Source organism: Impatiens glandulifera, chromosome 1 (genome assembly GCF_907164915.1).
Source record: "Impatiens glandulifera chromosome 1, dImpGla2.1, whole genome shotgun sequence".
NCBI classification, from domain to species: domain Eukaryota; kingdom Viridiplantae; phylum Streptophyta; class Magnoliopsida; order Ericales; family Balsaminaceae; genus Impatiens; species Impatiens glandulifera.
In genome coordinates this window covers 35,303,413-35,375,501 of record NC_061862.1, presented here as the reverse complement: position 1 = coordinate 35,375,501, position 72,089 = coordinate 35,303,413, and the positions used below count along the sequence as shown (strand labels likewise).

Below are 72,089 nucleotides of genomic sequence, written 5' to 3'. Positions count from 1 at the left end.
TAAGAAATAAGTAAAAATCTAAATAAAATTTAATACTATTTATTTTTTAATAAGTTTTATTCAAATTTAAAAATTTAATACAAAATTTAAATTATATTAGAATAAATAGAAAAAATGAAATTTTAATAAATTTAATGAAAATTTAAATTTAATGAAAATACAATTATATAAAAAAATTTTAAAAAGTGTTTATGAATTAATCATAAATATGAGTTTAATTAAAAGTTTAAAATTATTTATAAATATTATAAATATATTTTAAAAATAAATAATATTCTTAATATAAAAATATATAAGTAAAAATCTAAATTAATTTTAATACAAAATATGTTTAAAAAAATTAATATAAATTTAAATTAAAAAAAAAAAAATCATTTTAATGTAAAATTTAAATTACATTTGATTAAATAAAATAATTTATAATTTTAATAAATTTAATATAAATTTTAATTTTATAGAAATATAAAAATTTGTTTATGAATTAATAATATAATATAAGTTCAATTGAAAATTTTACATTTTTGATAAAAACAATTATAAGAATATTTTAAAAAAAATAATTAGTATTCTTAATATAAAAAATATATAAATAAATAACTAAATAAAATATAATATAGAATTTGTTATTAATAAGTTTAATACAAATTTTAAATTTAAATTATATTAGATTATAAAAAAAATTATAAAAAATTTCATTTAAATTTAAACTGTATTATATTTATAAAAAATTCAATTTTAGTAAGTTTAGTGCAGATTCAATTTCAATATGTAAAGTAAAATATAAATTTTATTTATTAATTAATAATAAATTTAAATTTAAGTAAAAATTATAAATTATTAAAAACATTATAAGATTATTTAAAAATTAAATATTATTTTTAATATAAGAAATATATAAGTAAATCTAAATAAAATGTAATGTAAAATATGTTTTAAATAAGTTTAATGATAATTTAAATTTCATAAAAATAAGTTTATTGTAAATTTAAATTATATTAGTTTAATGGAAAAAATGTTTAATGCAAAATTTAAAATTATTTATAAAAACAATAAGAATATTTAAAAAATATATATATATTCTTAAGTAATTTATAGGTATAAAACAAAATAAAATTTAATACAAAATATGTTGAATGAAAATTTAATAAAAAAAGTTAAATACAAAATTTATATAATATTAGATTAAATTAAATATTTTTATTTTTTATAAATTAAATATAAATTTAAATTTAATAAAAAATTATTTAATGCAAAATTAAAATTTAATGAGAAAATAAATTTATATAAAAAATAATAATTATATGTTAAAAATAAAACAAAATAAAATAATAGTTTTGATTTAAATTTAATTTATTTAAAATTTAAATTATATATGATTAAATATAAAAATATATAAAATAAGATTTTAATAAATTTAATAAAATTTTATTAATACTTTTAACATTTAACAAAAGTTAAACTAAAACTAAAACTAAAGATAGCTAATAATTTAAACATGAATTTTTTAAATTTGAAATCTTATAATTTTTTAATCTATAATGCATAAAAAAAATTATAACATGTATCTACAAATAAAATTATAATGCATAAAAACATAAGATGTAAAAAACAACTTACTTTAAATCATAAACGCTCATATATAATGATGGAGGATTCTAATAATATCTTACAATTAAAATATATTATATGGAAAATATATTGTATGGTGTTATTCAAACAATTATATATAGTAAATACATTAAAAAGTAAATTGCATTATAATACATGTATGTACCAACCAGCGACTCTGCTCCATGGCAACAATATCCAATATATTTATGTCTCTCATTTGATTCACCTTCATATATGAGATTAATAATGTTTAACATACCCAGCATAAAAGTTTCAATAATTGTATATGAAAAAAATAACTAAATAAATACATCAAGTTACAACCATTCAATAGAGTGTGAGTATAAAAAAAAATCATGTCAATACAATAATGGAGAGAGTGACTCTACTCAATGGCAACAATATCCAATATATTTACGTCTCTCATTTGATTCACCTTCATATATGAGATTAATCATGTTTAACATACCCAACCTAAAACTTTCAATAGTTGTATATTAAAAAAAAAAGAACTAAATAAATACATCAAGTTACAACCATTCAATGGAGTGTGAGTATAAAAAAAATCATGGCAATGCAATAATAGAGAGATCATTTTAGTTCATTAACTAGATGTTTTACAAGTTTTCTGCATTTAGTTTTTCTCGTGCTTTCGAAACAGGTTCAAAAAGGATGATAAAATTAAAATAATCAAACTTTGTAAATATGTAGAGAGAATCACATTACCAAGTTAAGCTTACATCATTCAATTTTAGTAAATTGTTCTACCCGCTCAAATTCAGAAGTCAATGAAGGAGAATTCTAATAATATCCTGTAATTAAAAATATATTGTATAGTGTTATTCAAACAATTATATATAGAAAAATCATTAAAAAGATAAAAAGAATTATTATACATGTATGGACCAACAAGCGATTTTGCTCCATGACAGCAATATCCTATATATTTACGTCTCTCATTTGATTCACCTTCATGATCTGAGATTAATCATATTTAACATACAAACCATAAAAGTGTCAATAGTTGTATATTAAAAAAATAAACTAAATAAATACATATTGTTACAACTATTCAATAGAGTGTGAGTATAAAAAAATCATGTCAATGCAATAATAGATAGATCATTTTAGTTCATTCACTAAATGTTTTACAAGTTTTCTACATTTGGTTTTTCGCGTGCTTTCGAAACAGGTTCCAAAAGGATGATAAAATTAAAATTATTAAGACTTTGTAAATATGTAAAGAGCATTACATAACCAAGTTAAGCTTACATAATTCAATTTCAGTAAATTGTTCTACCCGCTCAAATTCAGAAGTCCAACCACTAGCACCATATTGCCTCTCCAAAGACATCCAAAGAATTGGGATTACCAGGATCAATTATGTGTTGTCTAACCATAGCTTCCATAGGACCAACTCTCTAAATAATTTGAGAGTTATTCCAATATCCCTCCAATTCAGGGAATCTCTGAAGATGAGGGCCTCTAGCTCTGACATCTCCATCAATTTTACCTAACAAATAACATATTACATATGAATTTGCAAATAGTAAAAATGAATACTAATTGTAAAATATAAAACCTAGACAGAACCGTAGTTTAGATTGACCATGACACATTATCCTTGTATGCTAAAAGTAGAAACTAAAATGTATCAATAGTTTTAAAATTTAGATTTTATAGAGAATATGGAGCGTAACCTATGCATTAATGAATTCTTTTCTTTTATCGACAAATAAGTGTCTAGCACATGATGCATGTTGCTACGATCACGTATATTGTGTTGTTTATCACCTATTGACAACCTAAAACTAGAAGAGGCAAATGATGAAAAGATGAAAAGGAACACTAGCTTGACTGCTATTAACAAACTGATGTAGAAATTTACTAAAACCCCTTTGAATGAGGGAAGTCCTAAAACACAATGAGAAACAAACTGCTTATTTTTTCATCACACTAATATTCAATAGTGTGAAACAATATCGTGATAAACGTTTCAAAACAATTTATCAAATTCAAACAAAATTAGAAACTAGAAAACAAATTTCAAATTATAATTAGGTCTACTTTACCATATAGAAAATAACTTGAGCGAATGCAGAAACCTTAATATAGAGAGTTTACCATTCAATTATGGTTTCAAATGTCCATTAACATTCGATATATAGCCAATAACTGAAATATTTAGTGCTGGTTGCTAATCTATTCTGATCAGCAGAGCGAAAATCTCTAAGGAATTTTAATCCCTGATAATCAAATACATGGATGTCAAGAAATAACTTTAAAAAATTTTATTGACAAAAGATTATAGACAAAAAGATAAGGTGGGACATGAGTACTAGTAGGTAGTAGATGTTGACAAAGCTCCGATCCAAATAAGGAATTTATAGGATCATTAATGACTTTGTAAAAGTTACCATCAGAAGTAACGGTTGATTAGTTCATAGAAAAAACAATCAATCAATAATTTTTATCTGTCAATTAAAAAAATTATAATTTCCTTTTCTCTTTCTATTCAAATTTTTACTTTTTTAGATACAAACCTTACCTTGATCTTCATGAGTAGTTCGTAACCGGATATTCCGGACAACACACTTCACCTTGTATTGATCCAACTAGAATATCGCTTCTTAAAATTATTTAAATCGACCCAGTACGTGGTATGTGCATTCTCATACCATCACTATTATTGTAATGCGAAAATTCCTCTTACTTATACTTACACAATGCTTTTAAAGATTTCTTAAAGATTTCTTAAAGATCTTCTTTTAGTTGTTCGTCAATCTTTCGCATTATCAAGCAAAAAGTGACAACGTGTTCCAATTCTGAATGCAAAATTTATATTTAATAAATATATACAAAATATATAAGTTTGTTTATGAATTAGTGATAAATATAAGTTTAATTCAAATAATACGAATATTTAAAAAATAAACAATATTCATAATATAAGAAATATATAAGTAAAAAAAATAAACTTTAATGCAAAATATGTGTTTAATAAATTTAATACAAATTTAAATTTAGTGAAAATAAGTTTATTGAAAAATTTAAATTATATTAGATGGAAATAGAAATAATACAATATTTATAAGTTTAATGCAAAATATAAAAGTTTGTTTATGATTTAATGATAAATATAAGTTTAATTTAAAATTATTTATAAACATAGTAAGAATATTAAAAATAAATAATATTCTTAATATAAGAAATATATAAGTAAAAATCTAAATAAAATTTAATACAATTTTTTTAATAAGCTTGATCCAAATTTAAATTGAATGAAAGTAAGTTTTATACGAAATTTAAATTATATTATATTAAATAGAAAAAATAAAATCTTAATAAGTTTAATGCAAATTTAAATTTAACGAAAATACATTTAATTTAATTTATGAATTAATTATAAATATAGTTTAATTAAAATTTTAAAATAATTTATGTATATCATAAAAATATTTTGAAAAATAAATAATATTCATAATATAAAAATATATAAATGAAAAACAAATTAAAATTTAATTCAAAATATATTTTAAAAAAACTAATACAATTTTAAATTTAATAAAACTCATTTTAATGAAAATTTAAATTATATTTGATTACATAAAAAATATAATTTTAATAAAATTTTACAAATTTTAATTTTATAAAAATATAAAAATGTGTTTATGAATTAATAATATAATATAAGTTTAATTGAAAATTTAAAATTATTGATAAACATTATAATAATATTTTAAAAAATAAGTAATATTCTTAATATAAAAAATATATAAGTAAAAAACTAAATAAAATATAATACAGAATTTGTTTTTAATAAGTTTAATACTAATTTTAAATTTAAATTATATTAGATTATAAAGAAATTATAAAAGTTTAATACAAATTTAAATTATATTATATTTAATAGAAAAATACAATTATAATAAGTTTAATGCAAATTTAATTAAATATTGTAAAATATAAAATTTATTAATGAATTAATAATAAATTCAAATTTAAGTCAAAATTTTAAATTATTTATAAACATTATAAGATTATTTAAAAAATATATATATAAGTTTAATTCAAATAATAGGAATATTTAAAAAAATAAACAATATTCATAATATAAGAAATATATAAGTAAAAAAAATAAATTTTAATGCAAAATATGTGTTTAATAAATTTAATACAAATTTAAATTTAGTGAAAATAAGTTTATTGAAAAATTTAAATTATATTAGATGGAAATAGAAATAATACAATATTTATAAGTTTAATGCAAAATATAAAAGTTTGTTTATGATTTAATGATAAATATAAGTTTAATTTAAAATTATTTATAAACATAATAAGAATATTAAAAATAAATAATATTCTTAATATAAGAAATATATAATTAAAAATCTAAATAAAATTTAATACAATTTTTTTAATAAGCTTGATCCAAATTTAAATTGAATGAACGTAAGTTTTATACGAAATTTAAATTATATTAGATTAAATAGAAAAAAATGAAATTTTAATAAGTTTAATGCAAATTTAAATTTAACGAAAATAAATTTAATTTATGAATTAATTATAAATATAGTTTAATTAAAATTTTAAAATAATTTATGTATATCATAAAAATATTTTGAAAAATAAATAATATTCATAATATAAAAATATATAAATAAAAAACAAATTAAAATTTAATTCAAAATATATTTTAAAAAAATTAATACAATTTTAAATTTAATAAAACTCATTTTAATGAAAATTTAAATTATATTTGATTACATAAAAAATATAATTTTAATAAAATTTTACAAATTTTAATTTTATAAAAATATAAAAATGTGTTTATGAATTAATAATATAATATAAGTTTAATTGAAAATTTAAAATTATTGATAAACATTATAATAATATTTTAAAAAATAAGTAATATTCTTAATATAAAAAATATATAAGTAAAATACTCAATAAAATATAATACAAAATTTGTTTTTAATAAGTTTAATACTAATTTTAAATTTAAATTATATTAGATTATAAAGAAATTATAAAAGTTTAATACAAATTTAAATTATATTATATTTAATAGAAAAATACAATTATAATAAGTTTAATCCAAATTTAATTAAATACATTTATTGTAAAATAAAAAATTTATTAATGAATTAATAATAAATTCAAATTTAAGTCAAAATTTTAAATTATTTATAAACATTATAAGATTATTTAAAAAATATATATTATTTTTAAGATACGAAATAAATAAGTAAATTTAATGTAAATAAGTTTAATACAAATTTAAATTATATTAGATTAAATTAAAAAAAAAAATTTATAAGTTTAATGAAACATATATATAATATAAAATTTTGTTTATGAATTAATGAAAAAAATAAATTTAATTCAAAATTTAAAATTATTTTAAAAAATATATTCATAAGAAATATATAAGTTTAAAACGAGATAAAATTTAATACAAAATATGTTAAATGTAAATTTAAATTTAAATAAAAAAATTCAAAATATATATTATATTAGATTAAATAGTAAACATGTATATTTTATAAGTTAAAAATAAATTTAAATTTTATAAAAATATGATTAATGTAAAATTAAAATTTAATGAGAATATAAATTTATATAAAAAAATAATAATTTTACGTTAAAAATAAAATTAAATAAAGTAATAGTTTTGATTTAAATTTGATTAATTTAAAATTTAAATTATATATGATTAAATATAGAAAATATTAAATAAGATTTTAATAAATCAAATACAAATTCTATTAATATTTTTAACATTTACAAAATTACACTAAAACTAAGGATATCATATAAGTTTATTATTTTTAAACTAAACCTGAATTATTTAAATTTAAATTCTTATAAATTTTTAAATCTATAATACATAACAAAAAAAATTATATCATGCATCCAAAATAAATCAATGCATACAAATATATAATACATATAAAATATAAATGTAATAATATAAATTATAATAGGATGAAAAGAAAACTTATCTGAATTCATAAACGCTCATATATAATGAAGGAGGATTCTAATAATATCCTGTTATTAAAAATACATTGTATAGTGTTATTTAAACAAATATATATAGAAAAATCATTAAAAAAGATAAACCAGAATTATTATACATGTATGGACCAACAAGCGGTTCTGCTCCATGGCAGCAATAACCTATATATGTACGTCTCTCATTTGATTCACCTTCATGGTCTCAGATTAATCATATTTAACATACAAACCATAAAAGTGTAAATAGTTGTATATTAAAAAAAGGAACTAAATAAATACATCAAGTGTCAATAGTTGTATATTAAAAAAAGGAACTAAATAAATACATCAAGTTACACCATTCAATAGAGTGTGAGTATAAAAAAAATCATGTCAATGGAATAATAGAGAGATCATTTTAATTCATTCCACTAGATGTTTACAAGTTTTCCGCATTTATTTTTTCTCGTGCTTTTGAAAAAGGTTCTAAAAGGATGATAAAATTAAAATCATTAAAACTTTGTAAATATGTAGAGAGAATCACAGAACAAGTTAAGCTTACATCATTCAATTTTAGTAAATTGTTCTACTCGCTCAAATTAAGAAGTCCAACCACTAGCACCATATTGCCTCTTTAAAGACATCCAAAGAATTTGGATCACCATGATTTATTATGTGTTAAAAACATTTGTCAGCCCAACCATTAACTACATTAAGACCAACTCTTTGAATAATTTGAGAGTTATTCCAATATCTCTCCAATTCACGGAATCTCTCATGGTGAGGACTCTAGCTTTGACTTCTCTATCAATTTTACCTGACAAGTAACATATTACATATGAATTTGTAAATATGAAAACACATAGAAATTTTAAAATATAGAACCTAGACAAAACTATATTTTGGAAGGACCATGACACATTAACCTTGTATTCTAAAAGTAGAAACTAAACTAAAATGTATCAATAGTTTTAAAATTTAGATTTCATAGAGAATATGGAGCACAACTATGCATTAATAAATTATTTGCTTTTATCGGCAAAGAAGTGTCTAACCCATGATGCATGTTACTACAATCACGTTTAATGCCCAAAACTGAAAGAGGTAAAGGATGAAAATGAATACTAACTTAACTACTACTAACAAATTGATGTAGAAAAATTAATAAAATCCTTTGAATGAAGGCATTTATGAAACCCAACGAGTAACAAACAACTCACTTTTTCATCAGACTAATATTCAAAATTGTGAAACAATGCGGTGAGAAATGTATCACAACAATTTATCAAATTCAAACAAAATCAAAAACTGGAAAATAAATTTCAATTTTTAATTAGGTCTATTTTACCTTATAGAAAATAACTTGAGCGAATACAGAAACCTTCATATGTGGAGTTTACCATTCAATTGTATTTTCAAAGGCCATTAACATTCGAAATATAGCTAACTCGAATGTTTAGTGTCGATTGCTAGTCTATTCTAATTAGTCTATTCTAATTAGTAGAGTTAAAACACTCCAAGGAATTCTGATCCCTAATAATCAAATTCATAGATGTCAGAAAATAACTTCAAAAAGATTTATTGACAAAAAATCATAGACAAAAAAATGAGATAGAGCATTGGTACTAGTAGGTAGAAGATGATGACCAAGCTCCGATCCAAATAAGGAATTTAGAGGATCATTAATGACTGACTTTATAGAAGTTACCATAAGAAGTAACGATTACTTAGTTCATAAAAAAAACAATCAATTAATAATATTTGTCTGTCAATTCGATCATATACTTTCTTTGATGACATTATCACAACTGGAATCTCTCTATATTTGGAAGAATACTCCAAATTGAAAAAAATTATATTTTCTTTTACTCTTTCTATTAAAATTTTTACTCAAAATTTTAGACAACATACCTTACATTGATCTTCATGAGTAGTTTGTAACCGGACATTCCGGACAACACACTTCATCTTGGTATTGATCCAACTAGATTATTATTTCTTAAATTTATTTAAATTGTTTCACCTGGTACGTGGTATGTGCATTCTCGGACCTTCACTATTATTATAATGCGAAAATACCTCCTACCTCTACTTACAAAATGTTCTATGAAATTTCCTAAACATCTCCTTTTAGTCGTCTTGAATCTTTCATTATGAAGCACAAAAGGTGTGTTCGAATTATGGTTTATTTTTATCATATGTTGGTTTATTATTTAATAATAATATAAAATTTAATTTTAATAAAAGTATACAAGTTTGTTTATGAATTTGTGATAAATATAAGATTATTTTAAAATTATTTATAATTATAATAAGAAATTTAAAAAAAAATATAATAACAAATATATAAGTAAAAAAATCTAAATAAACATTAATGCAAAATATATGTTTAATAGATTTAATACAAATTTAAATTTAATAAAAATAGGTTTATTAAAATATTTAAATTATATTAAATTAAATAGAATTAATACAATTTTTATAAGTTATATATAAAAAATATAAAAGTTTGTTTATGATTTAATGATAAATATAAGTTTAATTCAAAATTATTTATAAAAATAGTAAGACTATTTTAAAAAATAAATAATATTCTTAACATAATAAATATAGAAGTAAAAATTTAAAATTTAATACAAAATATGTTTATAATAAGCTTGATCCAAAATTAAATTTAATGAAAGTAAGTTTAATACAAAATTTAAATTATATTAGATTAAATATAAAAAATACAATATTAATTAGTTTAATATAAATTTAAATTTAATAAAAATACATTTAGTGAAAAATATGTAAATGTGTTTATGAATTAATGATAATATGAGTTTAATTAAAATTTTAAAATTATTTATAAATATTATAAGAATACTTAAAAAAAATTTATATGAAAATTTAAATTATATTTGATTATTAAAAATTAATTATTAAAAATTAATTATAAAAAATTAATACTAATTAAAATTATATTATATTTATAGAAAATATGAAATTTTTATAAGTTTAATGCAAATTTAAATTTAATTAAATATATTCAATATAAAATATAAATTTTATTTATGAATTAATAATAAATTAAAATTTAGTCAAAAATTTAAATTATTTATTAACATTATAAGATTATTATTTTTAATATAATATATTTATATATATATATATAAGTAAATATAAATAAATATAAAATATAAAATATGTTTTAAATAGTTTTAATGCAAATTCAAATTTAATGAAAATAAATTTAATATAAAATTTAAATTATATTAGATTAAATTAAACTGAAAAATAATTTGTATAAGTTTAATGCAAAATATAAAAATTTATTTATGAATTAATGATAAATTAAGTTTAATTCAAAATTTAAAATTATTTATAAAAAATTAAACAAAAATATTCTTAAGAATTATATAAGTAATAATTCTTATGAAATATATAAGTTAGATGCAAATTCAAATTTAATAAAAATAAGTTAAATGTAAAATTTATATAGTATTAGATTAAATAGAAAAATGTAATTTTTTATAATTTAAATGTAAGTTTAAATTAATAAAAATATGTTTAATGAAAAAAAATTAGATTTAATGAGAAATCAAATTTATATAAAAAATTATTATTATTATTATGTTAAAAATAAAATTAAATAAAATAATAATTTTAGTTTAAATTTGACGTATTTAAAAATTAAATTAAAAAAATATAAAATAAGATTTTATTAAATCTAATAGAAATTCTTATAATATTTTTAAGATTTTACAAATTTAAAATAAAACTAAAAATATGATACAGGTTTATTTATTTCTAAACTAAAAATTGGATTATTTAAATTTGAATTCTTATAAGTCTTAAAATCTATAATGCATAACAAAAATAAAAATTATTTCATGCATCTTAAAATAAATATATAATGCATAAAAACATATCATGCATCTAAAATAGAAATATGATAATACAAATTTAAGTATGGTGAAAAGAAAACTTACTTGACCTCATAAACGTTAATATATAATGGATGAGGATTTTAATAATATCCTGCAATTAAAATATAATGTATAGTGTTATTCAAACAAACATATATATAAACATATATATATAGTAAACACATTAAAAAGATAAATAAAATTATTATACATGTAGGACCAACAATCGGCTCTGTTTCATGGCAATAGAGAGATTATTTTAGTTCATTCCACTAAATGTTTTAAACGTTTTTCACATTTAGATTTTTTCGTGCTTTTGAAATAATTTCCAAAAGAATGGTAAATTAAAATAATTAAAACTCTGTAAATAGAGTGAGCATCACAAAACCATGTTAAGCTTACATCATTCAATATTTCAAAATTAGTAAATTGTTCTACCCGCTCAAAAGTCCAACCACTATCACTAGCACCAGATTGTCTCTCCAAAGACAACTAAATAATTTGGATCACCATGATCTATTTTGTGTTGAACAAATTTGTAAACCCAACCATTAGTTTCCTTAGGAACAACTCTCTAAATAATTTGAGAGTTATTCCAATATCTCTACAATTTACGGAATCTATCTCTCAAGGTGACGGCATCTAGCTTTGACATCTCCATCAATTTTACCTGACAAGTAACATAATACATATAAATTTGCAAATATTGAAAATGCATAGAAATTGTAAAATAAAAAATCTAAACATAAAATAGTTTGGAAGGACCATGATACATTATGCTAAAAGTAGAAACTAAAAGAAAATGTATCAATAGTTTAAAAATTTAGATTTCATAAAGAATATGGAGCGCAACCTGTGCATTATTGAATTATTTGTTTTTATAGGCAAAGTAGTGTGTAATCCATTATTCATGTTTCGACGAACATTTATTGTGGTGACAAGCCTATAGCTAGAAGAGGCAAGAAATGGAACACAATCTTGACTGATATTATCAAATTGATGTAGAAGATTTACTAAAAACTATTTGAATGATCAAAAAATAATATCGTGAGAAATGTATCAAAATAATTTATCAAATTCAAACAAAATCAGAAACTTGAAAACAAATTTTAAATTTTAATTAGGTCTACTTTATTTACCTTATAGAAAATAAGTTGAGTGAATGCATAAGCTGAGTTTACCATCCAATTGTATTTTCAAAGTTTCATTAACATTCGATATATATAGTCAATAACTGGAATGTAGTCTATTCTGGTTAGTAGAGCTATTACCCTCCAAATAATTCTGATACCTGATAATCAAATGCATAGATGTTAAGAAATAACATCAGAAAAGTTTATTGACAAAAGATCATAGACAAAAAGATAAAATGAGACATGGGTAGTAGTAGGTAGAAGATGATGATCAAGCTCCGATCTAAATAAGGAATTTAGAAGATCATTATTGGCTTGGTAGAATTACCATCAGTTGTAACGGTTGATTAGTTCATAGAAAAAACAATCAATCAATATTTTTTACATGTCAATTTGATCAAATATATTCTTTGATGCCATTACCACAACTTGAATCTCTCTAAATTTGGAAGAACCCTGTAAATTTAAGAATTATATTTTCTCTTTTGGTTCAAATTTTTACTCAAAATTTTAGACAATAAACCTTACATTGATCTTCATGAGTAGTTAGTGCCGGGCAACACAATTCATTTTGGTATTGATCCAAGTAAATTATCGTTTCTTGAATTTATTTAAATTGATTTACTTTGTACGTGGTATGTGCATTCTCGTACCTTCACTATTATTGTAATATAAAAATCCCCATACCTCTACTTACACAATGTTCTAAGAGATTTACTAAAGATCTCCTTTTAGTTGTCGTGAATCTTTCGCATTATCAAGCACAAAACGACAACGTGTTCGAATTATAGTCTCTTTTCTCAAATATTTTTTTGTTTTTTAATAATAATGCAAAATTTAAATTTAACATAAATATACCAAATATAAAAGTTTGTTTATGAATTTGTGATAAATATAAGATTAATTTAAAACTATTTATAAACATAATAAGAATATTTTAAAAAATAAATAATATTCATAATATAACAAATAAATAAGTAAAAAAGTAAATAAACATTAATGAAAATTTTGTGTTTAATAGATTTAATACAAATTTAAATTTAATAAAAATATATTTATTAAAAAAATTAAATTTTATTATATTAATTAGAAATAATATAATTTTTATAAGTTTAATGCAAAATATAAAAGTTTGTTTATGATTTAATGATAAATATAAGTTAAATTTAAAATTATTTATAAACATAGTAAGAATATTTAAAAAATAAATAAATATTCTTAATAAAAGAAATATATAAGTAAAAATTTAATACAAAATATGATTTTAATAAGCTTGATTCAAATTTAAATTGAATGAAAGTAAGTTCATACAAAATTTAAATTATATTAGATTAAATAAAAAATGTAATTTTAATAAGTTTAATGAAATTTAAATTTAATAAAAATACATTTAGTGCAAAATATGAAAATATGTTTATGAATTAATGATAATATGAGTTTAATTAAAATTTTAAAATGATTTCTAATTATTATATGAATATTTAAAAAAATTTATTATATGAAAATTTATTTATATTTGATTAAATAAAAAAAATTAATAAATTTAATACAAATTTAATTTTATAAAAATATTAAAATGTTTATGAATTAATAATATAATATAAGTTTAATTGAAAATTGTTTATAAAAATTATAAGAATATTTAAAACAAGTAATATTCTTAATATAAGAAATATATAAGTAAAAAACTAAATAAAATATAATGAAAAAAATTAATAAGTTTAATAAAAAAAAATTAAATTTAAATTATATTAGATTATAAAAATATAAAATATTATTTAAAAAATAAATTTAAACTATATTATATTTATAAAAAAAATGCAATTTTAATAATTTTAATGCAAATTTAAATTTAATGTAAAATATAAAATTTATTTATGAATTAATAATAAGTTTCAATTTAAGTCAAAATTTTAAATTATTTATAAACATTATAATATTGTTCACAAAAATAATAATTATTTTTAATATAAGAAATATATTAGTAAATCTAAATAAAAATTAAATGCAAAATATTTTTTAAATAGGTTTAATTAGATTAAATTGAAAAGAATACAATTTTTATAAGTTTAATACAAAATATATGTTTAATTCAAACTATAATTTTTTTTATTAATTAATGATAAAAATAAGTTTAATTCAAAATTTAAAATTATTTATAAAAATAATAAATTATAAGAATATTTAAAAAATATATATTCTTAAAAAATATATAAGTAAAATTAAATAAAATTGAATCCAAATTTGTTGAACGCAAATTTATATTTAATAAAAATAAGTTAAATGTAAAATTTATATAATATTAGATAAAATAGAAAATATTTGTTTTTTATAAGTTAAATGAAAATTTAAATTTAATAAAACTATGTTTAATATAAAATTTAAATTTAATGAGAAATCAAATTTATATAAAAATAATTATTATTATGTTAAAAATAAAATTAAATAAAGTAATAGTTTTGATTTAAATATGATGTATTTAAAAATTAAATTAGAAAAAATGTAAAATAAGATTTTAATAAATCTAATATAAATTATAATAATATTTTTAACATTTACATTAAAACAAAAGATAAGATATAAGTTTATTTATTACCAAACTAAAAATTGAATTATTAAATTTAAATTCATATAATTTTTAAAATCTATAATGCCTAAAAAAAATTAAAATTATATCATGCATCTAAAACTAAACCTATAATGCATAAAAACATAACATGTATCTAAAATAAAAATATGATAATATAAATTTAAATAGGAAAGAAAACTTACTTGAACACAAAAACGCTAATATATAATGAATAAGGATTCTAATAATATCCTGCAATTAAAAATTATTATATAGTGTTATTCAAACAATTATATATAGTAAACACATTAAAAAGATAAATAGAATTATTATATATGTATGGACCAACAAGCTGCTCCGCGCAGCATCCGATATATTTACGTCTCTAATTTGATTCACATTCATGATCTGAGATTAATCCTGTTTAACGTAAAAAAACATAAAGGTGTCAATTAAAAAAAGAAACTAAATAAATACATAAAGATACAACCATTCACTCTAATTAAAAAAGAAACTAAATAAATACATAAAGATACAACCATTCAATAGGGTGTGAGTATAAAACAACATCATGTCAATATAATAATAATAGAGAGATCATTTAAGTTCATTCCACTAGATGTTTTACACGTTTTCCGCATTTAGATTTTCTTGTTCTTTTGAAACTAGTTCCAAAAGAATGAAAAAATTAAAATAATTAAAAGTCTATAAATATATAGAGCATCACATCATTCATTTCCAGTAAATTGTTCAACTCGTTCTAATCTAGAAGTACAACCACTAGCACCAGATTGCCTCTCCAAAGATAGACAAAGAATGAATCACCATGATCTATTTTGTGTTGAACAAATTTGTCAACCCAATCATTAGCTTCCTTAGGACCATCTCTTTGAATATTTTGAGACTTATTCCAATATCCTTACAATTTACGGAATCTCTCAAGATGAGGGTATCTAGCTTTAACATCTCCATCAATTTTACTTAACAAGTAACATAGTACTTAAGAATTTGAAAATAATAAAAATGCATAAAAATTGTAAAATATAAAACCTAGGTAGAACCATAGTTTGGTAGGACCATGACACATTAAGTCTCTAGCCCATGATTCATGTCGCTACAATCATGTATAATGTGTTGTTTGTCACCTTCTGACACGCCTAAAACTAGAAGAGGCAAAGGATGAAATGGAACACTAGCTTGACTGCTATTTACAAATTGATGTAGAAGATTTACAAAAAAAATCTTTTATATGAGGACAAACAGCTCACCTTTTCATAACACTAATATTCAAAAATGTAAAAAAATATCGTGCAAAATGTATCAAAATAATTTATCAAATTCGAACAAAATCAAAAACTTGAAAACAAATTTTAAATTTTAATTAGGTCTACTTTACCTTATAGAAAATAACTTGAGCGAATGCAGAAACCTTCATATGAAGAATTTACCATTCAATTGTGTTTTCAAAGGTCCGTTAACATTCGATATATAGCCAATAACTTCAGTAGAGCTAAAACCCTCCAAGGAATTCTGATCTCTAATAATTAAATGCATAAATATCAAGAAATAACTTTAGAAAAGTTTATTGACAAAAGATTATAGACAGAAAGATAAGATGAGACATGGGTAGTAGTAGTTAGAAGATGATGACCAGCTCCGATTCAAATAAGAAATTTAGAGAATTGTTATTGGCTTGTTAAAGTTACCATCGGAAATAACGGTTGATTAGTTCATAGAAAAAATAATCAATCAATAATTTTTACCTGTCAATCGATCCAATACATTCTTTGATGACATTATCACAACTGTAATCTCTTTGGAAGAACTCCATAAAATTAAAAAATTATTTTTTTTCTCTTTATGTTCAAATTTTTACTCAAATAACAAACTTTACCTTGATCTTCATTAGTAGTTCGTAACCAGACATTCCAGACAACACACTTCACCTTAGTATTGATCCAACTAGATTATCGTTTCTTGAATTTATTTAAATAATTTCACCCGGTACGTGGTATGTTCATTCTCGGACTTTCACTATTATTGTAATGCGAAAATTCCTCATACCTCTACTTACACAACGTTCTTGAAGATTTCTGAAAAATCTTCTTTTAGTTGTCTTGAATTTTTCCCATAATCAAGCACAAAATGGCAATGTGTTCGAATTCTAATCTTTTCTCAAAAATTAGTTTTTTATTTAATATTAATGAAAATTTTAAATTTAATAAAAAAAATATACAAAATATACATGTTAGTTTATGAATTAGTGATAAATATAAGTTTAACTTTAAATTATTTATAAATATTATAATATTATTTAGAAAAATAAATTATATTCTTAATATAAAAATTATATAAGTAAAAAAACTAAAAAAACTTTAACAAAAAAATACGTTTTCAATAGATTTAATAAAAATTTAAATTTAATGAAAATAGGTTTAATGCAAAATTTAAATTATATTAGAATAAATAAAAATAATACAATATTTATAAGTTTAATGCAAAATAGAAAATTTTATTTATGAATTAATGATAAATATAAGTTGAATTCAAAATTCTTTATAAATATAATAAGAATATTTAAGAAGAAATAATATTCTTAATATAAGAAATATATATGTAAAAATATAAATAAAATTTAGTACAAAATATATTTTTAATAAGATGGATTTAAATTTAAATTTTATAAAAGTATGTTTAATACAAAATTTAAATTATATTAGATTAAATAAAAAAATACAATTTTAATATGATTAATACTAATGAAAAATATAAAAATTTGTTTATGAATTAACAATAAATATAAGTTTAATTAAAAATTAAAAATTATTTATAAATATTATAAGAATATTTTAAAAATAAATAATATTCTTATATAATATAATAAATATTTAAGTAAAAAACTAAAAAAATATAATTCAAAATATGTTTTTTTTTTAAATTTAATATAAATTCAAATTTAATGAAAATCAGTTTAATACAAAATTTAAATTTAATTAAAATTAAAATTATATTTGATTAAATAAATAAAAATTTAATTTTATAAAATTTAATAAAAAAAATTAATTTTATAAAAATATAAAAGTTTTTTTATGAATTAATGATTTAATATAAATTTAATTGAAAACTAAAATTATTTATAAACATTATAAAATATATAAAAAAAACTTTAATTTAAAATTTAAAATTATTAATAAACATTATTTGAATATTTAAAAAATAAGTAATATTCTTAATATAAGAAATATATAAGTAAAAATCTAAATAAAATAAAATGTAAAATTTATTTTTAATAAGTTTAATATAAATATTAAATTTTTAAAAAATATATAATTATAAAAAGCTTAATATAAATATAAATTTAAATTATATTATATTTATAAAAAAATGAAATTTTAATATGTTTAATACAAATTTAAATTTAATTAATATATTTAATAGAAAATAGAAAATTTATTTATTAATTAATAATAAATTTAAATTTAAGTCAAAATTTTAAATTATTTATAAAGATTATAAGATTAATTTAAAAATAAATATTGTTTTTAATATAAAAAATATATAAATAAAAAATTAAATAAAATTGAATGCAAAATATGTTTTAAATAGGTTAAATGTAAAATTAAATTTAATAAAAAATAATTTTAATTAAAAATTAAATTATATTAGATTAAATTGAAAAGATGCCATTTTTATAAGTTTAATACAAATTTAAATTTAATGAAAAATATTTTTAATGCAAAATATGAAAGTTTGTTTATGAATTAATGATAAAAATAAGTTTAATTCAAAGTTTAAAATTATTTATAAATATAATAAGAATATTTAAAAAATAAAAAATATTCTTAAGAAATATATAAGTATAAAACAAAATAAAATTTAATGCAAGATATGTTAAATGTAAAATAAATTTAATAAAAGTATGTTAAATGCAAATTAAATAGAAAACGTGCCTTTTGTATGAGGTGAATACAAATTTAAATTTTATGAAAATTTTAAATTAAATAAGAAATTATATTTATGCAAAAAATAATATTTTAATACACCTAATAATATTTTTAACATTTACAAAGTTAAACTTAGTATATGATATATTTTGATTTATTTCAAAATAAATATAGATTATTTAAATTTAATTTGAATAATTTTTAAAATTTATAATGCATAAAAAAATGACTCATTCATTTAAAAACAAACCTATCATGCTCTAAAATAGAAATATGATAATATAAATTTAAGTAGGATGAAAATAACTTACTTGAACTCATAAATGGTGATATATAATGAAGGAATCCTGCAATTAAAATATATTGTATAGTGTTAATTAAACAATTATATATAATAAACACAATAAAAAGATATTTATAATTATTATACATGTATGGACCAACAATGACAAATTGATATAGAAGATTTATTGAACACCCTTTGAAGTAGGGCAGTTCTGAAACACAACAAGAAAGAAACAACTCACCTTTTCATCACACTAATATTCAAAAGTGTAAAACAATATTGTGAGAAATGTATCAAAACAAATTATAAAATTCGAACAAAATCAGAAACTTGAAAACAAATTTAAAATTTTAATTAGGTCTACTTTACCTTATTGAAAATAACTTGAGAATATAGAAGCCTTCATATGGAGAGTTTACCATTCAATTGTGTTTTCAAATGTCCATTAACATTCGATATCAAATGTCCATTAACATTCGATATATAGTCAATAACTTGAATGTTTGTTGTCGGTTGCTAGTCTATTCTAATCAGTAGAGCTAAAACCCTCTAAAGAATTCTGATCCCCGATAATCAACTGCATAAATGTCAAAAAATAACTTCAGAAAAATTTATTGACAAAAGATTATAGACAAAAAAGATAAGATGAGACATAGGTACTAGTAGGTAGAAGATGATGACCAAACTTCGATTCAAATAAGAAATTTAGAGGATCATTATTGGCTCTGTAGATGTTACCATCAGAAATAACGGTTTATTAGTTCGAAGAAAAAATAATTAATCAATAATTTTTACATATCAATCGATCCAATACATTCTTTGATGACATTATGACAATTGTAATCTCTTTGGAAGAACCATGTAAATTAAAAAAATTATATTTTATTTTTTCTTTATGTTCAAATTTTTACTCAAAATTTTAGACAACAAAATTTACCATGATCTTCATTAGTAGTTCGTAACCGTAACCAGACATTCCGAGCCACACACTTCACCTTAGTATTGATCCAACTAGATTATCGTTTCATAAATTTATTTAAATAGTTTCACCCGGTACGTGGTATGTGCATTCTAAGACCTTCACTATTATGTAATGCAAAAATTCCTCATACCTCTACTTACACAATGTTCTTGGAGATTTCCGAAAAATCTTCTTTTAGTTGTCTTGAATTTTTCGCATAATCAAGCACTAAATGGTAGTGTGTTCAAATTTTCTCAAAGATTGGTTTTTTTATTTAATAGCAATGCAAAATTTAAATTTAATAAGAATATATACAAGTTAGTTTATGAATTAATGATAAATATAAGTTTAATTTAAAATTATTTATAAACATTAAAATAATATTTAGGAAAATAATTTATATTCTTAATATAAAAAATATATAAGTAAAAAACTAAAAACTTTAATAAAAAATACATTTTCAATAGATTTAATACAAATTTAAATTTAATAAAAATACGTTTCATGCAAAATTTAAATTATATTAGAAGAAATAGAAATAATACAATATTAATATAATTTAATTATATAGTTTATTGCAAAATAGAAAATTTTGTTTATGAATTAATGATAAATATAAGATGAATTCAAAATTATTTATAAACATAATAAATAAGAATATTTAAGAATAAATAATATTCTTAATATAAGAAATATATATGTAAAAATCTAAATAAAATTTAATACAAAATATATTTTTAATAAGTTTAATCTAAATTTTATAAAAGTAAGTTTTATACAAAATTTAAATTATATTATATTAAATGGAAAAAAATGCAATTTTAATATGATTAATAATAATGTAAAATATAAAAATTTGTTTATGAATTAATAATAAATATAAGTTTAATTAAAAATTAAAAATTATTTATAAATATTATAAGAATATTTTAAAAATAAAAAATATTCTTATATAATTAAATAAATATATAAGTAAAAAAACTAAAAAAATATAATTCAAAATATGTTTTTTTTTAATTTAATATAAATTCAAATTTAATGAAAATCAGTTTAATACAAAATTTAAATTTAATGCAAAATATGTTAAATGTAAAATAAATTTAATAAAAGTATGTTAAATGCAAATTAAATAAAAAAACGTGCCTTTTGTATGAGGTGAATACAAATTTAAATTTAATAAAAAAATTAAATTTAATAAGAAATTACATTTATATAAAAAATAATATTTTAATAAATTTATTAATATTTTTAATCTTTACAAAGTTAAACTTAGTATATGATATATGTTTATTTATTTTAAAATAAACATGGATTATTTAAATTCGAAATCTAATAATTTTTAAAATCTATAATGCATTAAAAAAAATGACTTTCAAAAACAAACTTATCATGCTCTAAAATAAAAATATGATAATATAAATTTAAGTAGGATAAAAATAACTTACTTGAACTCATAAACGGTGATATATAATGAAGGAATCCTGCAATTAAAATATATTGTACAAACAATTATATATAATAAACACAATAAAAAGATAAATAGAATTATTATACATGTATGGGCCGATAAGCGCCTCTACACTATGGCAGCAATATCCGATATATTTACGTCTCTCATTTGATTCACCTTCATGATCTGAGATTAAAACATAAAAGTGTCAATAGTTGTATATTAAAAAGAGGAACTAAATAAATACAACTATTCAATAGAATGTGAGTATAAAAAAAATAATGTCAATTCAATAATAGAGAGATGAGTTTAGTTCATTCCACTACATATTTTACATGTTATTCGCATTAAGATTTTCTAGTACTTTTGAAACAAGTTCCAAAAGAATGATAAAATTAAAATAATTAAAACTCTATAAATATAGAGAGTATCACATAACCACTGAAATTGCTCTACCCTCTCAAATCCAGAAGTCCAACCACTAGCACTAGCACCATATTGCCTCTTCAAAGACAACCAAAGAATTTAGATTACCATGATCTATTTTGTGTTGAAAAAATTTGTCATGTCAACCATTAGCTGTCTTAGGGCCAACTCTCTAAATAATTTGAGAGTTATTCCAATATCTCTCCAATTCACGGAATCTCTCAAGGTGAGGATATCTAGTTTTGACATCTCTATCAATATTACTTAACAAGTAACATACTACATATGAATTTACAAATAATGAAAATACATAAATATGTAAAATATTAACCTAGATAGAACTATAGTTTGGATGAACCGTGACTCATTATGCTTGTATGCTAAAACTAGAAACTAAAAGGATATGTATTAATAGTTTCAAAATTTAAATTTTGTATATGGAGAGTTTATCATTCAATTGTGTTTTCAATAGAAAACATGCCTTTTGTATATTTAATGAAAATTTCAAATTAATAAGAAATTATATTTATATAAAAAAATAATATTTTAATAAATCAAATAATAGTTAAATAACTTAATCTGACTTTAAGTTAGGCTTGTTTTGAAAAATTTAAGAACTTAATCTTAATCTGACTTCTTATTTGAAAACAAATTCTGGCTTTTGATAGGAGATTTAAATAAATTAGACTAAAATAACACAATGGTGTTTTAGAGGTCTTCTTCCAAACAAGGTGTTACTAATATATGTAAAACAAAGAGATTATATGAAAAAAAAAAAAAAAAAAACTCTTAATACCTTTTCTTTCTCCGATAATTCAATATGATCGAACTTGGGATCAGTTGACATTTTGCAGCCTCTCTGTAGCTATTGATGCAATACACAAGCTGGTCCATCACTGAACCCTTCTTTGTATGTTCCTTGTGGCGCTCTTCAATAGGATCACCTTGCTACAAATTAGGTTTTTGAAGTTAGGCTAAAAGAAATTCCTCCAAATTCAGAAGATGGAGAGTATTGAAAATAGTACCTTCTTGTGTTCATCAAGTTAATCAACGTATACTCCTTTAGTCTCATCCTCCCCATCTTCATACAGCCAATCCTCTTCTTCTTGTAGTTTGACAGCGAATCCTCCTCGTTCCGACTCAGTAACAAACTCTTGAATCTCTCAGGATGAGAGCCTCTACATATGGTCAAATTTTGAACTAGAATGACATATTTTAACATTTTGTGTATGAAAAAAAAAGACAAATTAGAGGATTCTCTGTTCCTGAATGAGTTTGAGAGCTTTATTTAAAATGAACAAATAAAAATTACAATGTATTATTGATTCTAACTGAAATGAATGAGAAACAGAGTGGCCATAGCCCATGCCGCCATGTTTGTCCAACCGTCGAACCTGAAATTCTACATTGGATAAGTATATAATAGAAAAAAAGACAAGTTAATGATTAAAGAACAATAAATACTAACCTTAATCTTAAATGACGAACCCGAAGAGGGTACAAGACCCCTAAACCCAATATCATAAGCAGTACTTCCATCAGCCTTAAACAATCCGAAATTCCTCTCAGAAGTAGGACCCGGTTTCAGATTCTCATTAAACAATGAGAAAACATATCCCTTCACAGTTCTCTTCGGCCTATAAGGAGTACCCTTCTTCTTCAACAATCTCTTTCGTAGATTTTTATTATAAGTCCTAGCATTCGCCCCAACTTCATTCGCATCACCTTTAGAAGCCCACCCTGTTTCTGAAACAATCACCTCTGTTTTCCCAAAACCCGCCTTCTCCAGGGTTCCAGATGGGTTCCAGATGAACTCGGTATGCAAGGAATATCATTGGCCAAACTTACAACAACAAATAAATAAACAAAGAAACTGAAACAATCAAACACAGACTAATGAGTAAAAGCATATATAAAACAATACAAACGGAAAAGAGAAGAACAGAACTAACCAAAATCAGTAGAGGGAAAGCGATCCGCGATCCATAATACTACCAAATCCAAGAGTCCTATTCATCAACCGAAGCGACCGCCGAGACCAGATACCCAATCCGAAGAGTAGTTCTGTTAATATGATCGTGAAGATCATTAACTGGTTTGACCGAATGACCTGCTTCAACCCTAACGCAATGATGATGGAGAAGAGGAATAGACATGGAAGACTGCTTCAACCCTAACGCAGTGACGATGGAGAAGAGGAATAGACATGAAAGAGAGTTCATCGTTTGATTTCTAGGCGCAACTTCAAGCGAGCCCAATGAAGACGGCTATATACGGTGCATAGAAAGAGAGAGTTCATCTTATATCTTATAGATATAGATAGGTTTTAGATTTCCTTAAGATTTAGGTTTTAATTTTCTTGGTTTTTGGCTTTCTTTTAAGATTTACTTTTTTAATTTTAGGAATTTTCTGTTAAAATTTTCTTTTAATTGTCTTGATTTTTTTTGGGAATTTTCTGTTCCAAGACATTGATTGAGAATCTTTCTTAAATATCTTTCCTAGATCTCATCAAGTCAAATTTCAAAATTTAAAACTTAATATTTTATTAAATTAATACAAAATATGAGTTTTTATTATAATTTCAATTTTTTAATTTTTTAGATTAAGTTATATAATATTAATAATTTAATATATATATATAATTTTATTTTTATATATAATAAAAAATAATACAAAAAAATATAATTAAAATATTTTTAAAATTTGTTGTATCAAATTTAAAATTGTTTTATTATTATATATTATATGATAAATGTTTGAACAATATTTAAACATAATAAATATATATATATATATACATATAATTAAATAAATATTATTTTATAAATAAACATAATTGAATCAAAATACTTCTTTGTTTAATGATTTTTAAGCAACAATACATTCTCTCACATTTTTATGCATATTTGTTATCAATTTTGTCAATTTAGTTACATTCTCTTTGAATTATACATTATTAACAATTCATCTCAACACATTCTTACTCTCTCACATTTTTATGCATATTTGTTACGATAACATTGTCAATTTAGTTTCATTCTTTTTGAAATATACATTATTAACAATTCATCTCAATTCATTTTTTTTAATCCTTATATATATATATAAAATATATATATATATCAACATTGTCTATTGTCATTTTAGTCTTGTAAGTTATACCACAAACATTTTAATTGCTAGATCCATTCTTATTGTTAAATTTAATTTATATATATATATATATAATAGTTTCTTACTATTTTGGAGGCACGAAAAATGAGGTATTATTGATTTCTTTAGGATGAAGATTTGAATCTGATATGGCTTGTCTTGCTAACCTGTTTCTATTGAAGAAATTTTGGATTGTTAAAAAAAAAATCTAATTTAATTTATCTAAATGTAATATCTTAACATAGTTTTAATAAATTTTATGCAAGTCCAAATATTTTATGGAAGATTTCATATAGTGAAATATTTGTGAGACAAAAAACAAAACAAAAGTTTTTGTCTTCACTCTACCAAGAGGGTCACGTTTATCTTTTGATGGCTTGTTCGTTTATAGCTTGTTCATCATTATTCATTACTATATTAAAAATCATTAGGTACAAATTTCTATCTTATGTCTAAGTCGTAGTTTTGTCCCGTTTTTATATAAAGACTTAAGCTCGTGATTTTACGAACAAAATTTGTGTGCTTTATCACTGAACTAATTACGTCATTAATAGTTTAAGCGATAAGAATAGTTCTTAAGACTTATGAGATTAAATATCAAGGTTTAAAATAAAAATAAAAAATTGATTACATATCATTTTTAAGAAAGGGAATTCATTTGAAGTTGTTTCATAAGGAAGTTTATTTTGTATTACTGATATTATTGTTACCTTCTCTAACTCACCCTTTCGAGATAATATAATTTAGAGTATTTTTGTTTTTCTTAAATTTAAAAAATATATTATTTATTATATTATTATAATTTTAATCGTCATCACTTAATTATTTTCATGCCACTTTAGAGCACTATCCACAAGTGCATTTAAGGTGAACTTGTACTAGTTGTAATATTTAATTTTTGAAACATCATCGTATGTTTGGATCAGTGGAATTGGAATTGGAATTGGAATCTCAATTCCAATTCCATGAGAATTGGCATTGAATTACAATTCAATTCTTATGTTTGAAAAAATTATAGAATTGTAATTCAATCCCAATTCTTATGTTTGGAAAAATTATAGAATTGTAATTCAATCCCAATTCTTATGTTTGAAAAAATTATAGAATTGTAATTCAATCTCAATTCTTATGTTTGGAAAAATTATAGAATTGTAATTCAATCTCAATTCTTATGTTTGAAAAAATTATAGAATTGTAATTCAATCTTATTTTTTATGTTTATAAAATAAAATATAATAAAAATAATTTTAATATATATTATCTATTTTATTAAAATATTAGTTTCAAAAAACTAATTATGATAGATAAGGATTTTTTTAAGTTTCGATTTTCATTGAAAATATATCAATTCAACACGTTAACTTAATATATTAAAAATAAAAATATTGGTTCGACATTTTAACTTCCTAAATTCAAAAATAAAATATCGGTTCAAAATGTTAATCTCTTAAATATGTTTTCACATTTTTAGCACGTTTAACACGTTTTTGACATGTTTAACACGTTTATACACGTTTAACACGTTTTTCACGTTTTTGACATGTTTAACACGTTTTCACACTAAAAATACATTTTCACACGTTTAACATGTTTTTCACGTTTTTGATATTTTCAATACGTTTAACATATTTTTCACTCATTTTGACATATTTAACACGTTTTTCACGTTTTTGGCATGTTTAACACGCGTTTAACATGTTTTTCACATGTTTAACATGTTTTTCACGTTTTTGGCACGTTTAACACATTTTTGGCATATTTAACACATTTTTCACAAGTTTTACACATTTTTGGCATGTTTAACACGTTTTTAATATCATTAACACGTTTTTGGCACGTTTAACACGTTTTGACATATTTATCATATTTTTGGCACGTTTAACATATTTTTAGCACATTAAACACGTTTTGGCACATTTAACATGTTTTTCATATTTTTGGCACGTTTTCCATGTCTTTCACGTTTTTGGCACGTTTAACATGTTTTTGACATTTTAACACGTTTAACATGTTTTGACACATTTAATACTTTTTTCGCACGTTTAACACATTTAACAAGTTTTAACAAGTTTTTAGCACATTTAACATATTTTTGGCACATTTTACATGGTTTGACATGTTTAACGACACATTTAACATGTCTTGACACTTTTGACACGTTTTATACGTTTTTGACATGTTTAACATGTTTTGGCCCGTTTAACATACTTGTGAAACATTTAAATTTTTTTGTCCATTTAATTCATTTTTTGTTTCGTCTAATATTTTCTTTGATATTATTATATGTTTTTTATCCGTTTAACATAATTTTGATTTTTTGATATTATTTTAATAATTTAATTACTAAATTAGTTGAAGAATGTTTCTATTATATGATTTCTATATGTGATTTGTGATAATCAAATTAGAGATAAATGTAAAGCTTAAAAAAATACAAATAAAACGTAAAATTTGAAGCTTGAAAAACTTAAATGAAATTGAGCTTTGGAAACCCTATTTTTGTCATTTTGGTTTGCACAAACGAAGAGACGTGACTAGTAAAGACCAAACGTAAGAGTAACCGAAAGGCAATAAGAAGAGCGCAAGCAATGGAAGATCCACCAGCCGGAAGTGAAGAAGAAGAACGTGAGAGCAAAGGAATAGCAACAAGAATAGAAGAAGAAGAAACGAAGGAGACACGACTGGTAGAGAGACTTTTTTTGATGAGCGGGAAACGCATTTTCATTTTTTTTTCCTCCACCGTGATAGACATGTGACATGCCACGTCGGATTTTTTGTTTCTCTCTTAGTGTCGGTCGTTGCCTTCCTCAACCCTCTTATAAATAATATAAATACAATAACAAAAATCAGCTCGGAATTCGAGCTATCAAATTTGGGCCCATAATATTTTTAATGGGCTCATATTAACATCTACCAAACATATATTAGTCCAGTTAGGGACCTTAGATCAAACTAGAGCTCGCCATGGTATATGCCTAGTCAGTAATACTCTATACAAATATCTTACCCTTGCATTATATTATTTTACTTTATATTTATTATTTTTCTTTTCTTTATTTTAACAAATTATATGTTCGGTTTAATTATAAACGGAAATTGATAGTATTCTTTACTATTTTTTAAAATACAAATTGTTCTAATTTAAATATGGACAATAAGTAAAAGAAAAAGGAAATGGTCAAATACAACTTCCATGGATGATGGGGCCGATCATCTACTATTTTAATGGGCAAAAATTAAAGTTATAGCTAGAGGGTTTGAATAATGATAAAAACTTTTTTTTTAAGTAAAATTGGTTAAAACAAACCAAATCCCACAATTGTAGAAAAAGAAACTGTATTATCATTTGTTTATGAAATAGTCTTTATAGCATGAATGAATGAAGTTGAAATGATAACTATAAGTTTTGATAATGAATTTTAAGTATATATTTTTTTTTATAGGATGACAAATTATATTATATATATACATATATGACATGAATACATGATTGATTCTTTTTAACCAACTATTATATTTATAGTGGTTAAAAATGTTAATGATTTAATATTAATAGTCCATTATCTTTTCTAAATGTTTTTTTAATATATATATACACGTACGTATATATATATACACGTACGTGTACGTATATATATACGTATATATATACGTATATATATACGTATATATATACGTATATATATACGTATATATATACATGTATATATATATACGTATATATATACGTATATATATACATGTATATATATATACGTATATATATACATGTATATATATATACGTATATATATACATGTATATATATATATACGTATATACATGTATATATATACATGTGTATATATACACGTGTGTATACACACGTGTGTATACACACGTGTGTATACACACGTGTGTATACACACGTGTATATGTGTATATACACGTGTGTTCATTATCTTTTCTAAATGTTTTTTTAATAGTGTAGAAATACATGTATATATATATACCAATATTCTTTGGATATTTTGCTGAATAATTGAAAACGATGTAGATATTAGTGAAGAAGCGATGATACAGCACATAACAAAAAATAATTTAAATGTCTAAAATTATTTGATCAGCAAGTGAAATACATAAAAATGACTTGATTCACCAGTATTTTGAGTCTCTTATGTGTCAAACTTGTTTTGAGTTGTTATTTTTATTAGTGATTTTTCTGATAAATATTTTTAACTGGTCTTATTTATGACAAATAATGTCTAAATTGAATTGAATTATTTTTTATAGGTTTTTAATATTTAGTTGTGATTTAATCGATTAATTAGATTAATAAAATAATTTCATCCTTTAAAAAATATAAAAAGAATATTGTTTAGATAAGGTATATGGCATGGTACATGTTTGATTATATCTTTCAGATAAGGCAAAAAAACTAGTCAATAGCTTATATTATCATATATTTTTAGAATCGATTAATTAACGTTATTTATGACTATATCACACACATCTATACTATACTCCTATATATTATATAAATATAGAAGTACGTGATTAGGGTGACCTAAATACCTAATTCTAACCTATGATAATTAAATATATTGTAAACTTTATTGTATATATTAATACCATATTTCCCACAAGCTTATACAAGAGTATGAAAACCGTCACAACGAATAATACAAAATTAAACTCATATAGTTTAGTGTTAGAATATATATAAAAAATGGTCCATTTTCTATATACAATCGAACTATGAGTTGAGTCATTTAGGGTTCAAACTATTAAACATTTAACCATCACATGTTTTTCTTCAAACGAACATTCATTCTGTTGTCACTTGGTATATTATTTGGACCCTTGAAATAACACTTTTTTAAAATCAAAAACTCTCCTCCTTCACATTTTTTACTAGCATTGACCTTCATCTTCTACTCCATCAAACCCCATTTTCTTCAAAGCACCACCTTTTTTCAAATTTTTTTATATGTAATTTGTATTTGACTGTATTTTCTTTAAAGTATTGAGTTGTGTACAAGTCTATTAATTCACATGTGTATTTATTTTGGCTTTAACCATTACTAGAAGAAATAAAATCTTCTAGTTAATTGATTTTTCTTACTTTTTATAAGTTTTCTCTTGTTATTTTGGACCTTTAATTCTATCAAGCTTGAAAAAGGAAATATTTTATTTTGGTTTTGACATTTGAATATGATATAATTAGTGGTTAGGACTTAGACAAAAGTGGGGTCCTAAGAAAGGGTGGTGTTTTGAAGAAGAAAATGTGTATAACGAGGATTAGACGAAGCTTGATGGAGAATATGGAAAGTTTATCATAAAAAAAATTATTTTAAGAGTTCAGATAATATGTTAAGTGGCAATTAAATAAAAACAAAATAAAATCATGTCAATTAAAACAGACTATTGAACATTATTAGGAAAACTTCAAATTACAAACATGTTAGAGTTCCAAATGATTCAACTTAAAGTTCGAACCTTATTTAATAAAATGCTTTAAATTTAAACCTAAATAATAATTTAGTAAAAAATGTATTCTGGATAGCAAAATTATGGGTTCAAGCTTTTCGTACCATAATTATTTAAATAAATAAATAAAAAACTATTTTTTTATGAAAAGAGCCTATAATCTGTCATAGTGTAGGTGGGGGACTTGTTTGATTCCTTTAAATTCAAGTTATTATCTTAATTTGAGTAAATTAAAAATAAAACCTATTTTGGAAGCAAGAAAAAAAAAGGTCCTATTAATCTCTTAATTATGAAGACAAGAAAAAGAAGGTCATATTGATCTCTTAAGGATGACGAGCTGGATCTGATATGGCTTGTCTTCTTTTTATTGAAGAAATTTTGATTGAAGAAAAATATAATTTAATTTAATTTTTATATATATAATATCTTAACATAGTTTTAATAAATTTTATGCAAGTCCAAACATTTTATGGAAGATTCCATATAAGTGAAATATTTGTGAGAGAAAAAAATAAAACAAAAGTTTTTGTCTTTACACTGCAAGAGGTTAAGTTTATTTTTGTTATGAATTGTTCTTTTATAGCTTTTTATCATTACTACTTGTTAAAAATCATTAGTTACACATTTTTATCAATGTCGAAGTTATAGTCCTGATTTTATATAAAGACTCATACTCGTGATTTCACTAACAAAATTTGTATTTTATCATTAAACTAATTAAGTCTTAAATAATTTAAACGATAAGAATGATTTTTAAGAGATCAAATATCACAGTTTAACAAAAATAAAAATAAAATTGATTACATATAATTTTCCAGAAAGTGAATTCATTTAAAGTTTTTTCATAAAGAGTTTATCTAGTATTACTAATTTTATTGTTACATTCTCTAACTCACACTTTCAACAAGATAATTTAATCTTGAGTATTTTTGGTTTTTTAATTTAAAAAATATATTTTTTATTAAGTTATTATAATTTTAACCATCATAACTTAATTAATTAATTAAAATATTAAAAAAAATTATTATATTATATTAATTTTAATTTTAATTTTAATTTTAATATAAAAGGACATTTTTATAATTAATTCTACAAAAATCTTAAATAATATATTTTTTATCAAACAAGTTTTTTAAGTTCGATAAAAATCAAAAAAATAACTAAGATTAAACAAGTCCTTAAAGACTTTTTTTTATTTGTAGTGTTATACTGCGTGGAGACCATATCATTTAATTTTATCATATTATTATATATACTAGCATTTACCCGTGCATTTGCACGATTAATAATATAAAAAACCGTGGAAAAAAATTACGGATAACATTTTTAATTTTATTTTTAATCGTTTTAAGTTTATGAGTGGGTCAACCCACAATCCGACCCAAGTATCCATTTACTCAACATCATTATATATATATATATATATTAGTTAGTTAAAAAATTGAATTTATATTAATGTTAAAACGTCTCGCGTTCATCAAATTTGGTGTTGAATTTAAAATATAAAGTCTTAGTATCCTAGTTGGTAAAAAGTTGTACTTGTTTTTGTTAGGTTGCAAGTTCGAAACATACCTCTAGCATTTTAAATTTTATTTTTAACCGTTTTAAATTTAAAGGCGGGTCAACCCACAATCCGACCCAAGTATCCCAATTAACCACAGCTCTCGACTCGGCAATCCGGACACTTTAAAAATTAAGCATCATTATATATATATAGATTAGTTAGTTAAAAAGTTGAACTTATATTAATATTAAAACGTCCCGCGTTTATCAAATTCGGTGTTGAATTTAAAATATAAAGTCTTTGTAGCCTAGTTGGTTAAAGAGTTGTAATTGTTTTGTTAGGTTGCAAGTTTGAAACATACCTCTAACATTTTTAATTTTATTTTTAACCGTTTTAAATTTAAAGGCGGGTCAACCCACAGTCCGACCCAAGTATCCAAATTAACCACAGCTCTCGACCCGGCAATTCGGACACTTTAAAAATTAAGCATCATTATATATATATATATATAGATTAGTTAGTTAAAAAGTTGAACTTATATTAATATTAAAACGTCCCACGTTTATCAAATTTGGTGTTGAATTTAAAATATAAAGTCTTTGTAGCCTAGTTGGTTAAAGAGTTGTATTTGTTTTGTTAGGTTGCAAGTTTGAAACATACCTCTAGCATTTTTAATTTTATTTTTAACCGTTTTAAATTTAAAGGCGGGTCAACCCACAATCCGACCCAAGTATCCAAATTAACCACAGCTCTCGACCCGGCAATCCAGACATTTTAAAAATTAAGTATCATTATATATATATATTATTTCAATGTTACAAGTTACATTCACCTTACTTTCAATTTAAAAGACCAAATAATTATTAATGAGTGATTTTTTTATTTGTGTTTTTTTATTAGTGACACATTATTATGTTACCAACTTAATTAAAGTTATAGGTTAAATTACTATTATTTTTTTATTTTTAATATTAGTATATTATATGTTTATAATATTTCTTAAAAAATATTATAAATTAATAAAATAAAAATTAGTGAAAATTTGATGAGATAAATATTTTTTTTTTTTTTTTTTTTTTTTTGATAAAATGACTTAAATGTTATTAATATATAATAAAATAATAAATAATAATTTAAAATATATAATATTTTAGTATTTTATATAATAAATTAAATATTTTAATAAATAAAAAAAATATATTTAATTAGTTTGAGTTATTTAAATAATTCAATTAAAATAGTAAAAAAGAACCAAATAATTTAGGTACAATTTCAATTTTAAAAAAAATACACCATTATTTTAAAGAAATCATGATTGTTGTTAAATAATTCAATCTACTTTCTCAAATATTGGTTTGTTATTTAATACTAATTCAAAATTTAAATTTAATAGAAATAAACAAAATATACATGTTTGTTTATGAATTAGTGATAAATATAAGTTTAATTTAAAATTATTTATAAACATAAGATTATTTAAAAAAATAAACAGTATTTATAATATAAGAAATAAGTAAAAATCTAAATAAAATTTAATACTATTTATTTTTTAATAAATTTTATTCAAATTTAAATTTAATAAAAATAAGTTTAATACAAATTTTAAATTATAATGAAAGTAATGTCAATTTTTTAGAGTGGTTTATCAAATCACTTTCCAATAGAATTGTTTGAATTCCTCTTAAAATATCTTTTATATATATATATATATATATATTGAATTTTGACATTTTTGTTATAAATTTAATAAAAGCTATATACTAGGAATAGATATATTTTGTCTTAGACTGATGAACTTCTTTTTCTTCTGACCGGAATTCATTGTCGAAGGTGACAACTATTTATTTTAAGTACAACCTCCAGTCTCATTGCAAAAGTAAGCATATTTTAAGGGTTTCTTGACTGATAACTTTTTTTAAGTGTACTTAAATGACTAAGAATTTTCTGAAGCAAAAGTAGAAATAATGAAGAACTTCAAAATAAAATCTACAACAAGTAGTTAACAGTGAAAAGAATGAAATATACAGGCATCTCAAATCATGGATTTGACAGACTAAATGATCCAACAAATGAAATGAAGATAGTAAAATTAGTTGGATATCTAGTAGAAATAATTTCATTTTCATGTGTCAATAAACATTTACTCTTTAAAATCTTGTTGATAAGACTTCACACTTCAATTAATGTGTTCTTATTAAGAATTAAACCCGGGACTCTTAGTTCAGAGACTCTTATCACTTGGGTTATAGAAGGAACGAAAGTGTGGGGGACAAGAAATGGTCGTGTAATTTTGATATCGACCTCAAATGGGTTAAATTACAAAATCACTAGAATTGTCTTTGTCAGGTTGTTGTCCATTAAAATGTACAAAGGCAATTCTCAAGAAAAAAACAAAGATCTGTGTACCTCTTTCAATAAATAGTTCGTCGACTCTTCTGGGAGCTTGACCAGCAGCAGCAGGGCAAAAAACCTCAAAGTGACAAAAAATCAATAATCTGATGTTGTGTATGAAGAAGGAACACGAAGAAGAGGAAGGATCGATGAATCACAAAAAATAATCAGGCGTCTTGCGTGTGGCATCAGGTTCAATTTGCCTAGGAGCAGGATCAAATTGAAGGAAGTTCTGCTCCATGTTCTCCCCGATTTCCAGTATCGCAGCCATGTTCCCACAACGGTAACAGTAATTTGGAGCACTAAATACTGTCACCACATTCTTCTCCTAAACAAGCAAATATGAACACGGAATATGTAAAATTACACTATTGTATGAATGAATCATCAATTAACTTATTATTAGCAAACTAACAAACCTGACACCAGTTATAACCTTCCATGACAAGTTGGTGGGCTCTGGAAATCAAGGTCAGACCATTTGTGTGATTGAACTGACCAGCTATATCTTGCCCGAAGGTATATCCTGCCCCACGTGGAGATATTCCCCACCCACATCGATCATCAGGGTCTGACCACAACAGGTCACACATTGGTCCTTCATGTGGTACCTGCCCATTCTCAGTTTCATCTTAAACCGGACCATACAACAACACTAAAACATAATCAAACAAACACTACTACCCCCATTTAGAAACACTTTTTTCTGTCAAATATCTCATCTCACCGTTTGAAAACAGAACTTAGACAAACACAACTTTATTGGTGGTTTCTCATTTCGATCCAAAAACATAAAAGTGTTTCCAAAAATAGATGAGCAAGTGTAACAATATAAAGTGGAAATATGATTGATTATCCCATACCTCTTGTATACGGTCCAATGCCCTGATATTATCCAGAGTATCCAAAGATGGGGATAGCCCTCCGTGCAAACAGAAAACCTATAATGATACAGCAGAAACATATAATCCATCTTATAAGAAGTTGAGAGAATTTAATCTGTCTACCCTTTCTATAAATTTTGTACAAACCTGACTCTCAATCAGTGCTGTGAGAGGTAGATAATCAAAAAGATCTGTGAAGTGCTTCCAGACATTTGCATTTCCATATTTCCTCAAGCATTCATCGTAAAACCCATACCTGGAGGGAATGAAACAAACACTATGTTATTGTCAGGCAGTCAAACTACCCAATAACAAATAATAAGTAAGTCTATCTGAACAAGTCTTCCCTGATTTTTTATACTTTTCAAGCTTGTGTTTTCATGACCTTACACATGCAGTCTATTTTTCACATACTCAAATCATCTCAAACTTGAAGAATAACTACAACAAGGTTTTACTTTTATCCTAACATCGTCTAGAACATTAGACCACCAATGAACTTGGAATAGCAGTTAGGAATTTCATATAAAGTTTGTAGTGCATCTTCATAACTATGAAGTTTTAAAAAAAATCATCATTCAGAGCTAATCATTAGTTGATTGTATCTCAATTTTCTACAATTAAGTTCCACCATTTCATACCACTGCTCTGCATAGCACCTACCGACACTATTACTACAGCATAGGAAGAGGTTAAAGAAATTCCTGGTCAAAGAAGATCTCGTTTCTAAGTTGATTTGAGACATAGCTATGTTCTGTTCAATTTTAGTCTATCTTCACCAATGAATCATATACATTCTACACTTATGATTAAAGAATTCCTGTTGCATATACTGATTTGGGGATTGAATCAATAACAATTACGATAAAGTTGAGAGTAATGATTTTTGAAAAAACTCACACATTTCATTAGTGATTACTTCTAAATATGTTAACCAAATACTTGAATGTGTCATTGTAAGTGAGTTACTAATGTTACAAAAGGGTGGATGATAAAGCATTTGCAGAAGAATTCAATCATAAAGGAAATTCAAGAACTAGATTATCTTCAGTATATAATCTCAATATTGTAATTGACAAAGTAGGTTTGTCCCAGAAAGTAAAGGGTCTTACACTTGAGTTATCTGTCTGCTCTCATGATTTCCCCTGAGGATTGTAATTCTGTCTCTGTACCTTACCTTGAGAGCCACCAGAAGTGTGACAGTCTCCACGGAGTAGTATCCACGATCTGCATGTTTAAGCAAAAAAAAAAAAAAAAAGTCACATCTTTGTTGTTTCAAACAGTAAACTAAAATCAGACACGTATTTGAAAGATGTAGATATGGAAAGACTCACCAACATAATCACCCATGAAGAGGTAATTGGTGTCGGGACATTTTCCACCTATACGAAAGAGCTCAACTAGATCATAGAACTGTCCATGAATATCGCCACATACTGTAACCGGACATTTGACCGGCTGTACATTCCATTCCTCAACCAGAATAGCCCTAGCCTGGTCGCAAAGAGTCTTAACATCCGACTCTGATAAAGGCTTGCAATCCATCAACTGCTCGATCTGCCGATCTAGATCCGGGTGCGACGGCATTTTTCACCCTCTTTTCTTTCTCTCTCTAATAATCTAAAGCTCCAATGAAACAATCAATCAATCAGTGGCCGGGAAGCGTCCTCCAAATGATACCACGACAGGAATAGAGTTATAAATCGAAAAGATGCAGCATTTGAAGTAATTAGGGTTCTTCTTCGTGGAGAGTAATTGGGGGCATTCTTCTTCTTCTTCTTTCTTCTTTTCAAGATAATCTTTGGGCAGCAGCTATGGGTTTCGTCTCCATTCTCCTTTTCCGTTCCTCTGAAAAGAAAGAGGGAAATAGGAAGACATCTAATTGGATTGGATTGTGGAAGAACACAAGACCACCGAGAAAATGGTGGAAAAAACGAGGACAGTCTTTCTTGTCCGTATCATTTTTTTATTTTCAATTTTAAATAATTGTCTAGATTAGATTTAATTATGTAAATAATATTTTTGTTTTATTGGACAACAATTACAACTAAGTATATACCCATAAAAATTAGCAGAAAAATTACTTAATAAAAGATCAAAATTATATAAGTTACGTGTCTTTGGTTTGTTTGAATATATATATAAATAGTATAAATTTTATATAATTTATAATTTTGTGTTTGGTTAGTGATATAAAAAAAATAATTAAAAAAATAATTAAAAAAATAAAAAATTATTTTACTTTTATATTTATATAAATTATTTTAATTTTTATAATTAATTATATTTAAATTAATAAAATATTATTTTAATTTAGTATAAACAATATTTATTTATCATATAAATATTTTTAAATTAATAATAATATTATATAATTATATTTTTGTTTTATTATTATTATTAAAAAAATTGTTTTTAAAAATTCATACAAATCAAATTTGATTACCATAAAGATAAATGAAAAATCATAAACTCAACGAAAAAATTAGAGAAAAAGCAAGTTCACGAATTAACGTGGTATGTCATGTGGGTAAGAGAGAGAAAATTTTAAAAATGTTCCGAAACGCTCATTTTGAATCCTGAAACGCTCATTTCTAGACAAAAAAAAAAGTTTTGATCCTGAAATAAGTATTTTTAGGACATGGGAGCAACTTGATAGGCTACGATGAATTCATAAACTTGATTTCATTGATTTTTTCGTTAAGTTTATCATTCCTTAAAATAAATATGGTCATAATTTTTCCCAAAATAAAATTTCTTCAATGCTAGCCCATAATTTATATTCTGGTATTCTATAAAACTTTTAAATTGGATCCAGTTATGTTGTCTACACTTTTATGCACTTAAAAAATGCAACTTTTTCATTAAAATGATCCTCTCGCTTTGGCAATATTAGATTTATCTTTTTCATATGCAACCAAATTAACTACCACAAAGTCTGATGCGGTGCGAGTCGAAGAGGCGTTTATGCGAAAGTTGCAGCATCCGAAAATATCTCGCAAGTGTCAGATTTCGACGATTGCCTAGTGTTTTTCGGGCGGAAACGTTTAGGGGCTCAAAATCGCATTTTTTATTAGTTTCGGGTGTTTTTTTTGCAATTTATTAAAAGTTGTTTATTTCTTTTGCAAGCTAGGGTTTGAGTATTTAAAAGAATCTTAAAACACTTTGTTAGGGGAAGATTATTAATCAGAAAACGAGGTTTCCTCAATATCTATCAACTTTCGGTATTCGTAAGAATCAACGAATCTTGATAAAGGTTCATCCTAGCCACGCACGCTGCATCAGTTGGTATCAGTTTCCAGTCGACCCTGAGGTATGCCGCCCCGAAGACAGCCGCGCAACCCTACCCCTGGTGCTGATGATGGTGACCTTGCTGAGTTGCGACGTGAAAACGCTGAGTTTCGCCGTGATAACGACGATTTGAGGCGGCAGGTTGAATGGTTGACGCAACGGATGGATGCATCTATGCACATACACCACCCTGAAGATGATGTTACGATGACAGATGAAAACCCTCTCGGTGGTCTTCGGAATCGATCCCCTGAACGCCCCAATCATCGCTGGGAGCAGGCTTTCAGGGTGGACATCCCTAAGTTCGATGGTAGTCTATCACCGGAAGAGTTTATTGATTGGCTTTCTCAGGTTGAAGAGATTCTGGATTTCAAGGAAGTTCCTGCAGATCGTCGTGTACCCCTTGTTACGATCCGCTTACATGGTCGTGCACAAGCATGGTGGCAGCAGTTGAAACAGACACGTGTTCGTCATGGTAAGGCAAAGCTCACGAATTGGGACAAATTCAGGAAGCATATTGGGGCTGCGTTTCTACCATATAATTACGAACGTAACCTGTACCAGCGGTTCCAGAATCTTCGTCAGGGTTCTCGTTCCGTGGATGACTATTCCACTGAGTTTTACACCTTTGTGGCTCGTGTTGACCTGTCTGAGTCCCCTCTCCAGTTGGTTTCTCGTTATATTGGTGGCCTTCGCCTCCAGTTGCAGGATATTTTGAATATGTTTGATCCCTTGACTGTTTCTGAGGCACATCAGCGTGCTTCACAGGCTGAGAAACAGCTAGCCAGGCGCGGTTCGGGTAGCTTTGGAAAACAGGTTGTCCCCACTAGTGGCATTGGTTCTTCTTCCCAGCCGGCCCATCCCACCCCAGCCCCCCCTCGCGGCACTACAGCCCCCCCGCAGGGACGTCCCGGTGGCTTGCGTTGTTTCAATTGTGGTGAAGTTGGCCATCGCCAAGCAGAGTGTCGCAACCCAAAGTCCACCAATCGTGGTCTTTTTACTGAGGTGGATGATCCTGACTCTGCTCTTCCTTCAGATTCAGCGCCAGTGTATGATGTTTATGATGATGAGGCAGCGGAGGAGTATGTTTCTGGTGATGTTGGCCCCCTTTTGGTGATTCGTCGATCATGTTTAACCCCTCGTGCTCCTGACAACGAGTGGTTACGTAATAATCTGTTCCATTCCACTTGTACCATCGGTGGCAAAGTTTGCACCTTCATCATTGATGCTGGGAGTTGTGAGAATGTGATTTCTGAGGTTGCAGTTTCGAAGCTGGGTCTGTCCACTGAACCTCACCCCAAGCCTTATCGTCTGTCCTGGCTGAGTCAAGGTACGGATGTTACAGTTTCTAAGCGCGTACTTGTTAATTTTTCCATTGGTTCCCATTATCGTGATGTTGTATATTGTGATGTGGTTCCTATGGATGCTTGTCACCTTTTACTTGGTCGCCCTTGGCAGTTTGATCATTCTGTTATACATGATGGGCGTGCTAATACCTACACGTTCTTATTTCATGGTACCAAGATTGTGTTGATGCCAAATCAGCCCAAGAAGGGTGCTGTCCCCACTCATCATGCGCCCCCCCTACCACCTTGTTGTCTCGGGGTCCTTTTCAGACCGCCATGGTCGAATCGGGCATGGTGTTTGCTCTATTTTGTTCGCTGATTACCTGTGGTGCTAGTTCTGAGGTGCCTATTCCAGTGCAGCCGCTGTTACATGAGTTTGCAGATGTTTTTCCTGAGAATCTGCCTTGTGCCTTGCCTCCTTTGCGTGATATCCAGCATCACATTGACTTGGTTCCAGGTGCTGCCCTACCCAACCGTCCTCATTACCGCATGAGTCCCAAAGAACATGAAGAGTTGCGTAGACAGGTGGAGGACTTGCTGGCTAAGGGACACATTCGAGAAAGCCTTAGTCCCTGTGCTGTCCCGGCCCTTCTTACCCCAAAAAAGGATGGGTCTTGGCGTATGTGCATTGATAGTCGTGCTATCAACAAGATTACAGTGCGTTATCGGTTTCCTATTCCCCGGTTGGATGACTTGTTTGATCAGTTGGGTGGTGCTTCTGTGTTTAGCAAACTGGATCTCAAGAGTGGATACCACCAGATTCGTATTCGCATGGGTGATGAGTGGAAGACTGCCTTTAAGACTCGTGAGGGCTTATATGAGTGGCTGGTTATGCCGTTTGGTCTGTCGAATGCTCCTAGCACCTTTATGCGTGTGATGAACCAGGCTCTTCGCCCTTTCATTGGAAAGTTTGTAGTCGTTTACTTCGACGACATCTTGATTTACAGTGACAGCGAGGTAGCACACCTCTCCCATCTTCGTGAGGTGTTATCTGTTCTCCGGCGTGACAAGTTCTATGCTGCTTCCTCGAAGTGCACATTTCTTACTGATTCTACCCAGTTCCTCGGTTATGTGGTGTCTCGGGAGGGCCTGAAAGTGGACCCGAGTAAGGTACTGGCTGTCAATCAGTGGCCCCGCCCCTCTTCGATCACTGAAGTTCGCAGTTTTCATGGCTTGGCTTCCTTCTATCGGCGTTTTATTCCTCACTTCAGTAGTGTTACGGCTCCTATCACTGATTGTATGAAGGGGGTTAAGTTCTTCTGGACGGATGATGTCGAGGCTGCCTTTGTTGAGATCAAGCACCGACTCACTTCAGCCCCTATTTTGGTTCTTCCTGATTTTTCCCAGCCATTTGAACTACATTGTGATGCTTCGAAATTGGGTATTGGGGCTGTACTTAGCCAATCTGGGCGTCCTGTTGCTTATTTTAGTGAGAAACTATCTAGCGCTAAACTTCGTTTCAGTACCTATGATATTGAGTTCTATGCTATTGTCCAGGCAGTCAAACACTGGCGTCATTATTTATTTCAGCGGGAGTTTGTCTTATATACGGATCATGATTCCCTCAAGCATCTTGGTGGTCAGGACAAGATTTCTCATCGTCATGCTTCGTGGGTCTCTTATTTACAGCAGTTTACTTTTGTGATTAAACACAAGGCTGGTGTGTCTAATCGCGTGGCTGATGCTTTGAGTCGTCGTCATGGGCTGTTGGCGGAGATGCGTGTCCATGTACCCGACTTTGATTCGTTTGTGGACCTCTATCGTGATGATCCTTTCTTTTCTCAGGTCCTCATTCGCATCCAACAGGGGGATTCGAGGGACTTTGTCTTGGAGGATGGGTTCCTTTTCCGCGGTGTGCAGCTGTGCATTCCAGATTGCAGCCTGCGTTTGAGGATGATTCAGGAACTCCACAAAGAAGGCCATGTTGGGCGTGATCGTACCTTCCAGCTTCTTGCAGCTTCTTATTTCTGGCCTTCGATGCGCAAAGAGGTGGGGCGTTTTGTTGCTCGTTGTCGTGTTTGTCAGTTGGCTAAGGGCGCTTCGACTAATGCCGGGTTATACTTGCCTCTGCCTATTCCCACTCAACCATGGTCTGATGTCAGTATGGATTTTGTCCTTGGGCTGCCACGTACCCAGCGTGGTTCTGATTCGATTTTTGTGGTGGTTGACCGATTCTCGAAGATGGTTCATTTCATTCCCTGCAAGAAAACCTCTGATGCTGTGGCTGTTGCACAGCTTTATTTCAGGGATGTGTATCGCCTTCATGGACTTCCTGCCTCCATAGTTTCTGATCGGGACACTCGCTTTGTGAGTCACTTTTGGAGGAGTCTTTGGCGTTTGGTTAATACTCAGCTGAATTTTAGCAGTGCCTATCACCCGCAAACTGATGGCCAAACTGAAGTTGTTAATAGGTCTTTGGGGAACCTTCTGCGCAGTTTAGTTGGGGATCATCCTAAGGCTTGGGATCTGAAGCTGCCTCAGGCCGAGTTTGCTCACAATCATGCTGTTAATCGCTCCACTGGTTTCAGTCCTTTCCATGTGATTTACGGGCTGTCTCCGCGTGCTCCTCTTGATTTGTTAGCGCTGCCCAGCAAGGTGCGTCCTCATTCCACTGCTGCGGATTTTGTTGGTCAGTTGGCTTAGGTTCATCAGACCACTCATGACCGCTTGGTTGCTGCTACTGCCAAGTACAAGGAGAAGGCTGATTCGAGAAGGCGTGCTGTTGATTTTGAAGTTGGTGACTTTGTGTGGGCTATTCTGACTAAGGATCGTTTTCCAGCTCATGAATATAGCAAGCTTGCTGCTAAGAAGATTGGTCCTGTTGAGATTGTGGAGAAGATCAACCCCAATGCTTATCGTTTACGCCTTCCCAGCCATGTGCGTACCTCTGATGTGTTCAATGTGAAGCATCTTGTTCCTTTTGTGGGTGAGTCTTCTTCTGATGAGGATGATGCGGTTCCAGATTCGAGGACGAATCTTTTCTACCCTGGGGGGAATGATGCGGTGCGAGTCGAAGAGGCGTTTATGCGAAAGTTGCAGCATCCGAAAATATCTCGCAAGTGTCAGATTTCGACGATTGCCTAGTGTTTCTCGGGCGGAAACGTTTAGGGGCTCAAAATCGCATTTTTTATTAGTTTCGGGTGTTTTTTTGCAATTTATTAAAAGTTGTTTATTTCTTTTGCAAGCTAGGGTTTGAGTATTTAAAAGAATCTTAAAACACTTTGTTAGGGGAAGATTATTAATCAGAAAACGAGGTTTCCTCAATATCTATCAACTTTCGGTATTCGTAAGAATCAACGAATCTTGATAAAGGTTCATCCTAGCCACGCACGCTGCATCAAAGTCTCGTCACCCTTTAGTGACTGCTCCGGGTGATGCAAGTATTCCACTATATTTCATTTTCATAAGAATGTTCTTCATAACATTCTTAAACAATTCCTGCAACTTCTCCCTTAAAACAATTCAAGCAACTTCTCTCCTATCTACTTTTCTCTCAATTTAATTTTCATCCATCTTTTCATTCGGTTAAGAACCCCTATTCACAGATTTGCAAAAGACTTAAGCTACCACAAATCCACCAAGAACTACAGTAACACTTTGGAGATTAACTTCACTGACAATGTAAGAGCGTTTTTATGTCCATGTAATCCTTCGAAGACTGTTCTTCCACAATTTCTAACAAATCTTTCTACAATTTAAATATCATCGGATAAAACACATCCACCATACCTCCTTAGAGAGAGGAATCACATCTTCTCCAATCAAGTTCATTTGCAAAATTAATATAATATGGTTTCTAACTTGTTCTCTTTGGTCCAAACATATATTTTCCTCACCCCTGCAACAACATCAGCCACATCTCCCCTATTCTTAAACCATCTTCATCATCAGAAGCACCGTACTATTTTGCTAGATAGAAAACTAAGCCTCCCATCAGAACTAAAGATTTAATAACCCAATCTACATTACCGTGCATTGATAGAGACAATGGAAGTTATCATTCACCAATATACGTTATATTTGGCCTGAGTTGCATTTGTTTTCCCTAGTTGCATAACATCATGGGTTATTTTTTCATAATACGCATTGCTACCCGAGCATAGAGCTTCAATTCAACTTGTAGTGAATTGAGAAGCTCATCATTTAGATCTTTCTTGTATGGAAGTTGCTGATGACATATTTTTAGTAGCTCAAAAACACCATTTTCCATCAATGGACATGCATTAAAGTTGACTGAACAATATTAGCTATGAGTTCAAAAACATACTGCCAAAAAAACATAATTTTGTCGCCAAAAACACATAATTTTGTCGTGTTAAAAATATGTAATATATATTAGTTTATATTTATTAGTCGTTGTAAGCTCATAGATAAGCTCAACAGTTAGGAAGCTCAAAAGTTTATGTCTTAACGGCTAAATCTTAATTGCCTATTAATAATCTCTTATGTGTAAATACAATGACATGATCTTTTACACAATAATACAAGGATCTTTCTGTATTCTTCTTTCAACATGGTATCAGAGCGCGTGATTAATCCGACTCAATCTATTCTCTCGAGACTCCTCATATTATTTCTTCTTTTTTCTTCAAGCCCAAGTGGCTCTCTGTATCTTTTTTTCTTTCTTCATCGTACTTGAGAGAACAACAATGACCATTGGAGGCGGCTACTCTTACGAAGTACAACCCAATCATAATGAAGTGTGTGGTGTGGATCCAGACAACTTCAAACTCTTTCTCCAATTCTCTGATTTTATGAAAACTCAACAAGAGAAGTCCACTAATCAAGTGGATCCAGGTATATCAGCTCATTCTTTTAATTTCATTTCCTCTTCAAACTATTGGATTATCGATTTTGGCGCCACAGATCACATGACTAAAAATAAAGAATATTTTGAAATTTTAAATTTAGAAAAACTTAATCAAAATGTTAAAGTAGCTAATGATTCTAGTATTCTCATTCATGGAATTGGATCAATTAAACTTTTCTTAAAACAAATTGATATTGTCTTGTATGTTCCTGACTTATCACCAAATTTAATCTCGGTTAGTAAAATCACAAAGGACCTTAATTGCTTAGTTATTTTTTCTAACGTTGATGTTGTGTTTCAAGACAGGTCGACCGGGATCACGATTGGTAAAGGAAGACTTGAAAATAACCTTTATATTATTAAACTCTATAGTTATGCTTTACATTCCAAGAATAATTCTCATTTTCTATGGCATCGTCGTTTAGGATATCCATTAACGCATGTGCTTAGAAAAATTTTTCAATGAATTTTTAGATTGTGATGTATGTCATTTTGCTAAACAAGTCAGACTTCCGTTTCATAATTCAAATAGTTTATCTAAAGCTCCTTTTGAATTAATTCATTCCGATGTTTGAGGTCCAGCACCTACTACTTCATATAATAATTTTAAATATTATGTTTCATTCATCGATAATTTTCAAGAACCACTTGGATTTTTTTACTCCATGATAAATCAGAAGTATTTTCAAAATTTCTAGAGTTCGTTTCCTTTATTGAAAACTAATTTCAAGCTTCAATAAAATTATTTAGAACTGACAACGGGACTGAATATGTCAATAATTTTTTTTCCTCTTTTCTCAAAACAAAAGGTATAATGCATCAAACCTCTTGTGTCCATACCCCGGCCCAGAATGGTACGGTAGAAAGAAAAAATCATCATCTTATTGAGGTTACTCGCTCTCTATTATTTCAATCTAACGTCCCAAAAAGATTTTGGTCTGATGCTTTACTTACTGCTACTCATCTCATTAATCGTATTCCTAGCAACGTTCTTAATAATTCGAGTCTTTTAGAAAAATTAAAAAACAAGAAAAGTAACCTTAATCATCTTCGTGTTTTTGGTTGTGTATGTTATGTGCATATAAACTATACTGATAAATTAAGTCCTCAATCAGTTAAAACTATTTTTCTTGGTTATTCTACTACCCAAAAGGGATATAAATGTTATGATTCTATTTCTAAAAAACTCTATATTTCTCGTAATGTCATCTTTAATGAAGATTAATTTTACTACAAAAATAAGGAGGATAATAGTGATGATCTCAATGAGTTTGATTGGCAAGATCATGTATTGCCCCTGGATATGAATTGTTCTTGCAGGAATATTCCTTCTGATAGGGATTCAAATACTGCTCCAGATAAAGAATCAGAAAAGGGGACACCATGTGATATCCCACAAGAAGAAAGTTACAATGATTCAGTCACAAATAATGACAATGAAACTGAAAATAAAAATTCAGACACTATTCCTGAGACACTATGTACACCTTCAGGGGGAGAATATAACAATGGATCTATCTCCGAAGATATTTCAGAAACAACTACAAGGGATGATATTGTTCGAAGGTCCACAAGGATTGTTCAACCATCGAAAAAGCTTAAAGATTATCATCTTTATTCGGTAAAGTATCCTATTAAAAAATACTTATCTTATGAAAATGTCTCTAATGAATATAATGCTTTTTATCACATCTCTTGATCAAATAGAGCCGAAAACATTTCAAGAAGCTAAGTCCAACCCTAATTGGTGTGTTGCCATGAATAACGAATTAGAGGCTCTAGAAAAAAAATAATACATGGACACTTGTCCCTCTTCCTAAAGGTAAGAAAGTGGTTGGTTGTAAATGGATATACAAAATTAAGTATGATAGTTTAGGAAAAATTGGAAGATACAAAACCCGACTTGTTGCCAAAGGATACACCCAAACTTATGGATTAGACTATGAGGAAACCTTTGCACCCGTAGCAAAAATGAGCACTGTAAGGATATTATTATCTATTGCTGCGAATCAAAATTGGGATTTACATCAAATGGATGTAAAAAATGCTTTTCTTCAAAGCGATCTGCAAGAAGAAGTATATATGTCTATCCCACAAGGCTATGAGGAAAATCTTAACTCAAAATCTGTTTGTAGGTTGAATAAAGCTATTTACGGACTCAAACAATCTCCAAGGGCATGGTATGCTAAACTTAGTAGCGCCCTTATTCATCACAACTTTCGAAAAAGTTCTGCCGATTCTACTCTTTTTATTAAAACTATTGGCGACACTACTACTATTGTACTTGTATATGTGGATGATATTATAGTAACAAGTAATAGCTCAAGTGACATCCTTAAGGTTAAAAAGTATCTGCAGGAGCAATTTGACATTAAAGACCTTGGCACTCTCAAGTATTTCCTTGGGATAGAAATTGCTCATTCTAGGAAGGTTTGTTTCTTTCTCAAAGAAAATATGTCTTGGACTTATTAAAAAAACTGGTAAGCTCGCTGCAAAACCCGTAAAGACTCCCATTGAAACAACTGTTAAATTAAACATTGAAGAAGGTACACCTCTTCATGACATTGGTATGTATCAAAGACTTGTAGGTAAACTTATCTACCTAACAGTTACTCGTCCTAATATAACCTTTGTAGTTAGTAATGTAAGTCAATTCATGCATGCTCCAAGAACTTCACACCTTTCTGCTATTTATAGGATTCTACATTATCTTAAAACTACTCCTGGAGTAGACATATGGATGAAAAGAAACAATTGCATGGACATCATTGGCTATATTGATGCTGATTGGGTAGGCAGCTTTGATAGAAAGTCAACTACCAGCTTGTGTACATTCGTTGGAGGAAATCTAGTGACGTGAAGAAGTAAGAAGCAAAATACTGTCGCCCGTTCAAGCGTCGAAGCTGAATATCGTGCTATGGCAGCCACTACCGGAGAACTCATGTAGATTAAATATATTCTTAAAGACTTGGGAGTTGAGCTCAAAACCATAAAAATGTATTGCGACAACAATGTTGCTAGATATATTGCATCAAATTCAGTATTCCATGAGCGCACAAAGCACATTGAAGTTGATTGTCACTTTGTTCGTGAGAAGGTTCAATCTGGTGAGATTAAAACCCCATTTGTATCTAGCAAAAATCAACTTGCTGATATTTTCACGAAAGCTCTAGATAAAAGGAACTTTGATAGCATCATCGGCAAGTTAGGAGTAATCAATCTCTTTACTCCTGAATTGAGGGGAGTGTTAAAATATGTAATATATATATTAGTTTATATTTATTAGTCGTTGTAAGCTCATAGATAAGCTCAACAGTTAGAAAGCTCAAAGGCTTATGTCTTAACGGCTAAATTTTAATTGCCTATTAATAATCTCTTATGTGTAAATACAATGACATGATCTTTTACACAATAATACAAGGATCTTTCTGTATTCTTCTTTCAACATGCAAGTATTCCACTATATTTCATTTTCATAAGAATGTTCTTCAGAACATTCTTAACCAATTCATGCAACTTCTCCCTTAAAACAATTCAAGCAACTTCTCTCCTATCTACTTTTCTCTCAATTTAATTTTCATCCATCTTTTCATTCGGTTAAGAACCCCTATTCACAGATTTGCAAAAGACTTAAGCTACCACAAATCCACCAAGAACTACAGTAACACTTTGGAGATTAGTAACACTTTGGAGATTAACTTCACTGACAATGAAAGAGCGTTTTCATGTCCATGTAATCCTTCGAAGACTGTTGTTCTTCCACAATTTCTAACAAATCTTTCTACAATTTAAATATAATCGGATAAAACACATCCACCATACCTCCTTAGAGAGAGGAATCACATATTCTCCAATCAAGCTCATTTGCAAAATTAATATAATATGGTTTCTAACTTGTTCTCTTTGGTCCAAACATATATTTTCCTCACCCCTGCAACAACATCAGCCACATCTCCCCTATTCTTAAACCATCTTCATCATCAGAAGCACCGTACTATTTTGCTAGATAGAAAACTAAGCCTCCCATCAGAACTAAAGATTTAATAACCCGATCCACATTACCATGCACTGATAGAGACAATGGAAGTTATCATTCACCAATATACGTTATATTTGACCTGAGTTGCATTTGTTTTCCCTAGTTGCAAAACATCATGGGTTATTTGTTCATAATACGCATTGCTACCCGAGCATAGAGCTTCAATTCAACTTGTAGTGACTTGAGAAGCTCATCATTTAGATCTTTCTTGTATGGAAGCTGTTGATGACATATTTTTAGTAGCTCAAAAACACCATATTCCATCAATGGACATGCATTAAAGTTGACTGAACAATATTAGCTATGAGTTCAAAAACATACTGCCAAAAAAACATAATTTTGTCGTGGTTATTCAAATTTCAATGTGTCTGTAATTAATAATTTAAGGCACAAGACAACAATCACTTGTCTTCTAGAAGATTATTATCACCATTACAACATCGTCCAACAACAAAGATTGGAGTCTAAATGAGCTTTAAGAGCGAATCAGATTACAAAATTTTATTTTCAGCAAGAATGCAATCTTTATGAAATTCTTGAATTATCTTGATAATAGACCTATGGGTTGTAAGGTCTTCTTTGCTCGGTTGTGGCGAGCTCCTCTTTGTCAAGATACAAGAGTCCATCAAACTGAGTATAAACAAGGATAAACTGCTATCCCTAGTATCTTCTTCTGCAAAAGCAAGGATAAGCTCCTCCGGTTGATCATGAGATTAACTTTCTAATCTTCATACTGGACTTTCAACTTAGGTTAAAGAAGAAGAAATTGATAAGAATGAAGAGAGATAAAATAGAAGATGAAAAATGGAAAGTATGCTAGAGATTTTTTTTAGAGTAATGATAAAGAACGGGAATTTGGTATCATAAATAGTGTCGGGAATGATGTGGTAACATGTGATTGGACTTGGAAAAATAGTATTTATCTATTTTATTAGATTTAAGTTGAATCACGTGTTCACATATCATTTTCGACACCATTCATGACACCAAATAATTCTCTATTATTAGTCTTTTTGTATATGTAAGATTAAATAAAGAAAAAAAAATTAACACCTAATATTATCAATTACAATATTATACACTGACTTTGGGGTATAATTTATGAGTAATGATAGAGAACGGGAAATATATTGACAAGAAAGTGTAGGGAAATGTGTCATCCCTTGATGGATTAAAAATCTAAAAACTCTCTCTCCTATTAGATTTTCAATTCAATAAGGGATGACACATCATTCCTTATACTTTCATGTCAATATATTTTCTGCTCTCTATCATTACTCATAATTTATACAGATTATAAATACAATATTATAATATTATAGCTACAACCAAACCGAGACATATGATATATATGAATGACAATGAAATATATTTTGAAAAAAAATAAATGGTGTATCATATATTCATGTTTTTTATAATTATTTTTATAAAATTATATAAATAATTTTTTTAATGATATATTAAAATTTTATATTATTTAAAAAAATAAACATAAAACTTTTTTAAAATAAGAATAATAAATAAATATATTAATTATATATTTAATTGAGTTTATTATTAAAGTATCATAAAAAAATCTGTCTGTTATCTATTTTTTATATAAATATAGTTGATTTTATTCTTAAATCAAAATACTTGAAAAAAATTTGGTGTGTTATTTAAAATGATTTATTTATTAATTAGTTAATTACAAGATTCAATTAATTAAAATAAATAAAATATTTTTTTTAAGAATAAATCATATGATTACAAAAATAAAAGGGAATATACCTAGTCTAAAAGAATGAACTATATATATATATATATATTCAAGTAAAATTAGATGTATTAAAAAAAGAAGTGAATTTCATCATTTCTTTCTCTTTCCTTTCATGCTGGCTCTCCTAGCAACATCCCATGCTTTGAGAGGTGCAAAGACTCCAGCTTGCGATGCGAAGAAGGATTCGTATCCCGGCGAATCAAACGCAAAACCCGTATGTTTAGACCCTTCTCGTGGAAGCTGTGCCATCGCGAACTTCCGAGCATCTTCCGGCGATAGCTGGTTTCCGATCTCCACCAGCCCCACTCCACTACTCTCCGGCTCGTCAACGTGCATTTCCTGAACTATCTGGTAATCGTAAGGGAAGAACCATCTTTGAACCCTACACAAATCAATCAATCAATCAAATCAAATCTATATTTTACTTCAAGAAACAATCCACCACATTCTGTCATCATCATCATCATCATCTTACGCTAGATAAATGAAGTCTGAGAGCAGAGCAGCAACAGGAACCAGAACAAGGGTTACGTAGAAGTATCCAGTGCTCATCAAGACAAACATTACTGAGTAAATACCCTGATTAATATGTGATTCAGTCAGAAGAAACATGCATGGGAAAATGGATTATTTGAAAATTTGAAAACCAACAAATCAAAAAGAGAGATTTTACCTTGTCGACATACAATGCAGAGTATATAAAGATAAATGTATACCAAGCAAGGAGGCTTCCTCCAACACTAATGTGATGCCACTTTGTGATCGTATTACACATCAGAAGAAGCCGTAGGTTGACTGTCACAAGCAAACAATTGAAGGCCAATGTACTCACATCCCACAACCCAAACATCTTTCCATTTGAATCCACACTGGTCGAACTCGATATCGATACAAATTTAAATATCACCAACGACTGGTATATTGAAAACAGAGTCATCCCCATCACGACTCTCCATTTGAAGAAGGTGTTCCTTATTCCTTCCTTGTACAATTGAGGGTACCTCTTGGAAATACATGCACTCACATCCTTGTCGAAAAGTCCGAGGACTAGAACTGGAACTGATGTAAAGATCACATTGAATAAAGACTGGGACCAATCATCATAAAATCTCTGACCAGAATACCCAGTTTGGAAGGTGAACCAAAATTGGATCAGTGTCAAAGTCAGATTCTTGTAGAAGAAATATGTAACCACCTGTAGTAGAAAGATATTTGAAGCACAGAATTTTCTGGTAAAATGCAGTTTCTATGAAAAATAAAAGAGGAAAGAAAGACCTTGCATATTCTAATATACGACCATCGTCCGTGGACAAGCAACAAATCTGTCAGAAAACGGAACTGAGCAATTGCAAAATCGCTAGCCATCACTGCTTGCATTCCTTCTTGACCGCTTATTCCGACACCAACATGAGCAGCTTGAATCATACTAACATCATTGGCACCATCACCGATGCTAAGTGTTATTTTCCGTGCACCTTTCTTGATTAGACTAGTTACCTTCAAACAGAAACACAAGTTATGGATTATAATTTTTGTTTTCTTTCACACCGACGAAAACAAAAACAAACCTGTGCTTTCTGCAGAGGAGACACTCGGCAGCAGACAACTGAATTACAGTTCAAGCTCAAGTTGAGTAGAGTTACTCGTAAAGTAGGGTCCAAAGCATACATCAAACACTTTCCATCTATTACAAACGCTAATTTTACTTCTGGAGAAGTTTGAAGAGAATGCATTGCTTCATTGTACGAGTCCAATAGCTGTTGTTTCACAGTATCTTTCATATGGCGTGCAATCTCCACTTGGTCGCCCTATAATAGATCACAATTAAAGCCACTCTGAAATTAACCTGGTATACCCAAATGCAATATTATTATTCAAAGAAACATCTGCTTACTCTGCTTTCAACTTCTGTTATATCATCAGTTTCTGAACTAATGACAAACTGTTTCATATTATTGTCGATCAATCTGCATGCTGTAAAACAAATGACATGGGAAAAAAGATATATAAGGAGAAAATAAAAAGAAAAGTACATGTTCAGGTTCCATTTAACTCTTAAATGATGGCTTTTGAGACTTGGGGATTGCAGTTGTTTGATGTGTTTTTTTAATCTCTTTTTTTCATCAAATTAACAACTAAAATACCAAAACACTCCTAATATATTTTTTTATAATATTTTAAAAACTAAAAACATTTTGGTCATTTTACCCCAATAAACCAAAAAACAATATTTGTTTTGAGAAAAAACTGTTTTTTTTTTTTTTTTGGCAAACAAGTTATTGAGCAATCACTTGCCATAAGCTATGTTTATTGCAGTTTCCAGTTTGTCTCCTGTCAGCACCCAAATCTTGATTCCAGCCATTGCAAGAGTCTCTATACATGAGGGTACTCCTTCTTGAAGCTTGTCTTCTATAGCGGTGCATCCAATCAAAATGAGATCTTTCTCTATCAGTTCTGAAACCTGCAGAACATTTCCCCCAGAGTATTGAGTTAATATGATAACTCAAAAAAAAAAACCAACTTGTACAACCAAGAACTTCATCCAGAAGAGTCAAAACATAAATGACCTCATCCAATTTCCTCTCACGGTCACGAAGAGAAGATTTAGCATGAATAAATTTCTCGTTCCAACTTTCATACATATCAGAACTCAGGTCTCTATAGGCCAGACAAAGTGTACGCAGTCCAGCAGCTCCAAATTGCCCCAAATGCAGAAATGATGTTTTCTTGATTTCATTGTTTCCAGCTGCTAACCTTTCATAGATTACTGTATCAGCTCCCTGCATGGGACAGACCACAAACTCTTCAGTCTATTTCAGCCAACCGATTGCATAAAATGAAAAAAAAAAAGTGATGGCACTAGTACCTTGCAGTAAAGCACAAGTCTTCCATCTCGGTAACGACAAACAACAGATTGCCTTTTCCTTGTGCTGAAGTAATAACACGAGGAATGTAAATGCAATGAAGTATCATAAAAAATAATAAACATACAAGTGAAAGGAAAACAATAACCTGTTGAACTCAAGTACATTTAGAATCTCATAGGGAACATCCTCAACATTTCCCATCTTATCAACATGTGATTCACGAACATAGATTAGAGTAGGGGTACGCCTGAGAAAATAATTTGTTTCACATGATATGATAGATAAACAATATGTAAATGTCTAGAAGGTAAGTAAATTACTAATAAGTACCGCAGACCTGTAAAAGAAGAAACCGAAGTTCTTTGCAGCAGCAACCAAGGCAGCTTCATCAGGAGAAGCAGCTTGATAATGAATTTTTTCAGGTGATTCCTCACCTTCAGGCAGCACAGTATGACATATGGCGAGGCATCTAAAAAATTCCTTTAATTAAGAAAAGAAAGAGAAGGAAATTATCAAGGGTTCAGAGCCCCACATTTTAAGTTAGAAAAAAGTTACAAGAAGTCTAGGAAAGAACTAATATCAATTTCTGGGGATGGTGGCTGGTCAATTATTTTGGTTTTTTATTTTACATCTAATCAACATTTATTAGTTAATTTTTGGAGTGAATGGGAAAGGTAGAAATATAAATGATTATGAATTACACATCGGAAAACAAGTATGGCAAATGTAAGAGCTTTCTTAAAACGAATTGAAACTTAATTACTTAGATATATATTACACTCTTAAGATTTCAGCATAATTCAAATGGTATAAAAGAATAAATTATTTTTTTTTTGAAAGATGTCAACTTTTATTAAAAAGAACGCAAGATGCGTTCAAACATTACAAATGATATAAAAGAATAGTGTTAAAACATTACAAATGATATAAAAGAATAGTGTTATAACAAATAATAGTATTTAACAACAAAATTTACACGTGACTCTGTATAGCTGAGGTAGAAACTAGTTGAAAAGGAAAACATACTTGAGGAGGAAGATGATTGCCACTAGCAAATGTAACAAAAAAACTCGAGATTATAACTTTTATATCATGAAGAAACACACATAATATCATTGATAATAAGCGGGGGGCCATGACTGTGGGGTGTCATGCTAGTTCTCCTTTATTTCCCAAAAAAATAATATCATTGATAAGAAATACTATCACCAAATATAGATTTACTTAATCCTAATGAATCTAACCAAACCAAGCTAATAAATTCGTATACCACTTTGATATTTCCCATAAGAATAAGCAGATAATAATTAACAAAAACAAAATTATGGCCACTCATTTTCCATAAAACAATTGGAAAATATTGATCAATTGACAAGATATGCAGTAAAAGATCTATGACAACTAGTCAAACTGTTTTACCTTGCACATATCAGGATTAGGCTCATTCCTCCAAGAACCCCGCATAAGTCTATCATCATCAAAGTTGAAACCCTTCTCACGTTTTGCAGTTGTTGATTTATTACCCTGCCAAATAAATTAATAGGTTCAACAGTGTTTGTAGTGATGCATCAAATCATGTAATTTAAAACACCTGCTTAAGTTTGAAACCACTGCGCTGAGCTACACCCATCTCAATTTCAGTCATACCAGTTCCATACACCTCACCAGCAATTGAACACTTAAAGAACTCCATCAAATTTCTTGTTAATGTTCCAGTTTTATCAGAGAAAATATATTCCACCTGGGAAAATATGCAAAGAGTAAAATTATTTTTAAGAACAATATTAGAGAACTGAATCAAAAGAAGAAGAATATAACTTTACTTGACCAAGTTCCTCATTCAAGTTGGATGTCCGTGCCAATGCAGGGGTGTTTGAGTCAACATGATACATATGCAGATCATTATTTATGTATTTAGTGGACTGAAAGAATTTTATTCCCTGTGAAAAAGAAAAGAAGCAAGTCCCTATAATGTCAAATCTACCTGTAAATAAGAAATACAAGAAAACAGATTAATAATTACCTCAATTGAGACATAAAGGGAAATTGGGATGATAGGTGAGTACAATGTGATAAGGGTAAGAATATTCAGCAAAGCAACCTGTCCAGGCAAAAAACAATATTATAACACAAGATTATTCTCATCAATTTGCTTTGGTGGTTGATTTCAGATCATGTGTTCAAGACTAAGTATAGACATTGTTTGTATGGTTAGAAGTCAAGTTCACAACATTAATACAAACTTTAACATTTCAAGAAAATTAAATACAAGAGTATGTATCCTTTTTAGGAGTAAGCAATTATTACCACCAATCTATTGTTAGGGTCAAATTCTGGACGTATATCTGGATCCCAAAGCCCAAAATAGTAGAACTTCTCGTCCAGAAATATACCACTGCATAAGGTCATGAAGCATAACGAACACCATCAAACATACAAATATGCAACAAACTGAGCGGTGAACAAACTAGATATCCTTTACCTGCCTATAGCTCCAACAAGGCACATGCTGAACAAAACACAGAATAGGGCCAGTATAAGTTTGTCAAGTTTTCTCTCCATTGTACTTCTTTTGGAAGGAACATTCATGGAATTCATCATAACCTTCAAACCAAACACAACCAGCTAATTAGTCAAGCTGACCAAGACACTAGTTAGAGTGATAAAAGAAAACTTCGAAAAAAAAATTGTAAAGCAAATTTTGGTGGAAACTCTCAATTTCATGCATAGGTAGTTATCCGAACATGATAATTTCATCCAAACCAAGACAACCCCCAATTTTTTTCAGAAATGTCTAAAAATTTAACCATTTACATAATGTAGCACCTTTGTTTCATGTCCAGTAAAAACAACAGCACCAACAATGTATTCAGTATTCCTGAGGCTGCATCCCTGAAACAGCAGACCCAACGTTTGAATACATACATCGGATTCCCCATTGAAGGTGAAATCTAAATGAGAAAAAAAAAATGCCATAAAGCATAACATGATTTAAGGAATATTTCTTTTGAAAACTACAAGCCACTTATAGATGACATTATTCATTGCAATACCATCCATGAGCCACAAGGTAAAATGAGAAAAACTAGAATAAAAACATAACTAGTTGTCAGAAGGAATCCAAATGCAGTCATACTCGTAGTAGAATTTGGTTCGGAGAAAGTGGTAAAGTTTGCTTGTCGACTATCAGATTGCCAGTAAAAGTGTACAGTGAGTTGTTTGGTTGTTCACATTGTATTTCACCTGAAATTGATTTGAGCAAATAATCAGCCAAGCATGAAAGATCCTAATGACATCTGAAAATGACTGAAAAAATGAAAACAATTCTATTAGTGTTACAACATAATATGTATCACAAGTGTTTTATTCACAAAACTGAACCTTTTCTTTTTTTCGAGAAAAATATGTAAATTTTGTATGCTTATACCATCTTGCCATTTGGGTCAATCTAGGTCAGCACCTATTCTACCATTTTACAGCATGTTATCATTCAAATAATCAAAACTTACATAGTTACTTCAATCAATTGTCAAAGGTATTAGGCACAGAATGACTTTAGCCTAGAAGATAAAGTCAACCCTTTGTTTGTTTGTTTGTTTGTCTTTAGAAAATGCACCCTGAGTAACGTGTAAAATACTATGATCATTTAACTTCAATAAGATCAGTTAAAGTGCCTGGTGTAAGAAGATGCATGCAATTCAAAAAAATATGAAAAGTCATAGCACCACGGAGAGTATTATAAGTAAAAATTAGCATAACTAAGACCAGCTGACAGCTTACAATTATGAAAGCACTGCACTACATGAAAAGAAGCAATTAAGCAATACAATAAGCTCCAAAATAATTTCCAAAACAACTTTGTTATTCAGCCTCTCGAGCAAAGCACCCCACAGAAGGTATTTTTAAAATATCATCAATTCCAATGACACGAGCTAACTAAAGAAAAACCTTTGAATTCAGAGGCTTTCTCAGGAGTTACAAAATCCCAAGTCTTCTCCAAAGCCTTTCTAATTTTTAAATTTGTTTCACCATCCAAATTTGCAGTCTGCCAAAAGAGGAAAAATTAGCAAATGGAAAAGCAAAAGAAGCAGAATGGTAGAATGAAGTTCCCAAATTATCTTGACACCTCTATATTGATTTGGAGTGAAAAGAATGCAAACCTCTATATAGCATACACCATCAGCATTGGTACTAGCAAGGAAAAGCAGGTCTGCAGGAAAGAAGCCATCCGCCTTAGTCTGCAGACACAATCATCGATTTCATGTAAATACAATAAAAAAAATGAAGCACAGTCATTGGTAGAGCCTAGTGAAATTTATATTAATAATGTTTTGGGGGAAGTTAGAATAACAACAAATAGAGAACACTGGAAGAATTAAAATATTGATAACCTCATTCTACAAATACTTACTTTCACAATGTCTCCAACCTGAAGATTTTTCCAAGCAGTATTCTGCCATTTTCGGCCATTCAACACCTCTACAGAAGTGTTATTTATAATCTTGTCATTTTGTAAACGTTTCTGCAACACAATAATAAAATAAAATAGATTTTAGTATTGTAAATGCTTGCATAACAAATTTTCCACAAAAAACAAGATATGCAAACTGAAAGCTCATGTAAACTGAAAGCTAAAGATGAATTAAGAAGCATACTCACCCAGTCTTCCCAAGCCTCCTTAAGAAGGGAGGCAAAAAGTACCATACTAAGTGGCACAATATTAGTTATTGGAGACACGGGACTGCATGAAATAAAACTACTTAGTTAGCAGATGCTTCCAAGAAAATAGGCTGTTAATAAACTGTAATAATAATAATAAAAAAAAATGGAGATATAAAATAATATATGTTATTTTATAAAAAGTGTGTGGTCCACTATGTATTAAATGGGCCTAGGGGCATGTGTGACACTTGGCATTACTTCTTTATGACTTTCTAAAAACCTTTTACGGGAGTGTGGGAGTGGGAGTGAAGAGAAAATCTAGATTTGGTTTGGCTTAGGACAAAGAAGCACTAACAAGGTATATAAATTTCATTCTTTTCTTAGTCTTAATTAAGCTATATTATCTTATGTTAATGATAGGTGATTAAAGAGGACTAAGAATACTTTAGGAAATCTGAGATAAGGAAGCATTGATATGTATTGATAAAGGAATATATGTTTAGTGTTGGGGCATTGTTTAGGAGAGGCGAATGGATGAAGAAATTATAAAATAGGGTTAGCACTTAGGAAATGTGAAGATATATGATGATATGACTTAGATTAAACATAAATGCTAAGAATAGTTGAGGACGTTGTAGATTTAAGATTGTATAAGAAATTAAGAACTATATCTGAAGAAAAATATGAATGTTTGAAATGATTGAAATAGTGAAAGATATTTGAGAATAATTTATATGAAACATGAATGCTTGAGGAAGTTGAAGATATTGGAGACATTTGATGATATGAGTTATTCAAAATATGTATGTTAAGATTATTTGAAGACATTTGAAATAGTCAATTGCATGACTATATGTGAAGAATTTATTTATTATTATGTATATGTGGTTGTGCTGAAATGATTTGAATTTGAAGGGCATTGCGCCGTTATGCTAACATTGGAATCTTTAAGGGCTTAGGCCATTATGCTAACATTTGAACTTTAAAGGCTTATGTCATTACGCTAACATTTGAATCCTAAGGGCTTTGCCATTATGCTAACTTAAGGGCGTTGAGCCATCATGCTAACATATGGATCATTAGGAGTTTTATGTTGTTAAGCTAACAAATGAATAAGTATGAATCTTGTACTGTTAAGTTAAAGTAAACTTTCAGAATAAAGTTAATTTCATAGAATTAACTTTGAATCATAATTCATGATAAATTGTGTTTATGTGTATGTTGTTAAAGAAAATGGAGAAAAGAGGATTTCTATTTGAGTTTTAGAGTAGAACTGTGAATTCATCATAAGCAAAAGTTAACAAAAACAAAGAGGGGTCTGTCACACAGATGGTCATAAAATTGCAAGAGTACCAGCAAATATAAAAATAAAAAGGCTTGATGAGAAAGTTATATGTCTTGTCTGATACATAATTTAAAAGAACTAAACAATTTATAGAGTTGGATCCAGATGAGAAACAAGCAATAGATTTATCAATCTGCCTACAGCTAAGTTTGATTTCAGATCATAATCTCATCTAGTGGATCCAGAATTTTTGTATCCAGGTGTTGCCAAATGGGGCAATTATCAGCCTGTATAATTCAAAGATCATGGACCCATATAAAAAGCATACTTGGAACAGATGGTGCAATAATTGAATTCATTAATATATGCAATCTACACATTAATCTTGTGCATGATATGGAACTGGCCATTCACCTAGGTGAAGCACATTGAGTACACCTTTTTTTTTCTACAAGCAATATTCCCACCACAGCTATGCTGAAACTTAAAACAAAACCATAACCATTTTATGTCATCAACGTACCTGACTGGTGTGAAGGACAATATGGAGATCGTAAGAAAGTAGAGGTTAGCCACCCGCCTGAACTGTCAGCATGAATATGGAAATGAACTATGTTCAGAAAGATAAAGGGAACATTGACAACTGAAGTTGATAATGTCAACACAAAATGGATCAAAATGAATGACTTTCCTTCCAAAACAACAGTTACAACTAAAATCAAATCAGATTATTTAAGGGTGCAAAAAAACTAATTCACCTGCTCAAACAAGCCCTTGGGTAAAAATGTTAGTATATTGTACTTGGTAGTTGATATAGAATTCCCCTGAAAAAGCAAACAGATTCTTACCAAACTATTTTACATATCAATAGAAACAATGGTAGATAATGTATAAACAAAAATGCAATTGTTTAAAATGCACAATGTAGCAGCTTTGAAATTTGCTACTATAAATTAAGAAGCTATTTCTACCAAGGGTGTCAACTATGGGTCTAGCTGAACTTTATCAACAGCAGACACATATTAATCACTTACAGGTAGGCATATCTAGACTAAGAATCATCAGGAATCCTTACAAACTGATAACATTTAACAAATTTCTTTAAATTAATCTGCATTTGGCAGCCTTTTGGATGATCAATTTCCATATTCTACCATTCATTCCATCAGAACATTGAACTACCTGAAATTGACCCACAATAACAGATTTCTTCGCCTTACCCTAGCAAGCAAAAAGGTTTAAGAGGTGCGGACCTTGAATCTGACAATGGCATTGGCTTCCCGATCATTACAGTAGATGGTTCGGTGGCCAGGCGCCTGAGGCTGAACACGACCCAGGGTAATCGTTCGAGAAGGGTGACGGTCGACTAAAGGACGAACAACGGAACCTCGCTCTCGCCCTCCTGAGTTGGACCTCGATCCCGTTATCGCCTCCCATGCCTTCATGTTATCTCCAATTGAAGATGAAATCAAACAGCATGTGATTGTTGATCTTCTTCTTCTTATTATTCGTAATTTTGGAGAGAACCCAAATGCTGTGTAGATTGTAAGCTTGAAGATTTCGGTTTTAAGAGGCCTTCAGTTGTACAACTAATCATCGATTAGTATTATAAAACCGCGTTTAATCAATCTGCGTTCTTGATTGAAAATGAGAGAGAAAGAGATATCTAGAGAGAGAGAGAGAGAGAGATATGTCAGTTTCTCTTTGAGTTATACGAGCTTTCTTGGACAATGTTAAAATTTCAGTTATTCAATCTTTTTTGGTAGTTACTCATTTATTATTTTTGATTTTTTTTTTTATGAAAAATTGAAAATAAATAATATTTTAATTTAAAAATGTCAGATTTATTAAATTAGTTATTGGGTAGTTGAGATTTTTAAAACTTTTTATTATTAAAGTTATACCAAGGAATTTTATTTAAAACTTTTTATTTTATTATCTATATTTTCTATATTAAATTAATTAAATATAATAATTTTATATTATTAATTAAAAAGAATAATTTAGTTTAAGGTTATAGAACAAATTTAGATTCTAACTTCTTAGTGTTAATTAAATGCTATAATTAGTACATATGTTATGTTTAAGGTTAAAATCTTGGTAGTGCACTATTTTTTTTTTAGGGATCGCTTAACTGGTCTTACTTAGTATTTCTCATATGAATTTGCTTGATGGCCTAGGTACTGGATATCATGAGATGAAATATCCCTCTAACACAAGAACAATAACAATACCAAACAATTGTAAAAACGAAAGAAAATAACTAAAAACTCAAACACAAGATTTATAGTGGTTCGGCCAAAATAGGTGTCTACATCCATTTTCGAAGCACAAAAGACTCTCAACTTTATTATCAAGATTGTTATATGAGTATTACAATAATTTTCTCATAATGAAAGCTCACACACAACTCACAAGGAAGCAATGCTCTCAAGGCAAAAACTTGTCTTTCTAAAGTGTCCGACTGCACCTTTAAATAAGCCTCAATCATGTCAATATCAATATCTTGTCCAAAACTCTCAAAGAGCTTCCAAAATATTCTTACCATATTTTCTAATTGTATTTTCATAACAAAAAATTTAATTTAATTATATGATAATCTTATTTCCTAATATCAAGATTATACACCAAAAATATAGTTTCCTTTTGTTAAATATATCATTTTCTTGTACCAAAATTGTGTATCATGAATATACCATATTTATAATATTGCAAATCCATTCTCAACACTCCACCTTAATTTACAAGTTATCTCCCTCTTGTCTTCCATCATTTTGCTTTGTCAACAAACAAAGTCTTCATAGCTCCTAAATCTAAGAACTGTCAACATATCATCAACATTGTCACATTCTTGATAACAACTTCTTTTTTTTTATCGATTATGCTCCTCTTGATGTACAACCCCACATCGAACTTTAGCGTGAAAACCCCTTTGACAAGAGTAAAAGCCACGGGACCCTTAAGTCACTTAAATTATTCACTATATCACATATAATGGGTTACACAATATTTTTGCAAATTAAGATTTATAATCTAACGAATTACATAAACTTTTAAAAACATCATCAACAAAGATGGTACATACATATAAAATGTATCTTCACCAATGGTAGAAATACATAAACCTAGGTAGTTGAAAAAAATGTTTTTTTTCTTCCTAACTCATGCATTCGTCTTGATTTGTCTTCCTCTCTTTGTCTTGTTCTTATCTCTGAAATTTACAATCTCACAGATTACATAAATGCTTAAGAACAACATCACCGTGAAAGATGGTACATACATATAAAATGTATTTTCACAAATTGTGGAAATACCTAATCATAAATATATAGAGAGTGAAGAGAAAATAGTTGAAGAAACATATATATTTTTCGTAACACCTCCATTCGTCTTGATTCACCCCTCTCTCTCTTCTTCATTATTCAAAATTAGATATCTATTAAAACCTGAGACACCCAAAACAAACTTTCATCGCTTATTTCCTCAAAATAAGATACTAATCGAAAGCCGAGAAAACTGAAGATGAACTTCCATTGTCTATTTCTTCAAAATCATATATCTATCGAAACCAAGGACACCCAAGACGAACATCCATCGTCTACTTCCTCAAAATAAGATATTGGTAAAAGCTGAGAAGACTCAAGACGAACTTTCATTGTCTACTTTTTCAAAATCAGATATATGTCTAAAACCGATGACACCCTAGACAAACATTCATCGTCTACTTTCTCAAAGTTAGATACTGATCGAAAGCGAGAAGACTCAATACGAACTTCCATCGTCTACTTCATAACAAATAATTAGGTATCTAGCGACACATCTTTACTTAAGCTCAAGATCTAGAAAAAACATTTGTCACCCATCTTGAATTGAATTTTGCACACTCAATCAACTTGAACCGCATACTTCTTCTTGAACAAATTAACTTGCAATCTATAGTTTTTTTAGTAATGTTAAAACAACTAGCAATTCAAAGATATCCTTTCAAGATTCATTAACTATCTTCAATTGTTTTCACCATGCTTCATAGTTTCTTCGAAAGAAATAACGAATGTCTTTCCATTTGAATTGATCGAACCTCTCATTTAGCCTCTTTTTCATGACTAGGAATTACATTTAAGGTCACATTCATCTTCTCGTATTAGATGACAATTCAATGATCTTATTTGCCTTTGAATTGACTGAGACTCTCATCTAGTCCCTTTTTCATGACTATGAATCACATTCAAGATCTCAATTCTCTTCTTAATAAGATGATAAATCAATCATCTCATTAATCTTAACTATGATCCATAATTAAGATAGAACAAATTAAGTACCCAAATTATCACATTTGAATTGACCGAGCCTCTCATCTAGCCCTTTTTTATTATTAGGAATCTCACTCAAGGTCTTATTCATCTTCTCACAATAAAAGATAATGCAATAATTTCTTCTCGATTCGTTTGAGAGTTGTTTCATGATGTCTCCACCTAAACTTATAAGTGTCTTCCATTAGTCTTCCTCTTCTTGGTCTTTCATTCATATTGCGTGTTAACTAGAAATATCTCAATCCTTAATCACCCGCTAACTCATTGCAATCTTGTAATTTGGCCCGAAGGATTGCCTTGTCAACATGTCGACAATATTGTCATCAATAATGCCTTTTTGATAAGATTTGTTGTGTACCATTCTTTCTTTCATCCATGGACAAGGATACCTTTTTGATAATGTGCGTTTTTAATGACATATCTCCAAATCGAGTTATGATTCCTCTTGAATCACTACTTGTATCTTCATTGTGTCATTTGTGTGCGCTTTAACTTTTAACCAAACTTTATACCCTGTGACATTTTTTGAAAATGCAATAAAAAAATTATGTGCTGTTGAATCTAGCTTTCCTTGCATTACCATGAGTTAAAGTTCTTATACTAAGAACTCTTTTCTTACCTAAAATTTGTAAGCTTTTGAGCCAAGCCTCAAGTGTCAGAACTTTGATGCATATTGAGTGATATATCGGAGATAATAACTTACTCACCAGCAATGGTCAATCTCTTGCCTTCCAAGCTTAAACTTTTCGAGTATGCTTCTTTAGTTTTAGGCAGTCTTTTTTGAAGTGTCATTCATCTTAACACCTGTAGCACTTTACATTTTCTTTAGTCTTCAACATAGACTAGAACTTTTACTGCTCTACCTTCTTTCTCATAATGTTTTTTACATCTTGCAAATATGTCTTCTCCATTGTCTTCTTGTCTACAATTTGTCCTCTTGGTTTGTTCATTGACATCAAATAATTCGTACTTCTTCCACCCCAAACTTGGAAGTTATTCATACCAACAAGAACTACAACTTGGACATCTATTGTAAACCTCCTTAGAACTTGTCAAGAACCCTTCAAGGGTCATCCAACCTCTTCGGCTTCCTCTCCTCCCGAACAACCTCGCTCTAATACCACTTGTTGGGATACTAGTAGATGAAGTATCCCTCAATGCAAGAACAATAGAAACACCGAAAAAATGCGGAAACGAAAGAAAACAACTAAAGAACGCAAACACAAGTTTTATAATGGTTCAGCCAAAACAGGTTTACATCCACTTTCAAAGTACAAAAGGCTCTCAACTTTATTATCAATATTCTTATAAGAGTATTATAATGATTCTCTCATAATGAAAACTCACACACAACTCACAAGAAAGCAATTCTCTCAAAACAAAGACTTGACTTTTAAAAGTGTTTGACTACACCTTTAAAGAAGTCTCAATCATGTCAATATCAATATCTTGTCCAAAACACTCAAAGAGTTTCCAAAATATATTCTTAACATATTTCTTAATTGTATTTCCATAACAAAAAAAAATATAATTTCCTTTTGTGATAATTATATTTTCTAATATCAAGATTATACACCAAAAGATATAGTTTCCTTTTGTTGAATATATCATTTCCTTTTACCCAAATTGTGTACCATGAATATATCATATTTGTAATATTGTAAATTCATTTTCAACACCGCTTACCTATGAAACAATATCATAACCAACGGCAACTCCCTCATCCGAACGTGAAGGCGTATTCCCACAAGCGAGAAGAATTGGTTAATCCGTCAAAATTGGAACATCGCTTATGAGAAACTCGCCCTCACCACTAATTTCATTGTACTTTAATTCTCATTCTCATTTGTCATTTGTTATATCTCTTTTTTCATTTTTGTCCTTTCATTCAGTCTGTTTTTACTCCGATTTTCTTTAAACTCATGTTACTCCTTTGCCCCTTTGTGGCTTTTTATTTAATTGACGCTTTATCGTCTTTCACAAAAAAATCCATTCTCAACACTAGGTTCAAACTTTATAGTTTGAGATTCATATTTTTTTTTAATTAAAAATAACTAGCATGACACCTCACAACAATCCCCCCGTTTCCATTCGAAACGCTTTCAGATGAAATTGAACTGTAACCTCTTGATTTTTTAAGTCGACTCTTACTACCGGACTACTCTAAGTAAAAAAAAATAATTTGCAAAAGAAGCTATTAAGGAAGACAAAATAGCCTAATCATAAGTTGAGAATGATCGAATGTTCACATTATGCATGACCATGAACATGTCATCCAAATGGACTTTAGCTCATGGGAGGATTGAGACAACTATTATTACTTTAAAAAATTATAATAAATAGATTTTGATAAGCAATAATTTTTGCTTTTTGAATTAAGCTTAAGTCCAGCATGAATTAGTCATTTTAGTCAATCATTTTTTAGTTGTATCCTTTTAATTTTGTTTAATGTGATTAACTAATGACATATATAATGAATGTTTGGATGTTCAATCATAGTTATTATCTTGCATTTACTATGGAATCATAAAAGTATACATATTATCCAACTGAAAAATTGAATTAAAGCACTCATAATCTCAATATGGAAGTAGGACTTTCACTAGAACAACTTCAATTAAAGCAATTAATTTGAAATGTAATGAACTAATGATAATCTAACTAAAATGCATAGAAAAGTTAAAGCCTAGTACTAAGTGAGAACTATTTCAAAAGTTAATCATTATGGTCATTTTTTTTTTGGGTAAAATTACTCATCATATGAAAATGACACTAGTTACTTTTCACTTTTTTTTATTTACCTTAAATAACATTTGAACAATTAAATAATAATATTCCGATTATTAATAAAGACAAATCAAACTACATTTCCTTTATTTGAATCTTCCACGTGTTCTCTTTAGTCAAACAAAACTTTCACTCTCACTCTAATACATGGGGAGAATAAAAAGTATTAAAAACTCAACAATCAACGCATAATTAAAAATTTATTATTAATCATTTTTAATTATTCTAATTTTTATTTTAATATTAAAAAACATAGTTAATTACAATTCAGGCACCACAACGCTCGAGGAATTCGACGACGCCCTCGAAACGCCAACGCCACCGCAAACGCCGCGTCCGCGGCTCCTTATCCGCCGCAGCTCCGCCACGATCTCCCTAGCGTCAGGGCGATCATCTTTATCAACCGCCACACATCGGAAAGCCAATTCCGCCATCGCCGCCACACCGATTTCCACCGTCGATTCCCATTCCGCCATTAAAGAAGGATCCACCACTTGTTCTAAAAGACCCATTTGAATCCTTGAAACCACCATATCCGCCAACGCCATCTCCCTTTTCTCTCTATTCTGATCCACTGCTTTCATACCTGTAATCAGCTCGAACAAGATCACTCCGAAACTGTATATGTCACTCTTTTCAGTTAATCTGAATGATCTATGGTAATCTGGATCTAGATATCCTGGCGTCCCTTGTGGCCCTGTCCAAACACACCCACCTCCTCCTTCTCCTCCCCCTGACTGTGTTGAGTTTTTATCAGGCAAAATTAACAGTCTTGAAAGCCCGAAATCGCCTACCTTAATCTTCATATCCTTTTCCACGAAAATATTCGATGATGTGATGTCTCGATGGACAATCGGTGGAACGACAGTGAAATGAAGATACTCAATCGCCATTGCAATCTGTGAAGCAATATCAACTCTTATCTGCCATGATAGAGAATACCCTTTGCGTTTGAAGCTTGTCCGGCCATGAAGATGATCAGCGAGAGTCCCGTTTGGAATGTATTCATGGACCAACAACAAACCTCTAGGATCGGAGCAATACCCATGAAGCTTGACCAAATTTGAATGACTGATTGATGATAGAATAAGAATCTCGTTACAAAACGATTTCATCGAGAACGCCTTACCGGCGGCTGGATAGTGTTTATGTAGATACTTTACGGCGACTATTCTTCCATCAGTAAGCTGACCTAGGTAAACAGAACCGAACCCCCCGTCTCCGATCTTGCGATTTGGATCGAATCGATTAGTGGAGGATTCAAGTTCGTCGTATGAGAATACAGGAGGTAGGAGATTGGCTGAGCGGTGACGTTGGAGGTAGAGAATAGCTGGGTCTTCATTTCCGGCACCGGAAAATGAATTTCTTTTTATCGAACCCAAAATTGTAGAGACGATGAATACAATAACCAACAAACACATGAAAACAAATATAGTACTCAATACCGCGATTCGATTAGGACCATGTTCTTTAACAATCGAATTCGAAGTAATCGAGTGGAAACAGATGAATTTCTTTTCTGGGTCAGATGAGTTAAACCCACAGACACCATTTTTAGCCTGACAATCTCTGCAAACAGTGAAATAACCATCATCTTCGTTATCTTCATCCCAAACAAAATCGACCCCAATCCTTAAGAAATTATCGAGATGTCCGAGTACATCAGATTGACAACCTTCTTCTTCTTCTTCATCATCTAATCCATGGTGGCGCGTGGTTACACACTTGTTGAAGAGGTGGATCGGGTTCTTTACAAGCTTACATCCCCATGGACAGTGACTGCAATTAGGGAGAATCGTGGGTTTACACGGCTTAACTACGGAGAGACGTGAACAGAAGCTTTCGGAGACACGAAAAGGGGAAGTAAGAGTAATGGGGTGAAGAGGAGAAGGGCAATTTGAGGATTCATCTTCTGTTTGAGGTGAGAGTCGAAGGGAGGAGGAATTGACATTGTAGGATAGAACAGAGAAAGTGAGATTGTTGATGACGATGGTGGAATGAGGAGACGAACATTGAATCTGAAAAGAAGGGTGTCCGCAGCCGGAGAAATAGGAAAATGGGTAAGGGGGAGAAGAGGAGAAAGGTGGACATGGGGATTTGTTGGTCAGCTGTGAACAGTTATGGAGCAACGGTAGTGAAGAAGAGAGGCGGCAGAGGAGTAGAAGGAACAGAAACGTGATGGCGGCGGCGGTGGCCGGAGGTGGAGGCATTTGATAAGTTATGAATGGAAGTTTAGTGTTGAGACTTGAGAGTCATGAATAATGAAGAAAGAGATCTGAATCTAGGCAACAAGGTAGAGAGAGAGAAGAGAGAGAGAGGGGTCACGTGAAACAGGGGTAGGGAGGGGGCCTACAGAAGGGGGGTAAAGAGTGAGGATAAAGCCCTAAAAAGAGGATGATATATCAAAATCTCTCCTTAAATGTGAAGTGGTCAACAAATTCCATCAATTAAGCTATTTTAAAACAACTTTATACCTTAATTTGCAAATTTGGTTCATTTTCAAATTCATGTAAATGATAAATTATTAAAAAAAAAATTACTTATCTTTAAAAAAGATTAAGAAAGTGCTTAAAAGATAAATAATTAAATAGATATTCATAATCTTTAGTCTTTACAGGTTGTTTTATGCAAATAAAAATAAATATTTTTAAATGGACTAATTTTATTAAATTTAATTGAATCTTGTTCGAATTTGGGTTTGGGTTAAAATTATAAAACATGGGATTAGATGGGAAATTTGAGGAAATGACCCCAAAATAAGGCCAAATAGCCGATGGTGCGGGGGGATAATTTTTATAGCGCTGGTGACCCCCAAATTTTTTAATGACCATTTTACTCATGCGTCACGCACCCTCCAGATGCGTGACGCTTCCTGAACCCTATAAAGACTTAATTTTTTTTCATTTTCGTTTCAGTTTCTCTCTCATCCAGCCCGTCTTCTCCGCCGCTCCGCCGTGAAACTCTAATGGTGGCGGAGAAGATTTTCTCTTCTTTTTCAGCGATGAAGAACGAATCGAAGAGGCACCGTCGACCATGGCACCATATTCAACGGCCTATAGCTTCGAAGAACATCCAATGGAGACGAGTTTGCACAGCGCTGAGGATTTCGAACAAATTGACATTTCATTCGGCCATTCCACTATATTTTGTGTTTATTTCGTTATTGTTTGTTTCGATTTCCTATTCAGTTCGTGTATATTTCCTTTACAGAACGTTCCTCATTGATTCGCTGATTCGTTGAATGCAGGTTGTTTGTTTGGTAGGATGCGTCACGTAGGATGCGTCACGTAGGATGCGTCAAGATGGATGCGTCAAGATGGATGCGTCAACATGGATGCGTCAACTCGGATGCGTCAAGATGGATGCGTCAACTCGGATGCGTCAAGATGGATGCGTCTACTCGGATGCGTCAACTCCGATGCGTCAACTCGGATGCGTCAACTCGGATGCGTCAACTCGGATGCGTCAAGTAGGGATGCGTCAACTCGGATGCGTCAAGTAGGATACGATGCGTCACATTTATTTTTATTTTATATAAAAACCCAAATAAGCCTCGACCACTATTCATGCTCTCTCTCTCTCTCTCGCACCCGACGACGCACCTGCCTCGACGACGCACCTGCCTCGACGTCTCTTCCTGCTCGTCTTCGTCTTCATCTTCTCATTCATTCATTGACTTCATGAGGTTAGTTTCAGTTATGTTTGTTTATGTTCATGTTAGGTTTTAGGGTTGGTTCCTTCTTGTTTGCAAATGGTTCATTCATGGTTTATGTTAGGGTTTAGGGTTGCTACATGCTTGCAAATGGTTCATGCATGTTTTATGTTATGTTTTTAGGGTTGCTTCTTGCTTTCAAATAGTTCATGCATGTTTTATGTTAGGGTTTTAGGGTAGGTTGCTTCCTGCTTTCAAACGGTTCATGCATGTTTTATGTTAGGAATTAGGGTAGGATGCTTCTTGATTTCAAATGGTTCATGCACGGTTTATGGGTTGGGTTGCGTCAAGCAGCTGCGTCAAGCAGCTGCGTCAAGCAGCTACGTCAAGCAGCTGCTTGACGCATCTGACAGTTGTTTCTAGCTATTTTGACGGTTGCTTTTCTTCTCGTTTGTTTATATTTGTTGTGAAATGTTTTCACAAACATTGTTGTTTTTCTTTTCCCTTTTGTAGATGGCAGACTTCACGGTTTATGATTTTCCTGGTAGGATTTCATTGAAATCTGTCCTAGCCTTGAAAAAAGTATCTGATAGGTTTGAAGCGCTGGGTCTTATGGAGAGGGCTCTAAATTCTCAATTTCAGTATTTATTGAGAGGAGTCCCAGACTTGTTGTTCTCAGGGACCATTTTACATCAGTTGCTGGTTCGGAAGGTGAAGGCCAATTTGAATAGGATGATTTTCAACTTTAATGGGGAGGAATATACTTTTGGTCTGAAAGAGTACGCATTGATTACAGGCCTCAACTTCGACAGATTGCCTGAATACAAAGATGAATGCCGAGGTTGTCCACCCTTGCTGATAAAATATTTCAAAAGGAATACGTCAATTCGAATGATGGATTTGGAATCTATTTTCATGAAATGCACCGATAAGGAAGACGCATGGAAGATCGGGTTGATCTGCTTGATTAACCAATACCTCTTCTCATATGACCCAAAACGGCTTTTAAATCTCAAAATCATCCATATGGTTGAAGATGTTGAAGATTTCCTCCGATTTCCATGGGGGAAGGTGTCCTTTAGATTCACCATGAGGGGTCTTGACCAGGACATGAAACACCACAGGTCCGTATATATGTCCAGGAAAGGGAGTGGAGTTACTAATTCTTTTGCTTATAACGTGTATGGGTTTGTACTAGCACTACAAGTGTGGAGCTATGAGATCATTCAAAACTTGGTCCCTAAATTCGCCACAAGGAAAGACGTTGATGGCCCTTTTCGCCCAAGGATACTGTTGTATCAATCGAAAAGGAAGAATACATTTCAGGAGATGCAATCTGCCTTTAACAGCGCTGTGTTTTCTAAGATGGCAGAGTCCTCCGAGGAGACGAGTTTGTACAGTGGGGAGGATTTTGAACACATTAACAATTCATACGATGATTTGTTTGAGGGAGTTACTGATGGGGGAAAAAAGAGAAAGGCTGATGAAGATGTTGCTGAAGATGATGATGATGAAGATGTTGATGAAGAACCTACTACTGTCCAACCTTCCAAGAGGAAGAGGAATGTTGAATATGATGATATATC

General features: G+C 28.7%; 3 protein-coding genes across 4 annotated transcripts; all 3 read right to left on the bottom strand.

The window, feature by feature from the left end:
- Nucleotides 1-34,685: 34,685 nt before the first annotated feature.
- Nucleotides 34,686-37,606, bottom strand: LOC124921978 (serine/threonine-protein phosphatase PP2A-2 catalytic subunit-like). Its single transcript, XM_047462690.1, has 6 exons — nucleotides 37,030-37,606; nucleotides 36,808-36,922; nucleotides 35,843-35,951; nucleotides 35,675-35,752; nucleotides 35,231-35,422; nucleotides 34,686-35,139 (listed from the first exon to the last, which is right to left on the bottom strand). The coding sequence occupies exons 1-6, from the start codon at nucleotides 37,280-37,282 to the stop codon at nucleotides 34,966-34,968; spliced, it is 921 nt and encodes a 306-aa protein (XP_047318646.1). The 5' UTR covers nucleotides 37,283-37,606; the 3' UTR covers nucleotides 34,686-34,965.
- A 13,346-nt stretch (nucleotides 37,607-50,952) lies between these two features.
- LOC124921976 (phospholipid-transporting ATPase 3-like) lies at nucleotides 50,953-61,392 on the bottom strand. 2 transcript variants are annotated; one of them, XM_047462686.1, is made up of 26 exons: nucleotides 61,008-61,392; nucleotides 60,513-60,578; nucleotides 60,278-60,339; nucleotides 58,467-58,548; nucleotides 58,219-58,329; nucleotides 57,968-58,045; nucleotides 57,756-57,852; nucleotides 56,944-57,050; nucleotides 56,634-56,699; nucleotides 56,290-56,411; nucleotides 56,115-56,202; nucleotides 55,831-55,908; nucleotides 55,631-55,747; nucleotides 55,399-55,548; nucleotides 55,227-55,331; nucleotides 54,145-54,287; nucleotides 53,953-54,054; nucleotides 53,807-53,870; nucleotides 53,508-53,720; nucleotides 53,236-53,401; nucleotides 52,835-52,914; nucleotides 52,509-52,748; nucleotides 52,216-52,437; nucleotides 51,614-52,135; nucleotides 51,416-51,519; nucleotides 50,953-51,322 (listed from the first exon to the last, which is right to left on the bottom strand). In XM_047462686.1, the coding sequence occupies exons 1-26, from the start codon at nucleotides 61,197-61,199 to the stop codon at nucleotides 51,031-51,033; spliced, it is 3,669 nt and encodes a 1,222-aa protein (XP_047318642.1). In that variant the 5' UTR covers nucleotides 61,200-61,392; the 3' UTR covers nucleotides 50,953-51,030. The 2 variants fall into 2 exon arrangements, with proteins under 2 accessions (XP_047318642.1, XP_047318643.1); XM_047462687.1 differs by having other exon boundaries at nucleotides 50,954-51,322; nucleotides 60,278-60,334; nucleotides 61,008-61,075.
- A 5,526-nt stretch (nucleotides 61,393-66,918) lies between these two features.
- Nucleotides 66,919-69,148, bottom strand: LOC124921973 (LEAF RUST 10 DISEASE-RESISTANCE LOCUS RECEPTOR-LIKE PROTEIN KINASE-like 1.5). The gene has a single exon (XM_047462683.1). The coding sequence runs from the start codon at nucleotides 69,059-69,061 to the stop codon at nucleotides 67,112-67,114; it is 1,950 nt and encodes a 649-aa protein (XP_047318639.1). The 5' UTR covers nucleotides 69,062-69,148; the 3' UTR covers nucleotides 66,919-67,111.
- Between the last annotated feature and the right edge of the window lie 2,941 nt (nucleotides 69,149-72,089).

What these genes read in the sequence shown, in the direction of transcription:
- LOC124921978 (XM_047462690.1), bottom strand. Translation starts at nt 37,282, where the DNA reads ATGCCGTCGCACCCGGATCTAGATCGGCAGATCGAGCAGTTGATGGAT. An exon ending in CTTCATGGGTGATTATGTTG is followed by an intron (nt 36,923 to 37,029) that starts GTGAGTCTTTCC and finishes TTAAACATGCAG; the next exon opens with ATCGTGGATACTACTCCGTG. An exon ending in AAGGTTATAACTGGTGTCAG is followed by an intron (nt 35,140 to 35,230) that starts GTTTGTTAGTTT and finishes TTGCTTGTTTAG; the next exon opens with GAGAAGAATGTGGTGACAGT.
- LOC124921976 (XM_047462686.1), bottom strand. Translation starts at nt 61,199, where the DNA reads ATGAAGGCATGGGAGGCGATAACGGGATCGAGGTCCAACTCAGGAGGG. An exon ending in CCAAGGGCTTGTTTGAGCAG is followed by an intron (nt 60,340 to 60,512) that starts GTGAATTAGTTT and finishes TCATGCTGACAG; the next exon opens with TTCAGGCGGGTGGCTAACCT. An exon ending in TTGTCCTTCACACCAGTCAG is followed by an intron (nt 58,549 to 60,277) that starts GTACGTTGATGA and finishes TATTTCATGCAG; the next exon opens with TCCCGTGTCTCCAATAACTA.
- LOC124921973 (XM_047462683.1), bottom strand. Translation starts at nt 69,061, where the DNA reads ATGCCTCCACCTCCGGCCACCGCCGCCGCCATCACGTTTCTGTTCCTT.